Source organism: Artemia sp. Qi Xiang Cuo, chromosome 6, assembly GCF_049724085.1.
Source record: "Artemia sp. Qi Xiang Cuo chromosome 6, ASM4972408v1, whole genome shotgun sequence".
Classification (NCBI taxonomy): Eukaryota; Metazoa; Arthropoda; class Branchiopoda; order Anostraca; family Artemiidae; genus Artemia; species Artemia sp. Qi Xiang Cuo.
In genome coordinates, this window is record NC_142799.1 from 35442083 (window position 1) to 35514171 (window position 72089).

Genomic DNA, 72089 nt, shown 5'->3' on the forward strand with positions numbered 1-72089 from the left:
CTAAACACAAATGACATTCTGCTATTCCTATACCACGAAGGTAATCGTAAAAAAAAGCTTTGCAAATTTAAAATACACTGAGTTAATAGATATTTTTTCTTGACTGGAGAAAAAGACCACAGAGGGGCCAAAAAGAAAATATGTGGGCCAAACAAGGCGTTATAAAGGTGGCCTAGCGTACGTCGGTCAAACTGATCTCTGACTCGGGCATGTGCTATATATGGCTTTCTAATGTTTTCTTTGAGACTATAGATTATGTGCTTTTTTGTATCACAAAGACTTTTGCCATAAGGAAGACTAAGATATACCAAAGACTTTTCAACTACAGTTCCATCTATATTAATAGAGAGAGGACCTCTAATCTGTCGGTTAACACTAAAAATTAAAAACTTAGTTTTGGACGGTGCAATGGTTAACCCTGTGGTATTTAAACTCCTAGAAATTGAGGTCACAGCTTCCTGCAGCCCAGATAGATTCTCACCTATTAATTGAAGGTTATAAGCGTATGAAATATGACTGATATCAAGGCTATATAGAGTGACCAACAGACGCACAATCGTCGTAGCCAAGCGAAGACCCACATTGAAAATTATAGGACTAATCACTGACCCCGGTTTAACCCCTCTCCTAATGGGTATCTTGCTCAAAATTAAACGGCTAACTCTGATTCTAGTAGTAGAATTTTGGTACCATGAGCAAAGAGACTTGCAAATAAGCGGATTCACCCGGATTTCAAGAGAGATAAAATGGATTGGGAGTGCAATATCAAGTCAAATGCTCCAGATATATCGAGTGCATAAGCGAATAATTCTTTCTTGGAGTAATCATACTGACGACGAATTGAAAGAAGTGATCCGTGAGTATTCTGAATACCAGGACCTCTGCGGAACCCGAACTGATTGTCCTTCATATTTGCTCTATCATAAACCTGGTCAAAAATTATTTTTTCTAAAAGCTTCCCAAGAATCAAACAAACTGTAATCGGTCTGTAAGAAGAACAAACAGAAGGGTCTTTACCTCGTTTTGGAATACAAAAATTTAGGCCCTCACAAAATTACTTTGGTACATAATTCTGAGGCAGAGTAGCTTGACATAGAAAAGCTTGGGTGAGCCATGCTTCAAATGTTCGGACATGATCCCATCAAGACCCACAGACTTACCAGATTTCAGAAGTCGTACCCGATTTTCAATATCAGAAAGTGAAAATGTAATAAAATTCCTATGGGAATTTAAATCATGAAAATACGTTAACAGTTTTGATTTAAAGATGGTGTCTTGAGGATGAGGGTCAGGTGCAAAAAGTTTAGAAATATGTTTGATCCAATCGTCCATTGAAACAGCATCTGGAGAAGATGTTGAAAAGTATGTCAATTTAGACACGTAGTGTCATAAATGGGATGGGGTATTACTGGGATTAAATGACAGTTCAGTGATTTGATGCTTTTTCCACGAATGGACGAGCCTACGGAATTTATTCTTTGCATACTTTGTAAGATCGAAAAGGACCCCAGAACGAGGCTTCTCAGCCTCAATCCACACATTACGCCAAAAAAACTGATGTTCTTTTTCCTCTTTAAGGCCTGGGTAGATAGACCAGCCATTTTTCCTGGTACTCCTCCTTATTATTTCAAAAAGAACATAAGCAGTGGCTGCGATTTTTAGAGCGCGAACTATCTGGGCCAGATAGAGCTTAAGGTCTAAGATATCAGATGAAGGAGAAGTAGCTAGCAGATAGAAGAGAGCTTTAATTTTATCTAGTAGAGAATCTTGAGTAATGTAGATTTATATAATTCCAATTCAGTTTTTTGAACCATTTGAGCACGGGGCTAGTAGGCAAGGGTGAAGGGTCAATTGGGACTAGTAGCTCTAGATGAGAATGGTTACTTAAAACACGTCAATCGGAGACGACCACCAACAGAGACCGTGCAAAATGCAAAATCTATATTAGAAACACTTCCAGAAATTTTTTTCGAAATAGTCACTTCCAAATGTAATAACTCGTGTTTTGAGGATAATTGCTTTAATAAATGAAGGACAAGTCTGTTGCACAGCGTTGTCACCAGCGTTGTTCTAATAAACGCTTCCAGAAACATGTATGTAAGTAAAAGAACATGTTTTGTCAATAATAAATAAGTTACTGGGCAAAAAAGATAAAAAAATTTGTGAACGGGGTAGGAAAACGTCAGTCAAGTCAGTGTTAAAGTCACCCAAACCTAAAATCAATTTATTACTGGCCCTGATTTTTGCTAATAACTTAGAAAAATGAAACACATGCTGCCGCAAATCTTTGGTCTGAGCGAATATTGCAGTAATTTGTTGGTAAATAAACACAAATAACCACAAATATCCCAAATCAACAGTCAGAAAAAAATTCCAAACCCTCAAGTAAAGTACTTCGAAACCTATTTCTAAAAGCGAATGACCGCCAGACGGGCTACCCCTAGTACTCTTGGTAGGTTGTATGTAATAACTAAAATCACAAAAAATTTTTAAGGCCTGGCAATTAGCTGGTAGTAATAAATGTTCAGAAATACAGACAATATCAAAATCACTGAATGTTATACCTGTTAGGTCCAACTTCTCCTTAGCACCACACACATTTTGGAAAAAACACAACTAGTTAGAGTTATATAGAGAAACGATAACAAAAAACTATGTGCTTTTGCTTGCTGTTTTCTTTAGAACGGTACAACGAAAACTGAAACTAGGGTAATCACCACCACAATTGATTAACTTCGCCTGAACGCTGTGACAGGGCTCCTTTTTTGAAGAGCAATGGTCACCCGTAGATCTTGAGCATTTAGCTGTTTTAATACACTTAGAGGGTTTGTGACAAACGATTGACAGTTATAATACTGAAGGGGTCTCTCTATCGGCTTATAAATTTTGAAGTGTGTATAAATGATTTTAATCCCATATTTCAATGCACAATCTAGGTCCTTATCACGTCGAAAAGACAATAGAACAGTTTTAGAGATACCGAAACCCTTAGCACTCATGTAAACGCTACAGATACCTGGAGTAGTTCCAACATCATAATCATTATCGATATAAACAGTCCCTAAAAACTATTTTTTGATCACTTTGCTTTTTATTTGCACAGGCATGGCTCTAACAACTGTCACCGCAGAGCACTCACCCTTCATGTTGAGGACTGTCTTATCTTTCTTGTTGATAATTTTCTCTATACCATCAACTTTTAGATTGTTACTAAATTCACTCTGTTTACCTGGATTGCCATTCTTTAGTTCGGGAGGTGGATTAGATGTAATGACGGACATTGTTGTTTCTCTTTCTCGCTTTGAAGGCCAAACAAGTGGACAAATCTGGACAGTGCTGGATTCACTTTTTTCAACTAAAAAATCCAATATACTTTTGCAGTCGTTTAATCTTGACGCAATAACACTATTAACGTCATTAGATAAATCGGGAACTTCATTGGGCTCAGTTATTATGAATCATGGAATAGACGTCAATGAGAAGTCAAAGTTAAATTCACTTTTGCAAGTATTGATAGCGTCCATTAAGGCTTCTTTGCTAAAGAATTTCGCAAGTTTCAAAATTTTGTCTTTTTCTATATTTTTCTTAAATGGATCTTTGGAGAAAGTTGCATATAGGGCTTATAACCAATCCTACCTCCATTTTCAATTTCAGTCCATGTTTTACATTTCAATCCTATACAATATTCTCAACCAAGCTGACAGCCGAGCATCATATATAAAACTGATCTACGAACGTGTAAGTGAGATGGCCTCAAAGCGACCCATAAGGACGTCCGGGACATAAGTCAAGTATTTTAGTAGAATGATTTTGCTTTCTTTTAAATTTTAGTTATTTGATTGCAGATGGCAGTATAAGCAAACTTAATAAAAATTGCTTGTCGCCTGTTACTTTATTCTTTTCATCCACTGCTAAGGAAAGTGGACTGGTGACACAGAAAAGTTTGACAATATCTATTTGAAGTCAAGACTCATTAACAATATAAAACGACCATGGGAGATGAATCAGCTGCGGATCGTAATGTGGAAATTTGGAAGATCAAAAAGCTTATTAGAAGCCTTGAAATGGCTAGAGGGTATGAATCATTGTCTTATTTTGGCCATGCTACTTTTTAGGCTAGCCTATATTAAGCTAAGGCTAGTTTTGGCGAATTTCCCCTTTGTTTGATTATTTTTCTAGGGAAATTGTTTGATGAGGGGCTTATTGCTATCCTGGAAAATAGTTTGGAGAATAGCCTTAAACTTACAGTTTGAATTGAGAGCCTAAATTATGTCCTTGGCTCCTATTGACACTGCTTCCTTGTTTTCTTTAGGTTTAGAAAATTGTACAGAATGCATGCATACCTAACTTTTGTTCAGAAAAGTTTTTTTTCCCTTAGCCTATTCTTAGTGTTTAGAATCATTTCCATTGACTCTAGGCTTCTGATAGAAAGAGATCTAGGAGCACTGATAGATGAACAATTGGAGTTCCACAGCCACTGGCAACAAGCAGTTTCAAAAGAAAATTCAAGCCTTGGTCTCCTCAATCACACCATAACCAGCCATTCCCGTACAGTCTTTCTAAGGCTATAGTTAGGCCTGCTTTGAATTTTGGTACATGTCTCACCTCCCTTTCCTATAAGAATGATACCAGTCTAATTGAAGGAGTTCAGAGGTGTGCCACAAAGTGCATAGCTGGCCTACAACATCTCCCATACAACAAGAGACTGGAATACATGCAGCTGCCAACACTCATCTTCAGATGCTGCCGTTGTGAAATGATGCTGACCTACAAGTATAATGCACAACCAAATAACCCCCTTTTTACCAAACATTCAAGTCAGCACCATACAAGAGGACACTCACAAAAGCTGTCAAAACGTTCTGTCAATACACAAACATGGCAACACTTCTTCTCTGAGAGTGTTGTCAATGATTGGAATAGCCTTCAAGCTGAAATGGTGACTGCACCCACGGCTGTGTCCTTCAAGTCCAGACCGGACAAGGAATGGAATGATGAGCCATGGAAATATGAGTGCGACTGTCTGTGCCACTCAACTACTGACTGATGCCAACTTCATCATAATGAATGTCTTGCTTGGAGGCTGATGCTGCTTTGGGCTTAAATTGCATCTCTCCTGCAGACCTCTCTTATGGCGTGTCACTGGGCCCTAACACAGTGATGAAATTTTGCCATCATTGACCTGGAGCACAACAGATCCTGTATGGACCTTAATTGCTCCAAAGTGCAAATTAAGGTAATGACAGAGCACAGAAAAGAATCAAATGATGGTTTCACTTTCAACCTAGCTAAATTATATGGCCCACTGCAATGTTACCATGAAATTTACCCCCCCCCCCCCCCTAATATTCAAATATATGCCCAGAATTGTAAACAGCAAAGTTTTGAATTGCAAAATTCAGTGCTATTTTTTTCAATTGCATTTGAAAAACTTGAAATGGTAGGAAAATGGTTTATATTTGAGTTGCCTAATAAGTGAGGTTTGAATTGATTTAAATAAGCAGTTTTGGAATATGTTACTCTTGAACAACTTATATATAAACTAGTGATATGTTCTTAACCACTTCAATAACTTAACTAGTATTGATAACTTCTTTGTGTGGTTACAAAAATGAAATACCATTGGGGCCCCTTTGAGGACCATGGGCACCCATACGGGGAGGCAGGGGGGGGGTTGCCCCGGCTGAATGATGTTGGCTTATTTTATATTTTTGTTCTGAAATTTATATTATATAGCATTAAAAGTGCCACTTAGAGTTAGACATGGTTTGCCCCCCCCCCCTGGAATTCAGCTTATGGGCACCCATGTTGAGGACTCAAGATGCAACTCGCCTCAGAAGCAATTAATGAATTACAAAATCATAAAAAAAGGCATCAAATGACATTTTCCCTTTCATCTTAGCTAAATTATAGTGCCACCTAAAAATTTACCTTTTGAAGTACCTACCTCCACTCCTTCTCCCTCTAGAGGGTTCTGACCTTTGATGACCTTTAAAAATCCATGTGTTATAAAAGTGAAACCTTGACAAATAGATCTTCTGCTTAAATGAAGTACATCAAAATTATTTTCAGCTTCACAACTTTGCTCAATCCAGTACTAGTGCATTATGTGGACACTGCTATATATTGTACAAGAGACAAAACCCGCCAAACAGGTTATTTGCAAGAGACCACAATAGAGAAATGGAATGCAAAGCATGGTTTTCATTGCATTTCCAATATTTAAACTGTTGTTTTTTGGGGTTTAGGGGGGGGGGGGAAATGGTACCTTGGTTAGGTATTTAATATATGGTATGCTTTACCCCCCACTCCCCTAATGTGCAAATATATAGCCCAAATTTGTGTATAAACTATTATATACATTCTTTAGCAGTGTGCATAATGCACCAGTACCCTCAATCCCAATTTATAAGGTTCTAGAGAGAGAGAAGATGGGAGGTAGGTACTTCAAAATACCTATAGGACATACTTTAGCCTGTAGACCCATCCCTGAAAGTTTCATTTTCCTAACCTACCCCCTTTCCAAGATAGCCAAAAGTAGCTAAAGTAGAATTTTACCAAAAGAATTGTCATTTGCAGCGATTCAGGAATGGTACTTATTATTTCCCTTAGTCTTAATAGTAAAATATTATTTTGAAAACAAATTTTGCAATTTATTTTAAACAGTGCTAGAAACCCCCAAAAATGACATTGGTTTTGCTGTGATGTCAATTCCAAGGGTTTCAGGCTCTTTTTAAAAATTCCTACAAATTTTTTTTAAAATAACATTTTACTATTAAGAATAAGGAAAAATAATAATTACCATTCCTGAATCAGCTACAAATGGTGATTCTTTCTCACTAGTCTATTTTTTTAACATGTTTTTAAAACTTGGTTGCTATAGAATGTTTTACCTTTGGGGGGCCCCATTAAGGGCTCAAAATGGAATTTCCCCCCAGAAACAATTATTAAATTACAAAAGAGCATAGGCTAAGAAAAGGCATTAAGCAATGTATCCACTTTCATCCTAGCCAAATTATGTTGAAAACTGCAAATTTACCAAGGACACTTCTAATGATTTAAGTAGGATTTTCAGCCATATTTACATTTTGTATACTTAAGACATTTAGCCTAGGCTAATTTCCAAATTCTTTTAAATCATATAGCAAGACTCCCAGTACTTACATGGTGTCTAATCTTAGACAAACATTTTTGTTTAAAATGTATCTTGGTAAATGGGGTGATAATTCTATTACTAACAGAGGGACAAGTTGGCCACACTGCTTAATGTGTTTTATATGCTCTATCCAAATTAATAATCATTTTATCCACAAATCCAATTTAAGGGACTTAAATTGATCCTTAAGTGATACACAATTCTAATAATTCCATCAAAATCACCTAGACACAGTGATTTTCATATGTAAAGAGTTCAGAAAACCTATGGTACTGTTCTAGATTATGGACTCTGTAGATAGAAACATCATAATAAAAAATAAGGTATTACCTTTAGAAGCCTTATTTTATGCTCTTTTCAAATACCACATTTACATTTCTGATAATACACCCTGGCCCCACTGGTCCCATATATATGTGCCTTGAGTATATACAAAATTAAAAAAAAAACACCAAAGACATGAATTTCTTACTTTGGTAGGCTCTAAGTCTAGAATTGGGGATGTTGATAAGGAAACATGTTAAGAAAACAATTTTGACTTCATAATATGCAGAATAATTATAGTTTAAAGATTTTGAACACAGCTCCACTTTACTCCTCCCACCCCCTAATGTGCCTATGTATAGCCAAGATTATTATTTGCCATGTAATTTCTGTTTTTTTGACTGTATCACAGTTGATTTATTATCCACATTTCAAATAATATTTATATATAATTCTATTTTAATCAAAACTGAATTTCAATGAGTATAGAATAGAGCTGCCAATTTTACAATGTATCCCAAGATGAAAAACAGTTTTACATATGGAACCATCAGAGGGGGGGGGGGTACATTGTCAGAAATACAAATATGATATTTAAAAAGAGTAAAATAAGGGGCCAAACAGTACTAGTCTTGTTTTGGGAAAGGTTTTCTTCCAAGTAGCCACTAATCTAGAACAGTACCAAACAAATTTTAACATAGAATACATGATACATTACAAGATGATAAACAACAAAGAAATATATTATTTTAGACTACATACAGAGCCATCAGTTAGGTGGGGTGCACTGTCAGGGTAATGACTATTTTATTTAAAATTACCTTAAATCACATTGTCCAGCAAAATAAGGATTAAATCCTGTATAATTGCTGTTTAGTGATGATGATGATGATTGGACATCTCAATGGCATCCCACTCAGTTCACCATGGCTTCATGACTATTCTACATCAATGGCTCTTTTAAAGGTAGCAGTACTGGAGATAGTGACTGCTTCTTGAGTGCGCAAATTCCACAAACTTGTTATCTATTAGTGAAGAAGTTATTGTGTAGTCTAGTGGCAGCTCTCTTCTGATGTAGTTTCCAAAAAAAAAACAAGCATAAAATAATGAATATAATGGTTCTACTTTTAATGACACTACTCCCAACATGAATTATGTGTTACTTGAGGGTCCATTGCAAGTGAACAGTGATTGGCAATTGCAAGTGAACTAATTATTATATTTAGAAAGGACATAAAAAAAGGCCTCAAGTAGTGTCTTCAACTTATTTGTACATTTATCTATATTGTTCCTAAACTTTTACAATGGATTCCTAATCCTGGATATGATTTTAGGCAGTTGAAGCTAGACCAAACAGGATTGGCTAACTACAATCTTGGGACACCTTTTTAGTATTTAAATATAGACAAAAGTTACCCTTACAGTCTAGCTTATTTAAATAAAATCATTTTGCTTTGCAACATTTGTCTTAGATTGAATCCATCAATGATTGATTGTTCTAGTTTGTCTTTGTCCTAATTCCCAATAGATTCATAATCCTGGATGTGTTGTGTATGGTTTTAGATAGTTAAGGCTAGGCTAAAAACGATTTGCTAACTCTTTTTATGCATTTAAATTTTTACAAAAGTTTCACCCTACAATCTAGCTTATTTAAGTGCAATTATTCTTCTTTGCACTAATTGTCATAGATTGAATCTATCAGTGATTACTTTGTCCTATCTTTCACATCCTGTCTCTAAGATTGAGCAGTATTTTCCAAGATTTGGTTCAACCTTCAAATGAATTTGTAATTAGGCTCTGCTATTGACTGTCAGTCCATTTAAAGTATTTAGGCCTAGCATTGTGTGTGGCTAAAATATCCAACCTCATCACCTAGTTATTAAGAAAATTTAGGCAAATCAAATAGTGAATCAATTTGGTTCCCCAACGGACCAAACTAGACCCAACACTGTTAACCTCTGCATAAATGACGCTCCTGAGGTGGTCAAGAATGGCTTGGAACTGTATGCAGACAGATCCAAACTCTTTGGTTCAGCAGCTTTAAGAAAAAATTGCTCTTCTCTGCAAGAAGATCTCAACAACATCTGTATGTGGGCAACAACCTGGATGCTCAAGTTTAACCCATGCAAATACAAAGTCATGTATCTTGGTCCAAACAACCCCTACCATAGCTATCACATGGTTGACTCTGCAGGTGGCAATATGCCCATTCAGAGTACAGATGAAGAGTGTGATCTTGGGGTAATAATTGACAATAAGCTTAAATTTCATAGTCACTGTTGGAACCAAGCAGCTAAGGCAAACAAGGTCCTCAGTATGATCAAGCATTCAGTGACAAGTTACCAACCAAGAGTTATCAAGAAGTTTTACACATCCCTTGTTTGTCCCCATCTTGAATTTGGTCTGTTGATTCCCCACCTGTACTTTAAGTGTGACATGGAGATACTTGAGAAGGTCCAGCATAGAGCAACCAAGCTCCCTTTTGCCAAACAAAAAATCTCCTACAAGCAATGACTAGAAAAGGTTAACCTGCCTATCCTAACCTACCATAGAAAGAGATGTCATCCTTTCCTTTAAGATGATGACCTGTGAAACCATTAAGCCTGTTTTTGATCACAGTGAATACACCAGAACAAAAGGAAACTCCAAAAAACTGCATCATAAATTTAGCAGAATGCATGAGAAGTTCTTCACCAACTTCTTCACCAATTGCATTGTTCCACTTTGGAACTCACTCAGTGAATCTGCTGTGTTGGCCAGATCAGTTGACAGCTTCAAGATTGGTGTTGATTATGACTGGAGTGGCGAGTCATGGAAGATGCAGTGGGACAAACCAGTATCATCCAGCAGGGTCTATTAAGTGTAAATGCTCAGTTATGGTACCATATGCAAACTGCAACTTGTCACCCTCAACCACCTGGCAAACTTATCCAAAGTTGCTGTTGTGCCAAGGCCTCAACTTTAAACTATCCAGACAATGGCTGGTGCAGGCCAGTCATACATCTGGAGGGTTGCCTCTACCAAGTAGGTTTAAATTGCAGAGCTTACACCAACTGAGCCACCTGCACTCTTAGCCCTGAAACACACCAGGTCAGTAATGCATCTAGGGACACTCAACAATGAAACCAAACTGTCCTGTATATATGTAAATAGTGATGATCCACTCATGAACTGTGACATGAATATTGAGTCAACATTACCTGGCAACATCTACAGGCTCTTCAACCTTAGTTGCTAGAAGATGCAATTTAAGGTAAGGTAATCCAATTTTTAATTGTTTTAGACCTATCAACCACTGGCCAAATATAATATTTGGGTTAATGTCTGTTAAAAGGCTGGGACCAAGTAGGAGAAAAAGAAATGTCATTAGGTTCTCTATTTGGTGTTCCTCTACTATTGCAATTGCATTCCAGCCCCCTCCCCTCTAATGGGCCAGTTTAAAAAAAAGCCAATGTGAGAGAAATAAAAAATCAGCTAACTTTTTACAGGGTCTGTCCCAAAAGTTCTAGTAATTTTGTTTTAAAGATTGTTCATTTGAAATAAATTTACAAATTAGGTAACTTTTTTCAAAATACTGTTCTTCCAACTTGATGAACATCTTCCAATGTTTTACTTACCTTTTCAGCTTTTCTGGAATTTGTCTGGAAGTCCACCAAAATACATGAACTCTGCTATTGCAATTGCATCCCAGCCCCCCACCCCTTTGATGGGCTAGTTTGAAAAAAAAAACAATTTGGGAGAAAAAAAAAATCAGCAAACTTTGTACAGGGCCTGTCCCAAAAGTTCTAGTAATTTTGTTGTAAAAACTGTTCATTTGAAATAAATGTACAAATAAGATAACTTTTTTCAAAATACTGTTTTTCCAACTTTATGAACATCTTCCAATATTTTACCTACCTTTGTAGCTTTTCTGGAAGTTGCCAATAGATACCTCTTGTAGACAGGTGGTCAAAGCTTATTTTAGTCCTTCAAGGATCCCTAGGTGATGTCCTTTGAGAAATCTCTTGGTTCTCAGGAATGAAAAGAAGTCCAAGATGGCCAAATTGGGGCTGTACAGCAGCTGGAGAAGCATAGCAATGCCTATTTTGACCAGAAACTCACAAACAGTGAGTGCAGTATGACTTGGTGTATTGCCATGGTACAAGATCTAATCATCATAAATGTTTTTTCAGGATTGCTGAACCCTTTCCCTTGTTTTTTTTTTATCACTTCACAGTAATACTGGCTATTATCAGTCTATCCTTCAGGCACAAATTTATGATACACTAAACTATAAACTCTACACAATACCTGCGATTTTTTCATTCTTGCTTTCTTTGGTTGAATACTCCCATTGATCTGGTACTTGCTGCTCTGATGTTTGGATTCAGGACAATATTTGAAAACCTTTGTTTTGTCCACTACATTCTGTCTAAAAAGTCAGATTTGGTTTGTAATGTTCAAGCTGGTCCTGACATTTTGCAACGCACTGAGCCTTCACCCCATCTGTAAGCACTTTGGGAACCATTTTTTCTGTACACTCTCTTTTTTTTGCCAATCCTTGATGAAAATTGGGTGAACCACTGTTTTCAGCACATTATTCATGTCAGCTAACATCCAAGAAGTCAATTGTTGATTATTACTCAAAAGTTTTCACATATTTTCCACTGTATCATCAGTTTTGGTTGCTTCAGCAGCAAGCAAACCCTGAGTGCTTGTTGTTGGTGGTGGACTCCATCCCTGTCCAGAACGTCCTGTGTCACTCAAAAGCTTGGTCCTTGGACATCACATCATCCCTATATGCATGCTCCCCCTAAATGGGCCAACAAACTTTCTAATGAAAAGTGTTGTTGTAAATAGCAAAGTTAACTTGAAAGTCACAAATACAATCAATCTAAGAAATACTTTCTCTTTCCTTGATATTCATTGTAACCTTTCTAACCTTATTCATTGCAATTTGTGTTTTTTTTTTTACTATGACTAAAAAAATAATAGTTTGAAATTACAAATTGTTTTAGTAAAGGAAAAATGACCCTCTAGCCTTTAGAGTGTTTTTACAAAGTAGGATGATAGCCCTACTTTGTTGTGGTAATTTCTGTTTGTTTCAAGTTTGAATTGATTTTAGATCTTTTTGATCTCTGTTTTTTTTAGTGTATATTCACTCATAGTAATTGGTGTTTATTTTAAGCTTGACTTACTATGTAACTATTACTGCTTGTTGTTGGTTTTAGTAATGCTCTTTGCTCCTTTTTGGATGGGGGAGAGGAAGGCTTGACTTACTTAACGCTCTTGCTCAGCAGTGTCGCCAGTGTAGAGGGAACTGGTTGACAGTGCTGTAAGTCCTCTCCAAGCAGCCCTGTTCAGGGCTAAGGATGGGGCCTCATTAGGGTCAATGTTGCAGTTGAAGAGGCGTTGATTTATAACATCAGCCCATCTGGTGTGCAGCCTCCCCTTAGAACGTTTCCAAACAATCAAGGGATTGAAGTCCAATATGATCCTTGCAGGGGTAGTTGGCGGGAGGCAGAGTAAGTGGTCAAACCATCTTAGAGAACAAGCTACTATCTGGGTGGAGAGGTTTGCTAACTTGAAGGTCCTCAGGATCTTGTTATTGCAGATCTTGTCATACCATTTGAAGCCTTCAACTTGACGCAGGTGTCTAGTTTGGATGGTATCAACCTTTCTTAGCTGTGTCTGGGTTATTGGCCATGTCTCAGAAGAGTACAGCATGATGCTTGAGACTGTGGCATTGTAGATACGGGCTTTTGTAAGGCGACTAATTTGCGGTTTGTGGAAGACTGCTCTCAGGAGCCATCTGAATACAGAGTTTGCCTTGGCTGATCTGGCTGAGATTTTGGCATCAGTTGTGCCATTTGATGATATAATTGATCCAAGGTAAGTGAACTGCCTTACCACATCAAAGCTTGGCTGTTGATTGCAACAGTTAAGGGTGATGCCAATGCAGTCTTTTCTATGGGTATGATCATTGTTTTCTTCCAGTTGATTTACAGCCCAACTCCAGAAGCAGTGGAGGAGAGTGTCTCAAGTGCAGACTTAAGTTGGTCAAGATTTTCACTAAGGATGGCTACATTGTCGGCAAAGTCAACATCAGACAAAGTCCTCCCAGCATAACTTATGCCAAAAGGGTGGACATGGTGTGTCTTGTTCAAAATTTGGTCAATGATGCAGTTAAATAGCTCAGGTGCAGCAGCGCAACCTTGCTGTACACCATTTTTGATTGGGAGAGAAGAAGAAAGCTTCCTGTTAACAAGGATGGTGCTTTCTTTACTGCTGTGGAGTTCTTTAAAGAGGCTGACTTTCTTTGCTGGTAGGCCTGCAGCTTTCAAAATTAGCCAAAGGGGCTGCCTGTCAACAGTGTCTAAGGCAGAATGAAAGTCAATGAAAGCTATGTAAGCTTTCTTGTTGAATTCCAGTGTCTTCTCAACAATCTATCTGACCATATAAATCTGTTCAGTTGTCAATCTTCCTGGCATCAAGCTGGCTTGTTGCACGTTTCAACAGGAGCATTGCAAACAGCTTTCCAGGAACAGCGAGTAGGGTGATACCACGGTAGTTGCTGCAATCTGTCTTGCTGCCCTTGCGCTTAAACACTGTCACAATGATTCCTTTCTTCCAGTCTGATGGTATAACTTCTGTGCGCCAGATTATGCTTAACACCATCTCCAGCCAAAGTATCATTGCAGGGCCGCCTGTAATAAGTAGCTCTGGAGTGATGCCACAGGTGCCAGCTGCTTTAGTGTTTTTTAGTTTCCTCACTGCTGATTTAATCTCCTCAGGAGAAAATTTGGCATTGTTGTGGGCAGGGGTAGCTTCTGCAGCAGTGGCAACAAGCCCTGGGTCAATGCAGTCGGGTGGATCTGAGTTTAGCAGCTTTATAAAGTGTTTCTCCCAGAGACCAACACATTGAGACTGATTGTATATAGTTTCTCCATTGGCTGCTTTCAGGCTTGTTGACGTCATGGCATGTTTGCCAGTCAGCTCGCGCAAGATCTTGAATGTTGCGCCTATGTCTTTCTTTTGGGTAGCTTGCTTGAGCTCAGTGGCTTTACCCACAATGAAGTCTTTCTTGTCCTTGTGAAGCAAGGAGTTGTGTTGTTTGTTGAGCTGTCTGTAGAGTGTCATATCTCTTTGTAATCTTGCTTGCTGTTTCTGCTCAATTTTTTCAAATGTCTGGTTGCTAATCCACTCTTTCTTCTTTTGCGGCTTCAAGCCCACAACTTTGGTAGCTGCTCTGAGAACATTGTCTTTGAAATTGGTCCATGCTCACTTGCTTTCTGAACACAGCTGGAGAGCCTCAAAGCAGTTAGAGACCAACCATATACCGCTTGCAAACCAAGGGATCTTGCTTCAGTCAAGAGGTGTCTATCTTCTTAATGGATGAGGAGTTACTCTTATTGGTCCTCAGCCTGAGTTTCATCCTTGCAGAGACAAGACAATGGTCAGCATTGCCGAGCTCGGCACCTCTGTATGAGTGGCAGTTCTGGACAGAGAAAAGCCAGTGTTGTCAAACAATGATGTAATTAAGCATTATTTTCGTCCTGCCATCATTGCTTTTTTTTGCCATCAATCCTGCTCAATTCATCCTCAGGGCTATACTGTGGTGTTTCTCCTCCCCATAGTATAGTGCAGACGGTTTAATATCATTCTATTTTCCCTTCTTGTTTTAGTTTTTTTTTTTTTTTGTTTAAAGCTTTTTCCAATAGGCAATGTTTAGAAGTCCTCCAAAAAAAAATGTCCCCCCAGATCCCAAATCAAATTCCAGTGAAAGTGCCATAGTGGAAGATACCCATCTTCGCTGGTCAAGCACACTATCTCAAAGTTCAAATGATAGCTCCGTTTTCGAGAATAAGACAATGATAAGTGTAGGGGCTAATGCAACCGTAACGGATTATAGAGTGATTCAGGAAGTGCTTTCCAGTAGCGCTAAAAAAAGGAAAAAAATCTTCCCAATCAAAGGCATTTTCACTCTCCTCGTCCAAGATCCACCATCCAATCACTTAGGAATTTGACTTCAAATCACTACTAACACCCCTGTTAAAATAATAATGATTAGTGAAATAAGAGTTGAAATTTTCAAATTGCTAAAATCAATGTTCTCTCTTAATATTAACCATGATGGATCTCTTCTTATAGCTGTAGAAGATCAGAAATCAGCAGATACAATAATTAACCTAAAATCCCTTCTGAATACCACAATTATTGCATCTAATTGGAACCCAAAACAATCACCAACAAAAATAGTAGTTTATAATGTTCCCCCAGAGATATCCACTCAGGAGTTAAAAGAAGGGCTCTCAGATAGGGCTGGAAACACAATCCCAGTTGAGGATGTTACCCAATTTGGCAAACCTAACTCTAATGGCCTAAAAACTAGTAGATCCTTCTTATTCACACTGAAGGAAAAAATTAATAGCCCAGAAAAATTATTCCTATTTGGGCAAATCAAACCACACAAGGAATACAAACCTAAGCCTATCCAGTGTCAGAAGTGTCTCAAACTGGGACACACAACAAAGAAATGCTATGAAAGTCTCCGAGAGTGTAGTAATTGTAAAGCTTTCCATCCTAAAGAGTTGACAACTTGCAACAACACTCAGCCTACATGCATCAATTGCAAAGGCCCACATGAATCTACAAATAAATCATTATTCCCTGCATACAAGAAAAGAGCTCTAACACTCCAAATATCAACAGAGAAAGCCATCCCATACCCCTTTGCAGCAATGGAAGCAAATGCTGCCCAACAATACCAAATAAAGCCTGTAATGAACCCAACCAAAACCCCCAAGTCAAACGCCCCCACGGCATCCAGCCCCCCAGATAAAACACCATCGTCTAAGCCCCCTAGCTCAAATCCCTATCAGAAGGAATCACCAAGCCAACAAGCCTCCCTGTCCGGTGAGATGAGGTCAGCCTGGCCCCCCTCCCAAGAAGAAACAAACCAGAAACACTACCAGGAATCAATCTCTTAACCGATAAACAGAATTCACAACCAAAAATACAATCCACAAATCCATACTTATTTATTTTGAACTATAATGCTGCTCATGACATGAACATACATCACCTACAGAAAACAAAATCTTTGTATAATTTGGAAAAACCTCCATACCCGATAATAAGCTTATTCAAGCAAAAAAAGATCTTGGTTTACTTCTAACAAATCTGAAGATTGATACACAGTCATATGAAGAATAGATCAACAGCACAACATATATCAATACTCCAATGGAATGTAAGATCACTCACAGAAAATAAGCTAAATGAACTAATATCTTTTATAAATAATAATTCCATTAATATTGCTTGCCTCCAGGAAACTCATTTAACCCAAAATCAACAAATTAAGTCTCTGGGATATACTATCCTCAGAAAGGATAGATCTTCAGAGAGAAAAGGAGGTGGTGTAGCTTTATTAGTTAAAATAATATAAAATTTTGTGGCATCAATTTTCCAGATTTTGCAAATGATGTTGATGCAATTGGCATCAGTGTTTGGCTGAATAATTTAAAAACCTACATAATAAGTTTTTATAACCCTAATGGCCAAACTACAGATGCCAAGGATTTCTTTAATTATATAAATAATTCTAATATGTTAAAAAATATCATTATTTGTGGAGATTTCAATGCCCAGAGCCTTTTGTGGGGGAGTAAACCAGCAAATAAAGCTGGTAAATTCATAGAGCATTTGACTTCATATAATAATGAATTAGCTGTTGCTACCCCTCCAAACCTGAATACATATTTCAACCCCAAAAGTGGCAGATTCTCCAAAATTGACCTACAAATTGTGTAATTGAATTTTTTGAATAAAATTTACTTAAATAAAACATATAGTCTATGTAGAGACCACTTTGCTATAGTTTGCTCCCTAAGTGAACCTGCTGAAACTTCATCTCATACTTCCAAATGTATCAACTCTAAAGCAAATCGGTCTATGTTCTAAAATAAGCTAAATGATGAAATTACAAGTTTTACCCAAATTTCATGCATTTCTAACACAACAGTTGACACACATGCTGAAGCCTTGACATCTATACTAATAAATGCAGCTAATCATGGTATCCCCTGGACAACACCTAAGAAAACATTCCCTAAACAAATTCCTAAAGCATGGTGGACAAATGAGTGCCTAAATAAATGGAGAATAAAAAAGCCAGCTAGGACAGAATTCATAAAAAAACCATCACCTACTACATATTTAAAAAAATTACATGCAGAACCTAATCTAAAAAGAACTATAATAGAAGATAATATAAATACTGGAATAATTTTGTAAATAACCTATCCAAAGAAACACATGAGCCAATTACACATAAAGTCATAAGCCACATCTGATTGAAAAAGACTTCCCCAAACCCACTGCTGTATGAGCTTATACATAATAATACCCATTATGACAATGATAATGAAAAAGCTAACCTATTTGCAACTTTTTTTGTTAATAAGCAAACATCTAATAATCAAAGCAAACTGTCTCCAATTCCTATGAACCCAATTACCAACCACGCCCTGGATCCGAGTACATAACTAAACCATTTTCAATCCTGGAATTGAATAATGCAATACATCATATTAGGACCAAAACTAGCGGCAGCTATGCCAATATACACCCTACATGGATAAAGAATCTCACACCTTCATACAAACAAGAACTGCTAAATTGTTATAATCACGCTTGGGCATCTTCTATACTCCCCAATATATGGAAATGTTCGTCCCTCCTACCAATCCTAAAGAAAAATAAACTCAAAGATAACCCTGAGTCTTATAGGCCCATAATGAATACTCCTGTGATGGGGAAAATAATGGAGAAAATTATCTATCACAGACTCCTCTGGTTTGTTGGGAAAAATAATATGATCCCTCACACTCAAACTGGATTCAGGAAACACCACTCCTCAACAGATGCTTTCATTTTGCTAACAAATGCAATAAATGAATCTTTCTAAAAAAATAATGTCCTAGTTGCAGCTTTCCTAGATTTTGAAGGGGCATATGACAATGTGAACCACCAAATCCTTTTAAACAAACTTGCAAACCTTGGAGTACCCCCTAAGCTAGTATCTTTTATTAAATCCTTCATAGAAGTGCGAAGTTTCATTGTTTGTGTTGGTTCAGCCTCTTCACCCCAAAAGACAATAACCAAAGGCCTAACTCAGGGAGCAGTCCTCGGTTGCCTCCTATTTGCCCTATATCTCTGGGACATGAACCTACCCCATACGAATCTACAATATTCTGATGATCTGGTGCTATGGTCATCTGGCAACACCTTTCAGATAGCACAGTCAAATCTGCAAAAGTCACTTTTCCAGTTTGAAAAATTCTCTCAACATTCAGATTTACCCATTGCACCCACCAAATCAAATATAATCCAATTTCACCGGAAGCGAAACCATGTTAACGTAAAACTAACTCTAAATAAAACAACTATTCCAGAAGATAATCATATTAATTACCTAGGTCTCATGCTTGACCAAAAACTTAATTTCCACCTCCACATTTCAAACACAATAAAAAAACGCTATAGGAAAACAAATGTACTAAAAATACTTCTTTCCACACCCTGGGGCTGTAAGGAGAAAACCTTACTCCAGTTTTATAAATCACATATAAGACCCCATATTGACTATGGGCTCATCGTCTATGGTGCATGTGCAAAGACCCAGATGCAAAAAATTGAAACAACACAAAATGATATAATACGTCTCATATTTGGTCTTAGGAAACCCACAAGCACCAAGTTTCTGCTTATGGAGAGTGGATTAACAACAATAAGGGAGAGATGTAACTTTCTCTTGACAAAACATCTTACAAAAATTGAATCAAATAGCTCACACACACTACATAATTGGTTAAGAAATCCAGCCATGTATAGAGGCATTGCAGATGAGTATGCCAATATTCAGAAGAAGTTCCCTATACCAGCAAAGTCTATTGCATCCACTTTCCCCCGATCCCCCCCTGGAATTGGTCAAGTCCCATAATAAATAATGACTTCTCAAAGTGGAATAAAGATTTAACGCCCATTGCTTTTGTCCAGAAAAAATTTGCAGAACTTAATACTATTACCTATAAAAATCACTTCCAAATATTTGTTGATTGGTCGAAAATGAATGAGAAGGTTGCAAGTGGTGTTTTCCTTCCTCACCTGAAAATTGCAATGGGCTAGAGATTATATAATAATTTATCTATAATGTCTGCGGAGTTAAATGCCATAATAATGGCATTAGAACACCTTAAGGAAAACCAACCTTTGATTGCAAATTCAAATAAAATTATCCTATATTCCGACTCTCTATCAAGCCTTGAGTTGCTTGCCTCAGCTCCTCAATATAAGTTGGACATTGACACTTATCATTGTCTCAGTATTATAGATAATCTTGCTTCAAGTGGCATAAAAACTTATTTTCAGTACATTCCTAGCACTGAATAACACTGAATAACATTCCTAGCACTGGCATAAGTGGTAATCATCAGGTTGATGAAATAGCAAAAAATGCTATAAATATTGACCAGCCAAGTGGGAGACCAATCCCAATTAGAGATATTTACCGATGGAAGCTATCAGATATTAATTTTAATAAGATTAACCCTATTCTATCCCCTTTTCCCAATAAGTATCTTTCAAAAATTTATCATAGAATTCGTTCTGGAACAGATGGACTAAATTTCCTTGCATTCTCATATAAGTTTTCTAATTCAAGTGGTTCAATCCCCCTGTCCCCTCTTTGCAGGCATTGTAATATGAATAATGAAACAATTGACTATTGCCTATTTGAATGTAATATGCTGATGTCTGCATAACATACCTTGCTTTGTAAACTGTTAAAATGCTTCAAACACCACAAAATCTCACTATCAGCCAAGAGCCTAGCCAACTATACCTGCACACAGAGCACAGAAATCGATATCTATCATCTTACATTTGAACTCCTTGAGTCAAAAGATCTACTGAAAGATATCTGAGAATATCTAATAAATAAGAGACGACCAAGCCAGTAGCTCTGTAGCCCACAGAGTGAAGCAAAAAGAAAAGGGCTAAATAGTACTAACTGAATAGCCCGCCTGCTGTGAATTAGAAGAAGAAGAATTGCTGTACCATAAGTGCTTTGCAATGTCTTTTCTCACAAACCAGGTATTGGTGACTGATAGAGCATGGGTGATGCAGCAATTAGCTGCCACTCACCATTATCATTCAGAGCATCAACTGTCACAAGTCCAACAGCAGCATTGTACCAACCAGAGCTATTAGCCACACCAGCATTAAAATCTCCTAGGACTAGGAGGCGGTTGTGTGGAGGTACAGATGAGAGCTTGGAGGACAGTACCTCATAGAAGTTGTCCTTAGCTTTCATCTTGGGTCTCGTTTGTCGGTGCATAGCAGGTAAGAACAGTTATCTTCCCGTGCTTGCCGTCGATTCTTGCTCTCAGTAGACGTATGAAAATAGAGCTTTCCAAGCAAAGTTGTTAAGGACAAGGCCGACTTCCCCTCTTCTTTGGGGTCCACCAGAGGAAGGGACATATTTTTAAAAATATAAGCAAACATTGAACCGTATGGTCTGGATAATTCATCCCCATACAGCATGCAGACAGATCTTTATGAATTGTTGCTTTTGAGGTGTACACTTTGAGGTGTAAGACCCTTGTTGAAAACCCTTCCCTGTTAAGTGCTTCAAAATGTCAAGGATTCTCTAGCCTTGTTATGAGTCAAGGCAGACTCATATTTGTAGTGGGTTGCTGCAGGGGAACCATCTGGACTTTTATCTACCCTAGGCTTGCTACTGTCAATACTAAGCCAGTGTAAAACATGTTTATGGAATTGTTCAATTAAGGTTGAATTGAAATAAACTACATCTGAAAGTTTATTCAGATGTAGCAACCTGTGACAGGCTGCTCTTCTATGAGGACACATTGGTCTATAGTTGTCACATTGAAACAATTGAAGATGTGCTTGAACATCAGTGCAAAATCAAGGCCCTATTTATAAGTTACTGGAAATCAAGAAAAATACTGATATGTTTCAGCTAGGATTTGAGAAGCTTTCTGCACTGATATCAAGAAGTTTTGTATGACATCATCTTACATTTTCAAAAAAGGATTCTGAAACCATCTGATCATTGAATAGAAGTCTTTTGTTGGAACAATCTCTATTTCTGTTGTGAAACACTACACTCTTATATTTTTGAGAACTAACATTTTCCTGTGGGGATCGCCATCTTTAGCAATCTAGCTATTTTCGGGGACTCCAGTTTAAAGGAAATGTGAGCTGAGATAGTTACTGCAATCAACCATTCTCTTCTAGCAATAACAAACTGTAATTCAAGGTTGCAGTATCATTAAAAGAATAATGTTTCAACTGATTAGAAAATAAATCAGGGAGATTCTAAAATTACTAAAAAGAACAGTACCATGGTGACAGAGAAGGTACCAACAATTTTGACTTGGTAAAAATAAAACTGTTTGCTACAAATAAAGAAGTCATAGCAATTCATGGTTTTTGGAATGCTGGAAAATAACATGATAATGTATATTAACATAGACGATTCTGCAGGAAGTCATCACCACCTTATCGCTCTAGCAATGAAATTTAAGGTAGATAAAGCCTAAAAGCAAAAAGAAACTCACCCAAACTGGACTAAATCATATTTTAATTTTTGGTTGGGGAATGGAAGATCTCTGTAAAAAATGTACTGAAAATAGAATATAGTTAGGAAAGAACATAATTAGGTATATAAAACAAAACATTAGAACCATTCAAACTGGACAGGTTGGTAAGTGAATTTTTAATCGAAGAGTGGAGGATCATTCTGTAAATATAATAAATGCTTAAAAAACAATTTAACAAATTGTAAGGTGAATTGGTGGCAGTTATTAAAAAAACAAAAACAACATAGACCCAATTGATTCTATGTTGAATTATTTGAAAAAAACTACGTTTTCTAAAGAGTTAAAGAGGCTGAGTTACGAGGTCGAACCTTAAAACGTACAGGGATTAGGAGGCACTGTTGGGGGGCGACCACCCCCCAACCCCCCCGATTTCGCAGCCTTTAAATATAAAAAAAAATTTCTTTAAACTGAAAGTAAGGAGCGACATTAAAACTTAAAAAGAACAGAAATTATTCCGTATATGAAAGAGGCTGTGCCCTCCTCAACGCCTCGCTCTTTACGCTAAAGTTTGACTTTCTCACAACTCTTTTTTTAAACAATAAAAACTTTAGCGTAAAGAGCGAGGCGTTGAGGAGGGCACAGCCTCTTTCATATACGGAATAATTTCTGTTCTTTTAAGTTTTAATGTCGCTCCTTACTTTCAGTTTAAAGAAATTTTTTTATATTTAAAGGCTGCGAAAGCGGGGGTTTGGGGGTGGTAGCCCCCAACTGTGCCTCCTAATCCCTGTACGTTTTAAGGTTCGACCTTGTAACTCAGCCTCTTTAACTCTTTAGAAAACGTAGTTTTTTTCAAATAATTTCTGCACGTTTTTGTACAGTTTATTACTTATTATTGCTTGACTAACTGTTAGCTGATCGTGTCAGGAGTTAAAGTTGGGGGCTTCCGCCCCCAAACCCCCCGCTCTTGAACATTCTTGTGTTAAGGCTTTTAATTCCTGAATACTCAAATCACGTCGTACAGGGTGCCTCCTAATCCCTGTACGTTTTAAGGTTCGAACTTGTGACTCAGCCTCTTTAACAGCCCCCCAACTGTGCCTCCTAATCCCTGTACGTTTTAAGGGTCGACCTTGTAACTCAGCCTCTTTAACTCTTTAGAAAACGTAATTTTTTTCAAATAATTTAAAAAAGAAACTGAGTTTCTTTTCAAAGTATATAAAAAAGTTGCTCTGATGGTGAATCGAACCCGAGTTTTCCGCCTGAAAGTCTGAAGTCTCAGCCGCTGGACTATACAAACACAATAGTAATTGTTGTTTAGCAAATAGAAGGTATTTTCGACGCAAGCAAATTCCCAAAAATCTTGATATGTGGTTTTTGGAAAACAGGGAAGGAGTGATCAGATTGAGCTGAAATTTCGACGATAAGCTCCCAGGCCCCAGGAAAGCTAATCCTCTAAATTTCAGCCCGATCAGACAACGTTAAAGGGGGGGTGGTGGAGGGAAAAATTAACATGGGCTAATATAGGAAAACGAGGTTTTTCGTAAATGTAAATTCGGGGGATAATTTTTTCGGTCTGAAAATATCAAAAGGCCCTAACAGGTCGAATTCTGCTTCGAATGAGTCCTCATTCAACCGGATCCGTTGCCAACTGTGGCCTGTAGGCGTGGCTAACAAAAAAAAAAGATATGAATTTTAAGTGGCTATATTTGGTTTTTTGAAAACCGGGAAGGAGTTATCAGATTGAGCTGAAATTTCGAGGATACGCTCCCGGGCCCTAGGAAAGCTTAACCTCTAAATTTCAGCCCAATCGGACAACGTTAAAGGGGGGCTGTGGTTGGAGGGTCGAAACTTCCGGCCCAGTTTACCCCATGAAGATAAAGTCGGAGGAGGATGAAATTTTGCAAGTTTCTTAGTTTGAGCTTGGGCTACAAAATGAGATTACCGTCGTCTCTCTGGGACCTCTGGGACCTGAAATCGCTTAAAATTGTGGTGGGTCGCCTCTTTATAGAGGCACAAGTGTGCCTCCTTGATACTGGAGGAAGGGCTAAATATACCCACATCCAAATTGAGATCAAGGACCCTCTCACCAAGAACACCTAAAAAACAAAACAAGCATTTTAACATGACTGAAAATTATTACATTTGGGCCTTCAGATGTTTTTTTTTCAAAATACCCCCCCTCCCTTCTAGCGACAGGGGGAGGGAAAAATTAGATTATTCTGAAGTACCCTCCCCCCCCCCCCTCAAGACAATTTGACTTGCTTACCCTTCCCCGATTTTGGCAGTCTCTTCCTTTCCTTAAATCATTGTATGGTGCTCCCCTGCTCTTTGAAAAGCTGGTTATGTTTGCACCCACAATAATATCTGCATCTTCAAGCAGATTTTCTGAACTAAATTTATTATTATTTTTTTTAAGGAATGGTACAAGCATGATCTCACTTATTATTCCACCAAAAGATCAAATTTCCCGAGTTGGTAAAATGTTAGCTGATGAATTTGGCACTGCATCAAACATTAAGTCTCGTGTTAATAGGCTTTCAGTCTTAGGTGCCATCACTTCTGTGCAGCAAAGGCTTAAGCTATACAATAAAGGTTTGTTTGTTGTTTTTTTTCCCATTTGTGTGAATGTATTTGTGTTGGTAAGCTTAAATGATATGTTTTTATTTTGTTTTTAATCTTAATAATGTTTGGTTTCTATCTAATGATGTCAATTGAGATATTCCTAGATAAAAATCATATAGCAAATATACAGAATATGAGATTCCTGATTAAATGCTTGTTGCCTTGCATTATAGTTTTGTTAACATGCACTTTTTAGGCTTATAAGTCAATCCACCTCAGTCTCTAATCAAAAAGCTGTTGTACCATAGAAACAAGCTAGAATTACAAGCAAATAAGATGTATAAGATTCTCAATGCCAAAAAGTTCAGATTGTCGAAAGCGTCTTTAGTGCTTTGCAATGCAGTGCATATCACTTTTTTTTTTCACTTTAAGACATAACTGTGCCATTAACAATAAATTCTTTCAAATTTAAATAGGCCTAACTGTGAAATCTAAAAAGATCTTGCACATAGTCCTCACTCCCTCTCAGGAAAAGTTGGACCTTTTATTCTGTTTCCTATATTTTGACCTTCCCTCTTCTTTCCCAGGATTAAACCAATGTATACATATGTAGAAAAATGAATGCAACATTTTTCACAATTCTAATTTTTACCATTTGTTTTGTTTATTTTTGTCTTTTTAAGTTTAGCATCATTGCTCATTGTAATTATCTCCTCATTTGAGATTTGAAATCTTATTTCTGCTTGTCTAAGTTTAAATTTACTCTTCACTTTTTATGAAAAAGTTTTGTTTTTAAAATTTGAATCTATGTTAGGGTTTTCATTGACAGAGTTTTTGTATATATTGATAGTAATAATGTTGACTAATAAATTTTATTGATAGCAGCATTTAAATTTTAAAGAATAGTAGAAACATGGTTGTAGTAGCTTGGACTAGCTGTAGGAGTATGTATACCGTGATTTTGAAATTCCATATTACAGTCCTAACATCAGATATTTAATCCACAACCCCAGAAGTTTCGTAAAATGAAAAATTGTTTATGAAATATCCATTGCATTTGTTTTAGGCTTGGGACTTCCATATTACAACATTAACCTTAGGTTTGTAATAAAGAATCACAGAAATCCTTAAATACTGACTTTGGTGAGAACCAAAAACTATTTGCAGAATACATAATTAATGTGTTGTCATCTTAGGCTTCTACTTTGCAAAATTAGCTTAAGATTTCTAATTAACATGATCAGTAACTCTTAAATGCCAACTTAGGTAAAAATGAAACATCATTTATGAAGTATATAGAGTGCATTTTGAATTAGTTTAACTACAGTTTAACTGGGTTTTAATTGTCCACATTTGCAAAGTATAAACTCCAATTTAGGTGATTCTGAATGTCTGAAATAGAATATTAACCTTGGATTTGTTACTAGTAAGCTCAAAAATCCTTAAATACCAGATTTGGTAATATCAAACGCTTTTTGTAAAATGAAATATGTGCTTAATGAGTTTTGATTTTGGTTATCTGTAATGCAATATTACCGCCTGATTTGTAATAAACGAGCTCATAAACCCTCTGATATCAGATTTTTAGTGGAAATAATATACTCCTGTTACTACTACTAATATTGTGCTGTAGCTCCAAGCCACCTGTGGTTAACAAAGCTGCACACGCACCTCCAGTCCAATCTATTCAAAGCTTCACCCTTACTCCCTCACATAAGTTCCAATTTCTTCTAGATCCCCCTTAGGACCTCTTCCAACTCTGTTTGGGGCTGTCCTGCTTTTTGTCTGGCCCCAGATGGACATAAAACAATATGTTTTGTAACAACATATTTCTCAAGACCTATTGCCTTTGTACTGCTTTTCAAAAACGTCTCTTGCAGCTCACTTAATATGTTAGCATATGTTAAAATTAGCTGAAGAGATTGAATATTGAAGCACGTAGTATTCCATACGATTGCTAGATTACTAAATGTTTTTAATGTCAGTCAACTAAAGTAAAGTTGGCTATCTTATTAATTTGAAGTATCTGCTGCTCAAATGTCAGTAATGCTTTAAATTGAGCCCAAATTATGCTCAAGGGTTGACAAAGTGCTGATTTGGGTATTAATCTCCCCACTCCCCTTACCTCAATTTAGCTTTAGTCTTTTTTTTTACTGGTATTAAAGTGTTTTTTGTTGCGTTGTTTATTTTATATGGTTTTGTTCTTTGTTGAAATGCTTGGTTAGATTGCAGTATTTGGTTGGATACTGAAATATTGCTTACAAGACTTTTTGTCCCTTGGGTTATGTTGCAACCCTTGAATTTTTGTTTCATTTTTATCTAGCATTAGCTTTTTGAAGGCTTGAAAGGAATCTCCGTGCAGAAAAAAAATGTTCCCAACAGTGGGAAGGCACTAGGCACCCAAATAGCCAATCAAACAAACCCTTACACAGCCTCTGATGGATTGCTAGTTATATTCAATCAATCTAAAAATAAAGTGTGTGGGGGGGGGGATTCAATAACTCTCGATTCATCATTAATTATGTTTGTTTAATATTTTATAGATACTTTAGATTTGAGTTATCCTGATTTTGCCACGAATTTTTAACCAAAAATGAGCAGAAAGGTAAAATAATCTTCCAAGCATAAAACTACCACAAATCACAGTCAATAAATAAATGAAACCAAAACAGAAATTACAGTAACTAACCGACTCAAACTTGAAACGAGCAGAAATTAACATGAGTAGGGCTGACACCCCCTATGCCTTCTGAAGACCAGAACATAATTTGCACTTTACTACCCTTAGCTTAGTAGTAGTAATAGTAGTAGCAGTAGTATTAGTATGAGTAGAAGCAGTAGCATTAGGATGGAAATATTGTCTTTCGGTTTGTTCAACATTCATCACAACAAGTCCTTTAAGTTTCAACTTCATGCACCAAACCCTTCCTAAGATATTGCTGATGTCCTTTTGACAACCTGCATATATACAGCATGTTGTGATTCATTTCACCTTCCCCCTCAATATTTCCTGAAGATTTTGCCTTCATACCCTTAGGCATAGTTGTAATAGTAGTCACAGTAGTAGTATTCAGTTCAAATTCCCCCCCCCCCCCCGCAATACTATGTCAAATTTTTGCTCTCATGTGCTTAGCCTTAATAGTACTAGTATCATAGTAGTAGTACTAGTAGGAGCAGTAGTAGCAGTGATAGTGTTGTATTAGTAGTAGTAGTAACAGTAGTAGAAGTAGTAGCATTACATGTTGTCTTTTGGTCAGTTGAGCATCCACTTCATGATGCCTCAGAAGTTTCATCTTGATACAGTAAGCCGTTCTAAAAATATTACTGATGATGCCCTTTTGACAATTTGTATGCACATAGTATGTTCTGATTTAGTTCAAATTTCCCCTCATTATTTCCTCAGAAAGTAAAGGTCATAACATGCCCACCTTTCTCAATAAACAATGGATACATTGCCTAATGTATAGCTCTTACCCTAAGAGCTGTGGGGGGTTGACATCCCCAAAGACATGACTACTAGACCTTTATCTATGCCGAACAAAATAGCCGTTTCAAAATTTTGATTGGATGTGTTTTGGAAAATGATGAGCGAGTGTGGGGGAGGGGGGTGGTCCTCCAATCACTTTTGACTCTTGAAAAGGCACTAGAACTTTCAATTAAAAAAAACAACCTTATACGCCCCCAGGGCATAACTTGCAACGCTGCCCCTGGGCTCTGGAGGTTGTCTAAACCTTGTGGGCATTGTTGTATGATCTTTGGACTATTTTGAAAAAAAAAAATATTTATCTCCAATTTTTGATGAAATGCATTTGAGAAATAGAGAGAGAGAGAGAGAGAGAGGGGGGGGGGGAGGGAGACTGTTGTCGTCCGATAACTTTTGAATCTTAAAAGGGAGCTAGAACTTTCAATTCATAATGAAATGAGGCTCCTCCAAAGTTTATACGACTACCCCTTCCATAAAAAACCGCATTTGCCCTGGGGAAAAAGGGTTTGGAGGGCTAGTTGCCCTGTGATCACTTTTGACTCTTAAAAAGGGCACTAGAAATTTCGATTTCCAATCGAATGAGTCCCCTCCAAACTTTATACGACCACCCCTTCCATGAAAATTATATGTTAACAATGGGCAACTAGCATAACTTATACCCCTTGCCCTGAGGGCTGGGGGGGGGGGTGACATCCCGTAAGACTTAATTACGTGACCAAGTATGAACAAAATGGCTATCTCACAATTTTTATTGTATGTGTTTGGAGAAATGATGGGTGTGGGGAGAGGGGATGGCTGCCCTCCAATCACCTTTGATTTTTAAGAAGTGCCCTAGAACTTTCAATTTCCAATCGAATGAGCTCCTTTTGAAGTTTTTCCGACAACTCCTTCTATACGAAGTGCCTTGATCAGGAAAACCCAAAAAATAAACAAATAATAAATTATATCCACTTTTCTCTTTACTTAGGCAACGCTATTACGCTGCCTATGATTTCCATTTTTCCATGACACTTACAGCATTTGAACTCGGTTTCGTTTTTCGAGATTTTAAAGTCTAAACTTAAAGCCGGGAATGTTAGCTATTTTATTGTCTCAAACTTTGATTTTAAGGTTCTCAATAGAGAAATGTATATTGGTGTTTACACATAGCCTGCGAATCCTTCTGGGTAATATATATCACTATTTCAACAATACTACACCTCCAAGAACTCTTATGAAGAGTTTTTTATTACTCCTTCTTAAGCCAGAATTTTCGTAGTGATGTTTATCATATCAACCCCTTTTGTTTTAAAAGCTACAACCACATTAATATTTTGTTCTTCTGAAAATGAAGCCACTGCTACAGTTTGGTGGCTTAATAGTTCTTAACATTCTATCTCACTCGGCTACCCCTTGTGAAAGCTCGTGTTTCTCATTGTACGCTTTAGTTAGTCTCTTTGCGGTGTTAAATTTCCTATGGATGTTTTGTTGTGTATGTCCTTGTTTATGGGGCTTGCAATGGAGTTTTAATGCACTTACCTATGTTAAACCAATTCCAAAATTTGTTCAAAGACATAACTGAGGAAAATATACCACCATGAGAAACAAAAGGGCATAAATCAATATTAAACTCCTTGCTATATATCTATAATTACTCTGTAAGAAAAGACCTATCTATAATTACTCTGTAGAAAAGACCTATGTTTTTCATTTTCCTGTAAGGAAGGAAATGGCCAAATGATAATATTTTTTTCGTCTGCTATGTCAGGTAACGATAAAGGGCATGGGCGTAGGGAGGGGGAGGCAGGGGGCAGCTGCCCCTCCCTAGACCTTCAAATTTACATTAGATATGGCTGAAAAAGCAGATGGTTGGAAAAGCAGTTGATAAAAGGTAGATGGTTGAAAAAACTGGAAATAAACAGAAATGTCCAAATATCAGTCCCTATATTTGACATTCATCAATATACTGACAATCATCAATATGTTGAAGCATATTGATGATTTAGTATAATTTTTGGCGACTACTTATTAATGAGAATTTCATAAATATGCTAGGACTTGCTGGCAATATAAGGTTTTGTGAACTGCTAATTTAAGTTCGGCCCCCCCCCGTCCTTCATCACAGAAGTGGCTGCCCCCTCCCCTAGGCAAGAAGCTATGACGCCCATGCCGACATAACTTCATTTCCCCCTCTATCACACAATCGACTGCCACCCCCCCCCCCCCTAGACAATATGCTGCCTACGCCCATGATAAAGGGTCTATGTGGTATCTATAGCCACTCGCGAGGATAGAAGAGCTATGCTTCTACCAAAGCATCATGAGGAGTTCTTGTCTACGAGACAGCAAATAGACATAATATTTTTAATTAGACCGAATTTATGAAAATTGAGCATTTCTGGATCATCATTTTCCAGTTCCTTTGGAATAATGTGAGGGTGAACTCCCTTCCACCCTCGTCACTTCTGTGTAGGTATACCGTTCTAATGCTTAGTAGATTGAAGTATATTTGAAATATAGACTACTAAAATAATAGATAATTAATAAACACCAATTTTTGTAAAAGAATATATAAGAGGCTTTTTGGTAACTGGAAAAGTTGATGTAGGTGGACAAACTTTCAAGATGGGATCTGAATTGTGAATTGTGAGCTGGCTGAAATGGGATTTAAAGTTTTTAACTCGATTTGACTTGTCGATTTGAATGTGTATAAAGTTTTTAACTTGATACACATTGATAATTTGTATCATTATCTTTCTGATATTAACATTCGAAAGAAAGCAAGAAGAAGAAGACAGGCGTACTGTTGTAGCAATGTCATAGTCCGCTGTAGCAAGGTCGACATCTGTAAGAGTCTAGGCTTTAGGTAAGAGGTTCTTTGGATTTGAACTCAAGTTTAAGCATACTAATACATATTTTCAAAAGTAAGGACCTATGTACATAGCATCATACAAGTCTTAAAAGTGGTTGAGAAGGAAAGTTAGAGCTTGAAAAACGTTTATTGATTCAGTTTGGGGCTAAAAATCAGTTCCTGATGGTTTCATTCACCTAGCAATAGATGTTTTCTGGTTCATTAGAAGCCAGTGATCTCTAGAAGAGAGGATATGAAGGTTGGTACTTGAGAATACTATCGTTGGCCCTAATTCGGGCTTTAGATCCGTCCGTGAACGTTTCATTCACCTTTCAGCTTTCACAATAACTTTCTATATTCCTCCTCTTCTCCGTTTTTTTTAAGTCGTCAATGAAATCTTCTTTATAAATTAAACAAAACTGGTGCAATGTAATTGACTGGTAAAAGCGTAAAAGCAATGAGGAACTCCTGTCCCATCAAGAGGCGAATCATCAAGTAAAAACCGGCTTAATTATTCGGTTACTACATCCCTACAGGTGTGTGCGTACTACCACCACCCTTTTCAGTCTTTGGTATAGGTTGTCTTCCAAACTGGTAAGTGAGCGATTCTGTCAAAAATCTATCAGAATTCAAAGTCCTACAGAAGTTAGTGGAAAACCCTTATTTTTTTTGTTTTCTCATTTATTTGCTTTTTAAGTTTGTCATGTTCATATAATTTTTTATAGTTCCCCCCAATGGCCTTGTGATTTATTGTGGCACAATTATAACTGATGAAGGAAAGGAAAAGAAAGTGAACATCGACTTTGAGCCCTTTAAGCCAATCAATACCTCTCTATATTTATGCGACAATAAGGTATAGTCATTATTTAATTTTAAGTTTCTGTTTAGGATATAAAATACATGTACATGTCTTTGTCAAGTTGCAACATATTCAGAAAATGTTTTCTAAGAAATATGAAGATGCCTTTCGAGTGACATGAATAGGATTCAAAGATGATTCAGTTAGCAGAAAACGAAAAAAAAAAACTTAACTTGAAACTTAAACATACGTCGGGGGGTATCGTGAACCGTTATCGGTTTGCCGGAAATCGGCAAAATCCTGATTTTTCTCCTTTAGCCGTTTTTCTTAGCTGCTCTGTACTTGGTTTCAGCATGGAAAGGGAAACAATGACTTGACCGAATGTCGTGCTTTCTATGGTGGATGGTGACTGTATGATCTGGGCCTACGAAGGAGCAGGGGAATTGATCAGAGTGTTCTTGACAGTGAGGGTGACCTGGTCTTTGAATAAAGGTGCTACTCTTCACATTCAAGACATCACTGAAGTTTCAGCGGTTTTATTCCTGAATTTGAATTGTGAGACTGGTCTATGTGTCAGGTTGCTCCTCAAATTAGCAACAGTCCAGCCAGGAACATCGATGAAATGGAAAAAAAAATATCATTAGGATATTTTATAGTTTTAGTCATGGCGTTTTTGTTTTTAATCAACCGTTTTTTGTTTTGTTTTTTTGTTAGATGTTTTTATTTTGTCACGCTTGTTACCCCACTTACATTTGGGTTGTACCGTCCAACAACATTATGCCTTTACACTTTTCTCTATATCTTAATGCTCCGCCGGTTGATGTTTGTGTTGTTCATATGTTCAACAGGAATTTGCTGGTATGTTGTTAAGCAACTTTTTTTCTATTTACGTTCAGCATATTCACTTTTGAACTTTTCTGTTTTTTACTAAGGTTATAGAAAAGTGTAGATACTTAAATATTTTAATATTTTAATTTTTTCCATTAAAGTTAGAAAGAAACGCAAGTAAAACTGCTTAATAGATTTTTCAAGACTTGAAAAGAGACAAAAAAGGACACCCTCTTGTGCCCAAAGAAGTGCCCAAAACCCAGTACACCCTCTTTATACTGAAAAAACAACCACAATTGGGGTAATAAAGCCACAGGTTTATGGTTTGTACTGTCCCCCTTAATATATGTATGTGAACAATCCTTCATAACTCTATATTAGAAAAATTTGAGAAGAGACCATCAAAATGTATTACACCTAGACAAATATTCGGGTTCAAAATAGCGTTAAACGTGGAGAAAAAATCTTATTCTAAAAGAATCTTATAAGTTTATGTTGTGTCCACCTACTTAGCCATGTTGTGTCCACCTACTTAGCCATACCTTGGAGAAATTCTCCCGAAATAAAAGTTTGCATAGGTGGAAAATCTTCGCCTTACAATTTGGACACGATCCCTCCCGTCCTTAGCGAATTTGAAAGTAGTTTTGGACTTAAAAATTGTACTTTTTAGTCTCAGAACCTCTGCAAATAGTTGTTTTATACCTTCTCCCCTGGCAATTTTTGATGTATTACTAAAGGAAAGGTTTTTTTTTCTTTGTATTTTACTCTGGAACAAGTAGCAAATTTCATGAGGGAAACCTCGACCATTCCATAGCAGGCCTTTGTTAGTTCTTCTTTGAGTTTTTATCTTTTTGGTTGTTTTTTCCCATATTGCATCCTTGAACCATGAAGAAGGAGAAGCTTAATACTGGTTGACCTTCTTGTCTATTTTCATCTTCTTTTTTCCACGGTTCAGCCTTGAACCTTGATGTAAGAAAAGCTTAATGGTGATTGATTTTTCTGTCCATTTTACTTGTAACATAGAAGGCAAATAGTTGCTTGTTTGAAAAATTATTAAATTTAATTGCTTGTTTTATGTATGTTTCTCCTCCTTACAGTTTCACACAGAAGCTCTTACTGCATTGCTTGCTGACGATAGTAAATTCGGATTCATCATTATGGATGGTAACGGAGCATTGTTTGGAACATTGCAGGTAAGATTATAAAAGTTTTCAATCAAGTTATTAGATAGTACCATAATCTTAAAATCAGATTAAGATATAGTTACCGTTAAAAGAGAAAAGGAACTGAAATCGACACTAAGGATGAATGAAATTGTTTTATATGTAATTCATACATTTTAAAATACCCCACTCAAAAAGATTCAGAACCACTATACTCAGGCAAAGGATTGGGGAAAGCCTGAACTTAGCAAGGGGTGTGTGGAAGGGGTATAGAGGAGGAAATTCTCAGAGATTGGCTCCTCATCCTAGGAAATTGTGTCTTAAAAATAAACATGTTTGACTTACACCTGAGTATACCTATGGTGAAAATGTAATGGGGTTCAGTAATGTCCGCTTTGGGAACCATTAGCCTTGGATTAAGCATGGCGTGTCGTGGCTATAAAAATAAACATGGCAATTCTTCTGTCTTGATGGTTTTGTAGATTTACACAATATTGCCTATAGTTATTCTATTACTATCAAAATATAGCAATATTTTAATCGCAATGTAATTCAAACTAATTACCTTAAGGTTCAAGATTTTATTATTAATACCATATTTACACAACATATTAAATTCCCGACAGAGAGAAAACTCGACAGAGTCGGGAAGAAACCTAAAAATATACAAATAATTCAAGCTGATTAATGCATGCAGGAATGTGGAGTATATCCCGGATACTTATGTCTGCCATAGGTCCTGTCTTTGAGACTTTTTATGATACTTAAACATTAAAGATAAGTCCACCTCACGTTTCGATTATATCACTAATGTAATTGTTTGCCATTTTTATTTGCTTTTGATTGCTCGGAATATTCCACTACTTTTCCAGAATTTTTCAAATATGGCACACCCTTTTGTTGAAAAAAATTGTCTGAAATTGCAGTGAAAGGCCATGTAATCTTGGACACCAATTACATTTTATCTACTATTTCAATATAAGAGTAAAATGAAATACACAAGTCGTCCAACTTTTATCTCCTCTCTTTACCTTTTTGTGTCGAATTTTCTGGCTTGAAAACCCCCAAAACAATGATTATAGTGCGTCGCCAATAATAAAGAATAAGGGGGAGCAATCAGGAGTGTAAAAAACAATCACTGCTGATGCCAGAAAAAAAACATACACTTTTATTCCATTCAAAGAGTGTCCGGTAACAGTTAACGTCTTTTTGCAGTTTCCGCAACCAAATTAGCTTTCAATAAGATTTTAATATCGTTTCTTATTTAAGGGAAATACTCGAGAGGTGCTGAATAAATTCACAGTAGATTTACCAAAAAAGCATGGTCGTGGTGGTCAATCAGCTCTTCGTTTTGCTCGTCTTCGTATGGAAAAGAGGCACAATTACACAAGGAAAGTAGCAGAAGTAGCCGTCGCATGCTTTATGGCCAATGAAAAAGTGCAAGTTGCTGGTCTGGTGCTTGCTGGCAGTGCTGATTTCAAAACTGAATTAAGTCAGTCTGACATGTTCGACAATGTTCGTATCTTTTCTCTTTCTTTTATTCAGTATAATTAAGCTAGTTCTGCCGTGCTACACTTGAAAGGTGTATCTGAATGTTGCATTTTACTTATGTATATTGAAAGAATACTTGATCCTTTCCTTGTACAAAAAAAAACTATCTCAAATGGCCTACAGTTACCTATAAAATAAAATGTATGTTAATTAAGTGCAGTAGATTTTTTTTTATTCACTCATTACCCGAAGTTTGGGCTATTTAAAAAACATCACGGTGGTGCTCCTTATGCCGTCCCTACACCATACAGGATTTTATTTATATTCTTAGCTCATTATGGAAACAGGGACGATTTGTTCAGTGCGAGTAAAAGAAAAAACTGAAGTCATGCTCAATACGTTGACAAATGTTGAGAAAAGAATTTGACGTGTTTTGTTAAATAGAATCCGTTGATTATGGAAGGGATTGCTCGTTAGTTGTCAACGGTCAAAATAGACGCTTTTATGTTTTAATAAAAAAAAAAAAACTTTCCGAAAAATAAGTTTTTCACAAAAAAGTAAAGCCAATTTTAAAATTAATTTCAGCATATACAAATACCTGTTAAAATTCAAACTCAAAACGACCAGAAATTATTATAAAAGAATAGATGAAACCCCAAACGAGCAGAAATTAAATAAACAATCATAGCAAAAAACATACAACAAATTATAATATAAATGAAAAAATAGATTTTAAAGTGAATAATACTTAGATTGAATATGAATGTCAAGCTTAAAACGAAAACAAATATTTTGCTATTAAAGTATGAATGAAACTTAAAACCAACAGAAATTAAATAAAAAATCAATGCGAACAAACATACAATATATATTAATGTAAATGAATAAATAAATCTTAAAACGAGTGAAACTTAAATTGAATACGCAAATCAAGTTCGAATCGAATTAAATAACTACAAACAAGAGTTTGGGTATCGTCTCACTGCAGAAGCCTAAAACCTACTGCGTCATTGGCGCTTTACTGAAAACAATTCTTTGGAATATTTTCACTTTTATAACTTCAAGAAATCAAAAATTAATTAAGATTTTAGGGAATAGATATCAGCATATGTGTATTAAATTGACAATGCACATTTTTTTTCAGTAAACTCATTTGAATTTTTTTCAGTAAAGTCCAAATTATATTCTGGCTTTTAGAAAGCATATGGGTTTTAAACCCTACTCACATTAATTTATGCTCGTTTTGAGTTTGACTCTAATATTTATTTAAATTTTTGTTCTTTTTGGGTTTCATTTATTTATTAATACTGATTGGGGTAGTTGTATGCTTGGTAGATTATATGATAGTCCGGACGCCAGGTGTTGAAAATGTGAACCATACCACCCCCTAAATTGACCATGCGGATTGAAAAATACCAATGGCACTTGCTTGCGAGTGGTGGAACACTCCTAAACTTGAATTTTTATTATATTTTGGTGTTTCAGGCAAGAACATGCATGTTGCATAAGGTTCGAGGTGCAGTTTTCTGTTCAAATACAAAATGACTAGAGGCCATACAAGATTTTCATAACAAACTAACACGATTAGAGACAAAAAATGGCAGAGTTAAAAAAAATAGCAAAACTATATGAGTGTTGAGCTGTCTTGGAAAGTATAAACAAAATCAAATTGAATATTAGATATATAATGATATTAATTGTTGAACGATCCATCAGTTCAAGATTTTTTTTTTCACTAATTTTTATTTTCATTTTCAATGCTGTAAGAACTGGAAAGTAAAAAATTTTTAATATACGAGTAATTCGTTTTCAGTGAAGCGCCAATGACGAATATGGCTTTATGTTTTTAGAGTTAAAGAAGGGAGCTGTATCAAAATGTTGCTTGTAGTGAAACTATATTTGTCTTAACAAGTCTTGAAAAGAACTAATAAATTAAACTGAATATTTGATGCATAATGATATTAATTGCTAAAAGCTCATCAGTTCAAAATTTTACTGTAATTTTAATATTTATTTTCAATAGTAAGTACAAAATAAAACATTTGTAATGTAATTCGTTTACAGTAAAGCGCCAATGACGCAGTAGGTTTTAGGCTTCTGCAGTGAGACGATACCCAAACTCTTGTTTGTAGTTATTTTTATTCGATTCAAACTTGATTTGCATATTCAATTTAAGTTTCACTCGTTTTAAGATTTATTTATTCATTTACATTAATATATTATTTGAAAAAAAACTACGTTTTCTAAAGAGTTAAACAGGCTGAGTTACAAGGTCGAACCTTAAAACGTACAGGGATTAGGAGGCACCGTTGGGGGCTGCCGCCCCCCAAACCCCCCGCTTTCGCAGCCTTTAAATAAAAAAAAAGTTTCTTAAACTGAAAGTAAGGAGCGACATTAAAACTTAAAACGAATAGAAATTATTCCGTATATGAAAGGGGCTGTGCCCTCCTCAACGCCTCGCTCTTTACGCTAAAGTTTTTATTGTTTAAAAAAAAGAGTTGTAAGAAAGTCAAACTTTAGCGTAAAGAGTGAGGCGTTGAGGAGGGCGCAGCCCCTTTCATATACGGAATAATTTCTGTTCGTTTTAAGTTTTAATGTCGCTCCTTACTTTCAGTTTAAAAAACTTTTTTTTTTTTTTACTTAAAGGCTGCGAAAGCGGGGGTTTTGGGGCGGCCGCCCCCCAACAGTGCCTCCTAATCCCTGTACGTTTTAAGGTTCGACCTTGTAACTCAGCCTCTTTAACTCTTTAGAAAACGTAGTTTTTTTCAAATAATTTCTGCACGTTTTTGTACAGTTTATTACTTATTATTGCTTGACTAGCTGTTAGCTGATTTGACAGCTTGCGGGCTTGCGGGCTCTTATAGGAAAACGAGCCCGCGTTTTCGCGGGCTCTTATAGGAAAACGAGGTTTTTCGTAAATGTAAATTCGGGGGATAATTTTTTCGGTCTGAAAATATCAAAAGGCCCTAACAGGTCGAATTCTTCTTTGAATGAGTCCTCATTCACCCGGATCAGTTGCCAATTTTGGCCTGTAGGCGTGAATAAGAGAAAAAAAAGAAAAATGAATTTTAAGTTGCTCGATTTGGTTTTTTGAAAACAGGGACGGAGTGATCGGATTGAGCTGAAATTTCGAGGATAAGCTCCGGAGCCCTAGGAAAGTTTAACCTCTAAATTTCAGCCCAATCGGACAACGTTAAAGGGGGCTGTGGTGGGAGGGTCGAAACTTCCGGCCCAGTTTACCCCATGAAGACAAAGTCGGAGGAAGATTAAATTTTGCACGTTTCTTAGTTTGAGCTTGGGCTACAAAATGCAATCACCGCCGTCTCTCTGCAACCTCTAGAACCTGAATCCGCTTAACATTGTGGTGGGTCGCCTCTTTATAGAGGCACAAGTGTGCCTCCTTGATATTGTATGTTTGTTCGCATTGATTGTTTATTTAATTTCTGTTAGTTTTAAGTTTCATTTATACTTTAATAGCAAAATATTTGTTTTTGTTTTAAGCTTGATTTTCATATTCAATCCAAGCATTACTCGCTTAAGATCTATTTATTCATTTATATTATTACTTGTTGTATGTTTTTTGCTATGATTGTTTATTTAATTTCTGTTCGTTTTGGGTTTCATTTATTCTTTAATAGTAATTTCTGGTGGTTTTGAGTTTGAATTTTAACAGGTATTTGTATCTCCTGAGCTTAAGTTTAAAATGGCCTTTACTTTTCTTTGAAAAACTTATTTTTCGGAAAGTTTTTTTAAAATTAATTTTTGTTCGTTTTTGATTGCAAAAAGTTTCAAGTTTTTATGGCATGGGAGGGGGGGTTCTTACTGTCAGATTATTCTTGACTTTAAAAAACGAATCTAAAACTTTCAATTTAAATTAAATTAGGCTTTTTTCAAAGTCTGTACGATTACCTCTTTGATAGAAACCTTATGTATGAACAATAGACAGCTTGCATAACTTGTGGACAGCGATTGACAACAATGAATGGATTGAAAAATAGCTCCAATAAGGGGGCTTAGACCATTTCAGTTGCTAACACAAAGGGATCCCGACTGTTTGGAATTGACCTTAATAGGAATGTGTGTGCCAAAACAATTTTGCATCTATCACAGAGTATGTATTTTAACCTTATAATTGGATAATTATAATAGATTTCCTATCCGTTGTTCCCACACGAAACCCCGTCCCATAAGTTATAAACCCCCTTTAATAGGTTATGCCCAAGGACATAACTTACAATGCCTACCCTTGGGCCCTGGTGGGCTGTTTCGACACCGGAGTTTTTTGTAATCAGAACTTTGAACTATTCTAACAAAATGTCTATCTCAAAATTTTTATCTGATGCATTTAGGGTGTGGAGGAGGTAGAGGGGTTAGTTGCCCTTCAATCTCTTTTAACTCTCAAAAAGTGAACAAGAAATTGCAATTTTCAATCATATTAGCCCTCTCTAAAGTTTATAAAAGCATCCCTACCAAAATAAATAATATTAATGATTTCCAAAATTCTTAAATTATACCCCGTGCCCTGTCGACTTTGGGGGAGTATTAATCTCAAAGAACTAATTTCCAGAAATTAAAACTACGTTTAATAAAATGACTGTCTTGAAATTCTCAGTGTATATGTTTGGGGAAAAGGTGGGCGTGAGAGGGGGTTTAATTGCCCTCAAATCATTTTCGACTGTTACAAAGGGCACTAGCCCTCGGAATTTCATATCGAATGAGCCTTTTTTGAAGTTTCTACGAAACCGCCTTCTATAAAAACCTTTTATGCCCCCAGGACATAACTTAAAACCCGTGCCCTGAGGGTTTTGGGGGATTGTCCTACTCAAAAATATATTTTCTATCTGTAAATCAACTCCTTTGAACAAAATGGCTATCTTAAAGTTTTGATGGGCTGTGTTTGGGCGCAGGATGGGCGTGGGGGGGAGGGGGGGTAGTTAAACTCCAATAATTTTCAACAGTTAAAAAGGGCACTAGCTCTTGGATTTCCAATCCACTGAGCCTTTTTTGAAGTTCCTACTACAACGCCCTCTATAAAAAACCTTATATGCCCCCAGGGCATAACTTAAAACCCTTGCCCTGAGGGTTGTAGGGGAGTATCCTCCTAAAAAACATATTTTCTATCTGGAAATCGACTACGCTGAACAAAATGGCTATCTTAAAATTTTGATTGGATGTGTTTGGGGGAATGATGGGTGTGGGTTGGGGGCTAGTTGCCCTCCAATCAGCTTCGACTATTAAAAAGGGTACTAGCTCTTTAATTTCCAATCGAATGATCCTGTTTTGAAGTTTCTACGAAAACACCTTCTATAAAAAACCTTATATGCCCCCAGGGTATAACTTAAAACCCTTGCCCTGAGGGTTGTTGGGGAGTGCTTTCCACAAAAATCTGTTTTTTATCTGGGAATCAAGTATGCGGAATTAAAGGGCTGTCTCCAATTGGGGATGGAAGTTATTGTGATGATGGATGGGCGTGGGGGGGCTAGACACACACAAATCACAATTGACTATGATAACGGGCACTAGCCCTATGAATTTCCAACCGAATGAGCCTATTTTGAAGTTTCTACGACGACGCCTTCTATAAAAAACATTATATACCCCCAGGGCATAACTTATAACTCTTGCCCTGAGGGTTGTGGGGGAGTGTCCTCCTCAAAAACATATTTTCTATCTGGAAATCAACTATACTGAACAAAATTGCTATCTCAAAAGTTTGTTTGGATGTGTTTGGGGAAATGATGGGCGTGGGAGGGGGAGCTAGTTGCCCTCCAATCACTTTCGACTATTAAAAAGGGCACTAGCCCTTTAATTTCCAATAGAATGAGCCTGTTTTGAAGCTTCTACGACAACACCTTCTATAAGAACCTTATATGCCCCCAGGGTATAACTTAAAACCTTTGCCCTGAGGGTTGTGGGGGAGTGTCCTCCTCAAAAATATATTTTCAATCTGGAAATCAACTATTCTGAACAAAAATGGCTATCTCAATTTGCATAAAATGTATTAAGTTAGATTTCATTTGCATAAAATGCATTAAGTTTAAAGGTGCTCATCAAAGCTTATTAGCATAGACTATATAAAAAACCTGCTTCCGATGGGTTGCTCACTCTCCATCGTCTAGTGTACGTCTTGGGGCTCCGCTTATTCGGCCACGGATTGCACGCTTACGCCAAACTATGATATGCGGTTGGTGCTGTGGTAAGTTGTTGTAGTAGTAGTAGTAGTGAACACGTAGAAGTCACTTGTAATTGTTTATAGAAGTATTCTGTGGTGTTCAATCCACAGATTAACACGATGATATGTACCTTTAGAAAACGTTTCTTACATAGTAATTGCTACGCCAAACACAATCTGAACCAGTACCTCTTCTGAACTAGAATCACACAATGATTTACAGTCTTTATGATTGTCAAACTAAAGAGGGTTAGCGCTCCAACACCCGTCACCCTCGCTATTTGTTAGGTCTTCATATCTGTCTTATAAAACGTTCAGGATATCCTCCTCTGTAAGAGGTCTCCGGCTTCTTCGTGGCATCGCTCCGGCTCATCAGTTCCTTCATAGGAGATCAGATTCTAGCTATAAATTATCTTTTCCAGCTCTAAAAACGGAAAAAAATTGGAATTATCCAAACAAATAACCCAAAAAGGGTCCAGTAAGACAAAAATCTTTTGCGAGCAATACAGGATAAGAACCTACATGGCTTGTCAACGGTAGTTGGTGAGAAGACGTCTCGTTGGATTACACTTAAGTGTATTTCTTACTATTCAGTAAAAAAACTACCCTTGAAGTGACTTGTTTGTAGCTTTTATCGATGTTTGAACGATGTTGCAATACTTCTTTTTTTAAAATGGCACAGGATCTAAAAGTTTCTGTAACTCTGGCGATTTCTTTTTTCGGGCTGGTCATTTTGCTTTTATTGTCATTTTGTTTGGTATGTATAATAAAACTTGAATAATTTTGGTTAATAAAAATATTTAACTTTTTCACAATATATTCGGGTTCTTCTGGGGCAGGTTTCATGATCTTTGTGCCAATGACCTTGTTTGCAATTCTAATTATTAGTACCTCGTCAATGACCAGTCTTCAGAGATCAAAATCATTCCACAATAGTGGCATTCTTTCAACGCATCTTTAGAGTGAAGGCTTACAATTTCTTAAAAAGTGTTTTTACCCAGGAACCCTTTACCATGCCCTAGATTCACTTTCTTAGTTTAGCCAATTTTTGTCTTCTTACAAATGTTGTTCTGGCAGGTTTTTGCTAGTTGTGAATATCAAATGGAAAGCTGACCCGGCTTTGCTAGGCAGCTTCCAAATAATCGCCCTTCAGACTTCAGAGGGGGGTTACAGAATTCCACAAATTGGACAAAGTAGAAGAGCTGTAATAAATATTCGAAGAAAATTAGATAAATACTTTACGGCAAGATTAAAGAAAAAAAAGAGCCTGAACTTTTATATTTTATATATGATACATACTGAGTTTAATAGGGGTCCAGTATATTAGCCCCCCCCCCCCACCCCCAACGATTCAACTCTGGAAAATTTTCCTAAATGTAAGTTGAGCAGCCAAAGGGAAATTGAGACAAATAAAAAGGGATGAAGAAAAGCGTATAATTGTACATGAGCCATTATGGAAGAGGAGCGGTGGCTCATTGTGTAGGCGGGGGGGGGGGGGGGGTAGTTGCCTAAAAGAGTGCATTTCAATGCACAAATTGTCTAAAGCTCCATTAGGCTTTAGATAATTATAGGAGTATGGGGGGATGGTAAGAATTAATCTCTCATTTCCCTTCACTTAGACTACGCCTAAATATAGGTGCTGTAATAGTGCTCCTGCCATGGCGACAGTCTTTTTCTATGTAGCATAAAATGTTAAATTCCCAGGTCTACCAGCACAAATACGGAAAAGGTAAGCCGGAGTATCATGAGCCTCACCAGCAAATTTCTGGGGGGCGTGAGCAAATCCTGCAAGGAGATTTGTTTTCTACTATTTTTAATGATAATGTTTCTTTTCCTATTTATATACAATCTTTTAATGTAAGTAGTAATGTTTTCAATTCAAGGTCAAATGGCGGAGCAAAGCACCACTGTTTTACAGGCTCATATTTTTACTTTATATTTGGGCAAACGGGCTAATGGGCGTAAAATCAGTAGAAGATCAGTCTCGGTCGGTAAAAAAATGAAATAAGTTTAAAAACCATATCACCCAAATCAGTTGGTAAAAATGATCAGCTATTTGGTAAAATCCATTGGCCCCCTCCTCGCCCAAACATTTTGACTATTTGCGCCTCTGGTTGGTACCAGACCCATATCACGGGAATTAATTACTCGTACATAATTTCTATTGGCTATACTTCCTCTGTGGCTGCTCAATTTTAGATTTGGGAGAATTTTCTACGGGGGAAGAGAGAGGGAATACGCCTAGTAGGCGTATTACGCCTAGTAGGTTTTATTCCAAAATTAGTTGACTGTGATAATTGAGAAAAACTAAGAAAAGGATGATCTGACCAATGCTGATTTTTGTATTTTTGTTTTAGAGGCTGCAGACGAAAATCGTAAAAATAGTTGACATTTCATACGGCGGAGAGAATGGATTTAATCAAGCCATTGAATTGGCTGCTGATTGTTTAGCCAATGTTAAGTTCATTCAAGAAAAGAAATTGATTAGTAAGTCACTTTGAACTTTTTTTGTCTTTTTTCTATATCCTTCATCTTTTCCAAAACTAATAAAAAACGACTGTTTTAAGAAGTTGTCCACTCTTCAGCCCTGTATTGGTTACAGTGAACTAATGTACCATTAGTACAGGCGGTGCTTGGATTTAAGCATGTAGATAATGTCTGAAACATAACCTACGAATAAATCTACCGAAAATTAATAGAAATGAAGAATGACGGAACTACCAACTTATGATGTATTTATTGTATTGATGAAACTTGTTTAATAATTATTATTTTTTAAACTATATATTTATTAATTTGACAGGAAGTGCAAAATTGGCATTTATTATTGGTGAAAGTCATTTTCGCATTTGGAAATTTACCTTGTCTTAAAAATATGGTGTTTAACTAAAATATCCTGAAAATGGTTTCAAAGACGGTTAATAAATGTCGATTACATAGGTTTTTACTTCAAGGCAAGAAATTCTAAATGTGCAGTATGAATTTGTCATGGAATGGATATCATCCATGAATTTGTAAGGAATGGATATCACCCATGAATTTGTATGGAATGGATATCTTGAAGCTAATCTTTGGCCATAAATTGGCTTAAAGGAGCATATGAATATAGAAAATATTATTGAATTAGACTATGAGTCAAAAGTGTGATTTCAGACTCTAAACTAATATATTCGCTCTTCAGCTATGTCATTTTAATGTGAAACTGGCAGCGGAGACTGTCAGGAGACAGACATAAATAGAAAAAAACGTAATGCATACTCTTGTGAGAATTGGAACCTTACTGACTGCATCCGTATAATGAGTATTGCTCGCTTCGGATAGCAGTTGTATAACGTCTTGCGATTGACCTCAGAACTGAATAGTATTGTTTAACTGGGAGTTGCGAACACGCATCAATTACATAGGTGGATGATAAACCTAACTTTAGGAGACCAAAGTAAATATTTACAGTCATTAGTTCTTGACTGAGCTTCCATTACCTTAGACCTTCGATCCTCCTGTGCCTCCAGAAGCGCTTAGGGCATCCAAGAAGAGTCGCCAGTCATCTCTCATTGCTGCGGCCGCCCAGACAGCTTCCCATTCAGGTTGGATTGAGGTTTGCGAGGTCAGCCCGGTAGCTGCGTCGTAGGGGTATTTTTGGTACGTCCTCTTCTTCTGGTACCACGTGGCTGCCACTGAAGGACGAACTTCGATAGTCGAGTTTCGGGCATGAGGATCACATGACCAAGGTATCTCCACTTCCTATATTTGATCACTTTGGTTACCAGGGGCTGAGATGTCTTCTGTCGTATAGTAGCGTTTGTTAATTTTTGGGACCAGTGGATATTAAGAATGCACTTTAAGCAAATGTTTTCGAACTCGAGAAGTTTCTTTTCAAGTATTTGATCTATGTGCCAAGTTTCAGAACCATATGAAAGCGCTAAGAGGACACTGCTGTTGAGCAGCCTCAGCTTGAGCCTGAGAGAGTACTTCTAGCTGTACAAAATTTGACAGTTTTTTGAAGGAGGCATTAGCATGGCCAACTCTTAGTGTAACTTCTCGGTGAAACGATCCTGAGATGTTGATGGTTCTTACTAAGTATTTGAACTCTACGACTTGCTCTATCGTTCGTTTATTGCATCGTAAGTGGAGTGGAGATCCAGCGTTCGCCATACTTTTGGTTTTGTTGGTATTTATCTTAAGGCCAAAAGGTTCGGCAGCGTCCCTGACTTGGTTAAGGTAATGGTGGAGCTTTTGTTTGCAGGAGTCTAGGAGGCTGATATCATCAGCAAAATCAACATCTCCGAGTCTCTTATTATCCAACTGGATCCCATGTCCATCGCAGGTCCGGAGAATATAATGAATGATAAGAATAAATAGCAGTGGTGATAGCACCCAGCCTTGTTTTATCCCTGTCATGATACGAAAGTAACGGGTACTCCCCTCACTTGTCTTTGCGCAGCATTCTGTGTCTTTGTAGAAGGCTTCCATGATCCGAATGAGCTTATCAGGAATACCGTAGTATTGGAGAACCTTCCAAAGCGTTTGGTGATCTACCGACTCGAAAGCTATCTCGAAGTGTATAAAGACCAAATAAAGCTTATTGCGCCATTCATTCACTTCTTCTAGCAGCATTCTAAGAATAAATACAAGATCAGCGCATGATCTTTAACTAATACCTATAAAAAAGTGTTAATAGTAGCCTGCATTTTTAGCAATGCATACATTTTGCATACATTTTTGTTCAACGCTGGTTGGATTCTGTTAAGGAGTATAGTCACTGATAGTTTGCTAGGTATAGATACAAGGCTGATACCTCTCCAGTTTTCGCAGTTTGCAGCGTCGCCTTCTTTGAACATTTTGACGAGAGTGCTTTTTGTCTAATCTTTAGAAATTCTTTCTGTGCTCCAAATAACAGAGGAAATCGTGTTCCATACAGCTATGCATGAAGTTACTGAGCATATTTGATAATCGCGGCTCAAACTTGGTCTTTACCGGGAGCTTTCCAGACTTCAGCTTCTTAGCTGCCTTTAGTATCTCATCACCAAAGTGTATTTCAATATTAACAGTTATATTGAAAAAGGGCATATCTTGTATTTCCGGAGGATCAGCAAGAGGTTGTCTATTTAAGGGTTTTTTGAAGCGCTTCACCCAGGCTTCGTTCACATTAGTAGGGTCAGTAAGAAGAGGTCCAAACTCATCTTTGACAGGTCCATCTGTCTTTGGACGTTTCATTGGTGATGCGGTACACTGACCGAGCGTCTCCCCGTCTAGCAGGTTCTTCAGCCTTCTGTTCAAGGCTGCGGCGTTTATCAGCACGGACGCTCTTCTTTATAGCCTTATCAAGCATAGCATACTCTAGTTCAAGAGGGTGTCTTGCATCAGGGGAAAGTGTTGAGAAGAGATGTCATCTTGTCAGCCCTCTTCTCGATCAGATCCTACGATTTGACAGAGATCCATTCATCCTTTGGCGACTTTTTCATACCAAGCGTTTTGTAGGCAATATCACTGTAGGTTTTTCTGATAGCAGTCCAAGCTGTCTCTGGACTTTCATCTCGTAGCAGACCCAGGGTTTCAAATCTGTTGGTCAGTTTTAACACAAACCGTGACCGAATTTCTAAGTCACTCAGTTTTTCGCAGTCATAGAGCCATTGCCTAGCTGTCCTCACCTTACTCGGGGCTGACAACTTTACTCTGATTTTTTCTGCATTCAGGCTATGGTCAGAGAAGATATCAGCGCCTCTAAATGCACGCACATCACATAGCGACGTCTGCCACTTTTTACCAATAAGAAAGTGGTCGATCTGTTTTTTTTTTGTGTCCATTAGGTGAAGTCCAGGAGTACTTGTGTATATCTTTATGGGCGAAGAGAGCGCCGCCAACAACCAAGCCGAAGGACTGATCCATTTCAATTAGCATCTCTCCATTTTTGTTTCGTTCTCCGCTACTATGGTTGCACAGGACGTTGACACAGTAATCTTTATCGTTGCCGACCTTTGTATTGAAATCCCCCATGACACACAGAATGTCATGTCTGGGTACATCCTTATGGACAGATGTCAGTTCATTGTAGAACGTCTCTTTCTGATTGTCTTTGGCTTTGTTTTTGAGTGCATAGCACGCAACCGTCGATCGAGCAGTCATAATACGGCCAATCATGGGTTTCCAGCTAATCAGTGATTTTGTCACAGGTTTTGAAATGACTACGGCTACTCCAGCTTCTCGTCGTGTTTCATGGCCGCTGAAGATTATAGTATTTCCACCGCTGAGCAGTTACTTTCCATTTCCCGGCCATCGCACTTCCGAGAAGGCCATGATATCTAGCTGATAGCGGGTCATCTCCTTCTCTAGCTGTTCTACCTTCGACAGCTTTGTTAGCGTCCGAACGTTCCAAAATCTAATTTTTAGTGGTATATTCCCATTCAAAATTCTTGTCCGTTGGGCGGGTGCAGGGGTCGTCGTTGAAAAGGGAATTCCGGTTATATTTTCCTTGGATGTTTCTTTTAGCATAATTTTTTTCCAGGGGCAGATTGCTAAACCACCGCAAAACTCTCCTCCTTTATCCAGGCTTGAGACTGGCTGTAATTACTTACAGGCGGAGCTTTTCATTACCAGGATTTAATTCAGTTTACAGTGATTTTTGTTCCTTGGGTTTGTCTATTTATCTATTTATGCTGCTTTATTGAAGCCTTAGGACGTGTCAGCTATTATTAGGTTTTGTTTTGTATTTTATTTGTTTTATTATTAAGTTTGTTTTCATATTTGTTTACCGGTAGGACAGGCTAAAAACATATTTTATGGAAGAGGTGCACATCGTAAGCTCCATAAGTTGAATTTTGACAAGCTCAAAGAACAAAATAAGTGATGTAAATTACAATACAAGTACACAAAATAAAACAAACTTGGCTGAGTGGGGAGGAGGTGGGGATAAATATTTAAGTATAATGGGATTGGCTTAATTAGAGTATTTTCACAGATTTAAAAGAACAATAAATAAAATGAGCATATTGCCAGTAGGATTTACCAAAAATAGATCGCGGATGTTTGCTTGTATAATCCACTTGAATGTTTGGCTCTTAGCTCAAATGGAGAAACAAAAATACATTAAACCAACTTGTACTAAAAACTATATACTTATCAAGGAGTAAAAGAAATCAAGAAGATAAAGATTGAAAATAAAAAAGGGAGATTAAAATCTATTAAAACTTAAGCTTGTCTAACCTAGAAATCAACCAAAATAAAATAAAATCAAGTATCTGGATTTTGTTTTGTTTTGTAAATTCTACTGGCTTTACTTTTGCTTTCTTGGTCTAACGGTAAAGTAATAATGAGTTTGCAAAACAGCGCTTAGTTCTGGGGTTAGGCGGAAGGTCAAAGTCTATGGGGGGATTCGTTGTGTTTGAATGCAGTTCCTTTGCGAGACCTTAGAAGCGTATTTCTTGTTACGTCCTTAAAGTTTAGCTTTCTCTAAAGGGGCATGGGTAAGGGACTGTACCAGCTTTAATAATTAGTCTCAAAAACTTCTTTTGAGTGGCTTCGATCCGATCAGACAGCTTGTCGTAAAACACGTAATTGCCAAACTGTACAAGCTTACTTAATTGAAATTGGTAAAAAAAATATGAAATTCGGCTCAACACATTTTAATCTATGTCGAAGGTTGAATAGGTAAATGACAGACATTTGACTAGATATCTTGATGGAGGCTATGAGGGAGGGGGGGGCGGGCGGTGGATTTTTACCCTTTTCATTAGTGAGGGAAATCTGTATTGTTACTGCTCTTGATTCTACAGGATTAACAGTGGTATTGGAGCTTGAAGCATCCAGAAGTTGAAAACACTGTTACAGACATTTTCTTTATTTTGATTTATTTCTCATTTTTATTTGTAGATATCTTGAAGGGTTTTCATGCATTTTTGTTTCTGAACAATGACCTTGTCTAAGCTTTGTTTGTTTCCGACCGATCTTTATTTAAACTGTTGAACTAAAATTTTGGGTGGAAAGAAAAGTAGCCAGAGAGGAGGAATTTAGTTGAAATGAAAAGCACTTAAAAATTAACTTTCTGTCCTATTCGAATTTTTGATTTTTTCGAAGAATCGAGGTATTTTTTACTTGTTGGGGAGTTATATTTACCTTCCTCGTTTTTTCTCTTATATATTCGTATGATTATTTCAACCTATTGTTTCTCGTATAAATTTTACAGTTGCCATATAAAACTGTTCAAGATTCCTTCAACTCATTGGGATTAATTGATCATGTTAATTATGGTTGCTTAACTCTATTATTTATTCAGGTCGTTACTTTGATGAAATCAGCTTAGACAGTGGACGCTATTGTTTTGGAGTAAGTCAGACGCTTCGTGCATTGGAAATGGGATCTGTTGAGATTCTAATTTGCTGGGAGAACTTGGATATCACACGATTCCGTTTAAAAGCGGCCGAAGGAGGAGGGACGGAAGAGAAAATTGTCTTTTTAACGCCCGAGCAAGAAAAAGATAAATCCAACTTCACAGACAAAGAAGTAAGGAATTGACTTCTCATGACCTTTTTGATTATACACGAATTTGCGTAACTCTTTTAATTTCTATCTTCACTCCTCCCGCGGTTTCCAATCCCTTTCTTTCCCTGTCGCTCTTTCCTATCCCTCTCCCATTCTTACTTCCTTTCTGTCTTTATCCTGTCTCTTGCTTTCTATCTATTTTTTCTTACCTTTGTCCTCTCTTTCTTCCCTTCCCTTCTCTCTCTCACTCTCTCTCTTTTTTAGACACGTATCCTATTATTAAATTCAAGTGGAGATGATGCCCACACTTTTCTTGATTCTCAACTTTTTTGTTCGACATTGATGACGAATGGCAGGACTAGATAATCAAATCGCCTAATCAAGCTCCATCCCGTCTTCAATAAGATTATGGCAACTGATTTTTGTATTTTTTTGCGTTCAATAGCCAATTGCAATTATTGAATTGCATTCAAAAGCACTTATTGAAGCCTGTTGCAATTAATTATTTGATAATTGCGCTTCAGAGCTAAAAAAGCTGCAATTTGTCCTTTTACAGATAGAAATTTCTTGGAATATTTATCTATGAGTATAAGTTAACAATACTTTTGATTAGTTTCAAAAGTTTTATGGGTTTCCTTTTTTTGTAAGAGCTTCATTTTGATACTCAAACCGCGTTCACCAGAGCATGATAAATTGCACTTATAATAAGTTCTTGTTATCAATTGCAATAAGCTCTTTGTAGAAGGTGGGGCCATTGTTAATCATCAGCTGTTTCAAAATTTCATGCTTAAAGATATTTCATTAATAATATATATTCAAAAATTAATAAAGTATGAGCAAGCTCAAGTTCGCTTTCATCAATGGTTTAATTGGGAAGACTAGAAAAAGGTCTGTGATTTTTCTTAAGGGCTGTATTTTTGCCATTTATTTTTTCAGTTTCAATTTAATTTGTTAATTTTTATCGATAAAACCCAACCCAAAACGTACATTTCCATAGATAAAATGGTAAAGTAAATAAAAGGAAGTATTTACATGTCCTTCAGGGTTTTCAGTGCTCAGGACAGCGTCGGTCCCCAACCCTCCATGACTACCACAATATAAGTAGATCATTGCATATGAAAAATAACCTCGGTTCGGCACCCCTCAGAGACTACGCCCAGAGACAGTCCCCTCCCTTGTGAGACAGCCCACCTCCCTTGTTCTGCTATAGTTACGCCAATGACTAACAAAAGGTAGAATTCCCATTACTATTCGCTTACTCCACTCAACAGCTGGTTTATCACTGTAACAAGATTTACATTTTGCTTGCTAATAGTTAATATGGTATATACGAAGAGGAAAGGGAACTTCAGGTTCTTGGCCTCCAGAATCGTCAGATGGCTGCAATTTTTTCGCAGTATCTTATATTCTTTGAATAGCTCGTCTATTCCTCAAATCTGTGTCCCCTTTCTAAATCTTTGCCTTTCTGAAAGAAAAATCCTCTGGACAGGTCTTTAACTATATAAAAATAAATACATTGGGATCGAGATGCATAAGTAAAATCAATTCAGCAAAAAGACATTACTACAAAACTGAAAGAAGATATTGCACCCTTACTTAAGGGATGGGTTGATGAGAGAGAACTTCCTTAAGTCAGCAAAGGGAAAACCATATCTTGCAATAAAAATAGCTGTCCACAATCCAGTGTAACAAATAGACATAGTTCATCCGGACTTTCTTGAGTAATGGCAAAAAAATACAAGAAAAACAATTAAAGTAAAAGCGATCTGTTACGTGTTATTTAATGGACTGTTTCACAGCAAGAGGGCTATCATATAGTACTCTTACAGATAAATCCCTTGACAAATTATACTGACAAGTATACAGTCTTGGATAGTTCAGGTATTAGCTTTACTTGAATTTTAAAAAATGCAAGGTTTTTGTGAGGCAAATGTGAATTACGCAGTAAAATTGTTTCAGTTATTGGAAAAAATTGATGGATTTACATCTTTGGATACTCTATATTCTCTTTGCCCTGACTCCCAACTCCGATGCATGGTTCCATCACTAGTTTTAAGTTGAACATGGTACATAAGGAGGAATTTCTTCCCATTTTTACTATAATTATCATCATGTTTTGAGCAGTTGACTCTTATTACAGTTTTTGCTATTAGCACGCATATTTTTGTGTGCTAATCTTATAGATTGAGAATTGAATTTATGAAAATTTATTCAATAAAGAAAGAAATGAAATTTGTAGTTAAAGAAACTATGGACTACCGCTTCTGAAAGGTCGTTGACATGGGTGTCGATATAGAAATGATGAATTTGACTTGGTTAATATGTCAAATCATATTTTCTTTCTTTTTGAGCAAATGTTGGTGAAAAAACCTACACGGTTTCCTAGATCTACTTAAATAAATTAACTTCACTAAACCAGTGCTAATTTAAGGGAGTTATTTAAAGAATATAGTTTTGCTAAACGAGAGGGACTGATAGCAAAGTTTAGCACCTCAGATAAAGTTGAGATTAGAATACAAAAATGACGAAATGTTAATAAGAATGAAAAGTTTTAACAGGCAAGTACAGAGAACTGCCTGCCTATGGGTTAGCCTTTAGGTGACTTTTCATTTCGCCGAATTTCGGGCAGTTGCAGTAAGTTGGATTCTTGTTCAAGGACTCTTGTGCTTATATTTTATTACGAAACTTCTGAGGCTTTTCGAAAATGAAATTACGGATTGTGGAATAGGTGTTTTAATGCACTGGTACACATCCTGGTTGATAAGTGTTAAGGGTCAGTCCCGGTCATACTCTAGAACAAGATATGTTTTCCCTAACCAGGACCATGTACAAAAAAGGGAAAAGAAAACTTTTCCAAGATCAAATGACCTCATTAGACCTTTTTCTGGAGTTTCAGTTACATTACGGTTATATTGTAATAATTAGCCAGAATTCAAATGGCCGTGCCTATATTTTATTTGATTCAGATTTGTTTAGTGAAAGTATTCTTTCTTGCTGCTAATAAATTTTAAATTCTTTATGACGAACAATAAAAGCGTGAGGTGGTCGCAGCATGTATAGTCATTTAAGTATTGTTTTTCTTTTTTTAGTGTTCTCTTTTTAGTCCTTGGGGGAGGAAGGTGAAATTTTTCAAAAATAATTTTTCGTATTCAGTGGCATACAATTGTTGCCAAAATGCAACCTATCAGTTTGCTTCACCTTTTATATTGCGATCCAAGAGCACTGGAGGCATGAGACCATTATGCACGTAATATCTATATAGATATTTTGTAATACCTGTACAGGTATTTTTAACATCATCTTCAAACGTTACCTATTCAACTTCGGCAAAAATTGTAATCAACTTTTGCTTTTCAATATTCATACCAGCAATTGAAACTAACAATACTTGTGATTACCTGTACATCAATGCTTGCAGATCGTATTTGCCTCTTGTTCCAAATAGCCCATAGCTATGGTATTACTTGTAAATATATACTTATATACTTTGGAGATTCAAACCCCCTAAACAGTGAAGTTTGATAAAAGTTTAAAGATTGACATAAAGGACGATAGTAAAATGCTTTTGTCAAAAAAGAAAGAAAAAAGTGGGAATACAATGGTTACTAAAACACGCATTTCAAATTAGAAAACTAGCGATTTTTTGTATTTCTTTTGCCAAAATTCAAAACAGACCTAAAATTCTAAAAATCACAAGTCTTGATGTTTTTCTTAACTTCATGCTCTTTTATAAAATACGAACAGAAGTAATTTATGTTTCTATCTTTAGAGTGGCGGAGATTTAGAGATAGTTGATTCAATGCCTCTTTTGGAATGGTTAGCGAACAACTATAAGACATTTGGTGCCACCCTTGAGATAATTACAGATAGAAGCCAAGAAGGGTCACAATTTGTTCGAGGCTTTGGAGGCATTGGTGGTAAGTACAATTTACTAAATTGTTGATCTTCCAATTTTGTTGTCTCCTTCGTTGGAAAAAAAAATTCAAAGAAAGTTGCTGCCTAAAATTTCCTATAAATAGACATCTTGTAGCTTGTTTCTCTGGCTTGACCTGACATTGTTGTGGGCAAATCTTGGTTTGCTATTTTGGGTTATTACAGGTTTTGATGGTGTACTCCGCATTTTTATGTGAACCAAGAGAAGCACTATGGAGTTGTGAAGAAGTCAGCACCTCGAAGATAGAACAAATTCTTTTCTATTACACTATGATTAAGGCGTTAGAATACGTGAATTTTCATTTGAAACATAGAGTCCTCGGACACTTGCTTCAATTCAGCAAGCTTATAGATAAATCCCTTTTTTCTGTTTAATCCCAAATCCTTTTTTTCTGTTTAATCCCAAATCCCTTTTTTCTGTTTAATCCCAAATCCTTTTCTCGTCTCTCTAATCTTTTTTCTCCTATCTTGTTTGCCACACAAGCCACTAATAAACTACTGATTTTTTTTTCTTTTCTTTCTGTAAATGCTTGCCTTTTTCTTGCTGCTTAGAAATTAGAGGCCTTAATGCCCGACTTTCTTTTTGTATCTTGAAAGCCACTGAAAGATTCCTTTTGCTAAGAACTGCTTGCTAATAGCTGTCAAAAACTGAAAGTGTATTTTCAATTCCTCTGCTCCTCTTTGAAACTAATATAATAAAATATAATGCGTTTGAGTCACCTGTATAGTGTTGCTTTCTATCTAGAGATTTAGATGTCAGTACAGATGTTAACGCGATAAAAATTTCAATTATATATTGAATTTCTTCCTTTAATTTTTTGGTTTTATGTTTCAAATATAAGATATCGAAAGTAAATAAACGACTTTAAAAGAAAATACATTTTAAAGTACAGTTTGAAATAGGAGAGGAATAAAAATATCACAGTTAAAGAAACTGTTAAACTGGATATCAAGCGAAAACCTTTGAAATCCGAGATATGAAATTCAACCTTTCGAAGTATGTATGCACGTAGAATGTCGGGGGAGGACAGGTGTGGAATAATTAAAAAAAAAGTTCAGAAAAAGACTGTATATTTGAAAAATGTATATATATATATTTTAGAAAAACCTTTCTAATCTTGAGTTATTTTGGGTGGGATGGGGATTTTGTGAAATTTTCCCGTCCTTACCTACTTTCCTGTTTCGAAAAAGCAATTTTCGTTTAAAATGAATATACTCCGTAGACTGATTAAAGGCTCATTTCACAAGGAATAAGCGTAGAATTAAACATAAATTGTGCATCGAATGTGATGATACAAGCTACAACAGAGTTTATTTTTTATGTGTTGATTTAGTTGTTTAGTTGCTCCCCCTCCATTTACAGGCCACATAGTCTTTTGTGGAGTCAGAGGTATGAATAGTGTTTTGTTGTTTCTTTTTATATGCTGCGACAATAAATTGATTGATCAATGTAAAAAATACATTATTTGAAGATCTAATCACATAACATCTTTTTAAGCTTCAATATGATATCTGTGTTCGACGTTATCTTTCTTCATATTAAGAATATTGCTTTTGTCTATAATTTGTTTTAGTAAATGGCGGTAAAATTATACGGCTATTAATCGATTTATATGGATAAGTGTTTATTTGTACGTGCTCTGAGTGCTGCTAATGGCCTGTGGACTATCGAATTCTATATATATATATATATATATATATATATATATATATATATATATATATATATATATATATATATATATATATATATATATATATATATATATATATATATATATATATATATATATATATATATATATATATATATATATATATATATATATATATATATATATATATATATATATATATATATATATATATATATATATATATATATAATGATTTAATTTGTATGGTTAAAGCTTGTTTTTGGGCACATAACAATAAGCCAACGAATATCAGGTCCCAATGTACTAAGACTTACAACGGTAAATTGTGGTCCCACCTCTGTTTTGTTAAAATGTTTTCCCTCAAAGTGAAACAAAATATTGAACAAAGTGAAACAAAATATTGTACGCGTACAAAATTAAAATATTCCTTGCCGTGATTCTCACAAACATGTCACCATTTTCTTTGAAGGTACATTGTCCCTTGGCATGTACAGAAAAACACAAAAGCATTAACGATAATTGTCTGCAACTATTATCAGTTTTATTTTGATGCAAATAAGTATGTTTTGTATGAAATCCTATATATGAGAGGGACGGATGAATACCTCCAAAATTTCTAGAGTGTGAGCCCCCACACTATGCAAAGTTTTATGTTACGTGGAAAGTCTCTGCAAATATAGTTTGATGTAAACATAGTAAAAATATAGGTTAAATCAAATTAGATATAGAAATCAGGGAAGAATAATGAAAAACCTAAAAATTTTGCCAAAAAAAAAAAAACCGAAAAGGGTATTAAAATAAGCAATGATTTTCTTTTCTTTTAGATAAATCTGTGAAGGCAATACCAAAAGTTTCTAGAATACTATGTATGCACAAAACGTTGTAAAAACCCAATGAAACTCATTTTTTTTTATCTGTGGATAATATGATCTGGACCTATTCATGGAGAATCTAAATCAGTTTGGGTTCCTCAGTACAATTTTGCCGGTATTTGAAGTTTAGCAGAATATATTTCGGTAATCCCTCGTTACTGGAAACCAGTTAACAAGGATTGAACCTAGTTTACTTGGAACTTATTACATAGATTATATACGCTTTGTTTAAAGTTATTATCAGGAAGCCCATTTTTGTTCCTTCAGTGTGACTTGGAATTTTTGAGACTAGCTTTTTTTCCTTAGTATAAGTGATTCAATGGAACTTTTTGTAGATTTACTTAAGTCTTTTTATGTTTCAGGAATAATGCGTTATAAAGTGGACTTACAGGGATTAGAAGACATAGAGAATGGGATGGATGATCTGGATATTGACTTCTATGATTATTAAGTCTATTACAGTGAGACCTCCATGTGATACTTGACGTAGGAAGGCTCCACACGGACTAATCAAAGCTTAATGAACTTCTAGGAATGTCTTGTTCTCAATTTTTTTTTTCATTTTTTTGTCTCAAGTGTAGGATGTATCTGTAAGACAGAATGGGGTCATACGTCTTGTTCGTCCCCGTTAGCCTTGAATGCATACCGTCGTATGCTCTTCCAGGTGATTTGTGACTTGAGGTTTTGGTGAAAACCGTGTGTGCAGCAAAATTAGTGGTTTTCAATATTCTCGTGATTAGCTCTTGTATTATTTATGTCTTCTAGTGAAATCAAAACTTAGAATTTGTCTTTGAAAACTCTCCTGTCCGTTTTGTTTTTGCAAGAAACGAACTTACTACATTTTTTTTTTTTACATAGATTGGTAAATGTTGTTTTCAGCTTTGGGATACACTTGGAAAATTTTCTTTTAAAATAAACATTTTAATATTCGAATGGGGATGATAAATCAAGTACTGAATCAATGTTTCTACAATTTCCACTTTAAAAAGGAAAAGCCATTAGATTTTGTTTTTTTAATTCCTAAATTCGTGGCTAAATTTTCAAAGAAAAAGTTCTAGATAATGTGTGTTTCTGTCTGCAATTGGTGCTAAAAATTATTTTATACACTTTAATTAATTAATAAATTTATTAATTTAAAATACATTTTGAAGCTTGTACCTGACTGGTTCTCTTAACTAAACATTAGATATACTTTAAATAACTGTTTTGTCCGAGGCACCCTTTTTCTAATTATGCTATCATGAATACCTAAACCAAAAGCCCTTAACCTTTTGATGACTCAGGGCCTCTCAGTATGATCTAAGATCTTCTTCATTTTATTGTTGAACTAAGCCCTGTCATTCCTTACAGAATTATGCTAGTTGCCTGTATGACTTTCAAATATGCATCCGGATATCGAGTCCATGTATTCAGGAATCAGATCCCACCACCCCTGCCCCCATATGTGTAATCAAAATCCCTACGGTTAAGAAGCGTCGCTAAAGATCTCCTGATCTAGGCCTAATTCTTTTGAAACTTTTCTTATTCTGAAATCGATGTACTTTTTGCAACGTTTATTTGTCATTTCTCTCTAAATCCTGTCAAATCATGGAGTGCATTTTCCAACCAGAATGCCTCACTGAACGGATGTTAGAACTCATCAAGGCAGGTCTGTCATTCCTTGGGATTTCAGTCCTGAGCTTGAGCTCTTGAGAAAAGTGTTCATATTTACCAATCTCCTTAAAATTTTATTCACAGTGTGATATTATTATTGTTGACCATCTTGAGTTTGTTCTGTTTTTTTTTTTTTCAATTCTTAAACCCTATTTTTCTAAAATAATTCTTGGGTTGCTACTAATTCCTCATTGGCAGCCGTGGATCAAGGTAGTCTTATGTAACAACCTGAACTGAAAAACAAAATCATAAGTAAAAGTGGCAGTGTGTAACCTCAGCCTTAAGGATACAATCCATATATGTTTATGTGTATATTCTATTTATTACCCCCCTCGCCGCATTGAATGTTGATGAAAGTGTTTTGTTTTTTTTGGTTTTTTTACAACTGTTTCGTTATTGTTCTTTATATTTGGCGTCCCTACTTTTTAAAAGAAATTATAAAAAAGGAACTAATATGAGGATAATTGACTATGAATTTTTAAGGCTTAACAGGCAAATAACTTTCTGATTGATTTTTTTTTTCTTTATTTTGCTAAATGTATTCTCTTGTGTAATAATGAAACATTAGTTGCCTCTCTAAGCTATGGAGGGAAAAATAGCAAATTTGAAGTTTAAATAGTGCAAAATTTAGATCTTCTTAATTGTTCCAAGTAGTCTATTTACCAAAAAGAAGATTGACTCTATTTTATTTGTTATTCTATATTCGTAAGCTTATGTAGGGATAACTTTGGGTCTCAGTTACAAGAAAATGCGGGAAACTTGAGGCTCTAATGAGTAAACGATTGATCATTTACTTGTTCAGGTCTCTTTCTTTGTAAATTATTTCTATTTCAAAGGATAATTTTGAATGACAGTGAATACATAAAATAAGGCATCAAATTCCCTCACTAGACAAAACCATAGAATAGTAGCTTTTAAATCATAAGTATTTTTGCAAAACTTACAGACTAATTGGGTGTCAAAATATAATTAGAATGCCATTAATTAATTTCTGCTTAAGAAAATTTTTTATGAACTTGTTATCTTTTCCCCCCTTTTTATGGCTTTTGGATGACATAGATGATTCTTCTAGTTCTCTGAACTGCTTGCGCATATTACATGTCTTTGGGTATATATTAGGTTTGTACCTGCGTGTAGGCGGGCTGTTTACGACTATCTTTGATTAAAGACTAAACTGTCTCCGGATTAGTATTAAGGCATAAGCTTGGTTTAGGGTATGCATAAAGTTTTCTATTATTGGAATATTATATTATTTATAAGTATGTAATAACTTTTGAGCAGTTTCAATTCTGTTTTTATTTCAGTTCAGTGCTGATTTAAATTTATAGTATGACGTTTTTGATTGGCATGTTATTTTTGAGTTTATTAGCTACAAGATAAAAGAAAATAAACTGTTTTGCTGCGCTAATTTATTTTTTGAGTTTTTAGTTCTCTCTTCCTCAAATTCAAGTTTTCTGAAATATATAGGGTATATCATAGGCAGCGCGACAGCACTGCCTAAGTAAAGAGCCAAGTGGGCACAAGTTTTTTTTTGTTTTGTTTTTTTCTTAGACCAGGGCACTTCGTATCGTAGAAGCTTCAAAAAGGGCTCATTCAACTGGAAATTGAGACTGCTAGTCCCCTTTTTGATACTCGAAAGTGATTAGAGGGCAACTAACGCTCCTCCTACGCCCACCATTTCCCCAAAATCATCCAATCAAATCTTGAGATAGCCATTTTGCTCAACGTTGTTGAAAGGTCCGAAACTGATGTATTCGAGGATGACATCCCCCCCACAGCCCTCAGAGCAAGGGTTGTAAGTCATGCCCTGGCGTCTACTAAGGTCTATATGGAAAGGGTTATCGTATAAACTTTGGAGGGGGCTCAGTGGATTGGCAATCAGAAGTTCTAGAGCCTCATTTAAGATTCAGAGGGTGGATACCTCCCCCCCCCACACACACACCTAGTATTCTTCCGAAATGCATCTGTTAGAAATTTTGAGATGGGCATTTTTTGTCATAGAAGCTTCGTAATAGGCTCATTCGATTGGAAATTGAAGGGGCTAGTGCCCCTCTTAATAGTCAAAAGTGATTGGAGGGAACTATCCTCCTCCCACGCCCACCATTTCCCCAATCACATATAATCAAAATCTTGAGATAGCCATTTTGTTCAGTGGAGTTAAAAGGTCCGGAAATAGTGTCTTTGAGGATGACAACTCCCCAGCAGCCCTCAGGGCAAGGGTTGTAAGTTATGTCCTGGGGTATATAAGTTTTTTATAGATAGGGTGGTCTCATACGCTACGGAGGGGCTCATTGGATTGGTAATCAGATTTTCTAATATCCTTTTTAAGATTCAAATACCAACCCCCCACCCGCCCCTACACGTCATATTTTCCCGAAATGCATCTGACAAGACATTTGAGATGGCCATTTGTTGTCGTATAAACTTCAAAAAATGCTCATTCGTTTGAGAATTGAAAGGACCTTTTATAGTAGTCAAAAGGCTTTGGAGGGCAACAAGCCCACTCACACCCATAAATTCCCAGACACACATCTAATCAAAATTTTGAGGTGAAAGGTCTGGAAATTATGTCTGAGGATGACAACCCCTCAGCGCATGGGTTGTAACTTATGCCCCGAGGGCATATAAGAAAGGGTGGCCGTACAAAATTCTGGAGGGGGCTCGTTAGATTGGAAATCAGATGTTCTAGTTCCTTTTTTAAGAGTCAAAGTGATCGGGGGCAGCCCCCCTCCCCTACGTCGTATTTTCCACAAATGCATCCGATAAAAGTTTCGAGATAACCATTTGTTCAAAAATCGTCCGAAGATCAGATAAAAAGCCTTTGGGGTGGACATAATTCTCCAGAGTCGGAGGGTAACGGTTGTAAGTTATGCCCCGAGGGCATATATAGTTTTGATAGACGGGGTGGTCGTGTGAACTTCAGAAGAGGCTCATTTAATTTGAAATGTACAGTCCTAGTTCCTTTTTAAGTCAAACGTGACGGAGAGCAACTAGCCCCCTTCCCTGAGATCCTCTTCCCAAAACGATTCAATTGAAATTGTGAGATATCCATTTCGTTACCAATAGTATAAAAATCATATAACAATGTCTTTAGAATGGACACCATCCGCATAGCCCATGGGTAAGAGTTGCAAGTTATGCCCCAGGGCATATAAGGTTTTTATAGAACGTGTGGTCGTATAACCTTTAGATCGGATGGAGCTCATTTAATTTGAAGTCGGAAGTTTTAGTGCCCTTTTAAGAGGCAAAATGAATGGAGGTTAATCAGCCCCCCCCCCCAAGCCTATCCTTGCCCAAAACATATCTGATCGACATTTTAAGAGATCCATTTTGTTCAGCCTCGTTGAAAGGTCGAGTAATTATGTCTTTGGGGATGTCAACCTTCCCACAGTCCTGAGGACAAGGGCTGTAAGCTAGGCAAATTCGTTCATTGTTTAGACATAGTATATGTTATTGAGAAAGGTATGTTTGAACTTTACTTTCCAAGAAGACGAAGGGCATTCAGGTGAGCCTTCCAACGAATGTTGAGGAGAGTGTTGAACTAAACCCAAACACGTTATCTGTATAAGGATTGTCAAAAGGGTGTAACACTGGAATAACTGAGTATATTAATTTGGAAAATTCAGGAAATGATAAGGGATATTATAAAAAAAGGCAATATTTGCATGCTACCAATGCTACTACAACTACCACCACTACTATCAGATTACTCTATTTACAGTGTTGAGGGGAAAAAAGAGCTGAATTAAAAAACGCTATGTGTATGCAAATTGTCAAAATAGCGTATATCATGAATTAATATGGGAATTAAGTTTGAACTTTCCGAGAATACTTAAAGGGGAAGACCATCTCACCAAAAGGCAATAAGTGCACACTACTGCTAATACTACTGTTACTGCTGCATTTACTACTATTATTACTACTACTACTGAATACAAAACAAGTTTTAAATGTTTTCACTATTTTTACTTTCATAAATAAAAAACTACGGAAACCCTAAGGAATAAATATCAGTATATGTCAATTAAACTGACAATCCACGGTCATTGGTTTGTTTTTTTCAGTGAAGCGCAAATTGTGTTCTAGTCCTAAGAAGACATGGGGTTATCAGCCCTACTAATGTTAATTGTTGCTCGTTTTGAGTTGGACTCGGCTATTTATTGTGATTTCTATTCGTTTTGAGTTTCATTTATTTACTGATAGTGATTTGTGGTAGTTTTACGCTTGTAAGATTATTTGCGCTCATTTTTGGATTAATGGAGCCCTACTTTTCTTGGAAAAACTTGTTTTGTGGAAAAACCTTTTTAAATTAACTTCTGTCAAAAAGTGAAATTACATATTTGTTACGTTTATCATTTCTTTTTTTTACTTTTTTTTCTTTCCCTGTATTCTAACTGAAACTTTAAGCTTTCTTTTTTACTCTTTAACACCACGTTGTTCCTTTCAAGAAGGACTAGTCTATTTAATTTTGTGTCACTGCATTACTGCTAAACTAATCTTTTTGTTGATAGGAGCATCTTAAAACTACATTTCTTTATATAAGGCAAGTTCAAAAGTCCTGGATTAATTAATAGAAAAAAGGACACTGTTGAAGTATATATCTGATAAGTGCGTGATACCTTCCAAAAATCCAATGAAGGTCCAAAGAAGTAGTGATTTTTGTTCTAAAATGAGCTATGTTAGTCCGAAGATTCAACTGATGGGCTTTAATTATTTTGAAGGCATGCATAAGCGCAGTTAATACATAAAAAACATTAAAAAAAACCTGATTTTTTCGAAAAATGTTTTAGTATTCAGTGAAAAGCCTAAGCTAAATTTTTTCTTATTATTGGTATCTTCTTATTTCTATATTTTTCTACCATATACCAACAGATTAGATATCACTCAGCTACGTGGTGAAATTGTTTTCTGAATCAAATCCTAAAACTATCCTTTTAATCTTCTAAAGTATTATTTTCTTTCGCTTGCAAAGTTCTCATAATAAAAATGCCGTTTGGTTTTGAGTTAGTAGTCACGTTGATGGTAAAAATGGAAAAGACTGGGAGATTCCTATTCTTATTTATCTATTAGATCAGTTTCAGGAATTAAGGAGTTTCTGATTCTGTCTTAAACCTGATATAGATCTTAAAAAACCGACTTTAAGAAGCAGTAAAAAAGTAAGATGAATCAACTTATATTTATCACTAGATAGCTGCGCAAAAAGGCTATGGAAAGCTGGCTTGGAGAGGGTGGCCCAAGTCAGTTGGAAATACGATGTGGTTGCTGGGGCCACAGATCGTAAGCTGTGCCAACAAAAGCTCTACGTATTTTTTTCACAAATGTTACGTATATATAATGCAATTGTTGGTTTGTTGATTATTTTAGCTCAGTTTTGAGCGTACACATACTCTCACAAACACACGCACAGACTTGATCTTATTATTATTATTATTTATTTATTACCCGTCATAAAAAATTACAAAAGACGGAGTTTCAGTAAAAAAGAAAAAACACACATACACACAAAAAAAAAAAAAAAAAAAAAAAACTCATCAAACAGATTACAAAGACGAGAAACAAAAACTATACACTGCACTTCAGGTACGTAACGAAATATGACAAGAGACTAATACGACAAGAGACAGACAAACAAAATTAAATAGACAGCGATTCACTGCCTTAGCAAACGGTACAAAGGGTCGGAAGAAACTTTCGCGTTTTACTATTTAATTTGTTCAATTATAGCTGCCGTCGGGTCCGAAATTTTAAAATTTTTAACAAGGTTCGAATTTCTTGTCCACGGCGGGAGCCGCAACAAGAACTTCGCATACTTAAAAACGCGGATCTGAGCTTTCTTTTCTCTGGCTCGGGAAAAATTCTCCAAAATGGGCTTAGATACAGGAAATGGGGAAGGGATACTGCGTTATAAAGTCGAGCCAGAATTAAACGGTTGAAACGGATTTTAGATGAAACTACTTTACTGTAAGGAAAAGCCAGGCGTTTACGGAGATGAGCAATAAGAAGGGAGCGGTAAGTTTTGAGATCATTTCCAATTGGTAAACCAAGGTAAATAATTTTCGGGACAGGGGCTACAGACAGTTCTCCCAGCCTCACAGACGAGATCTCTTCTTGGTGCCAGAAAAATATCCGACTTCTGCGGGTTAAATTCAAGGCCAATGCGACTGTAATTTGATTATAGCTTGGAGAAGGTGGTCTCTGTACCTGTGACTGTGCGGCTGGGCTTCAGAATGTCATCGGCTAAGGCTATCATTGTAACGTCTATGCCATGAGCTATGCATGTTGTCTCGACAGTAGACTGTGGTTCAATAATACAATTATTAAAGACACAAAGAGATGTGACTGATCCTTGTCGAGCACCCTTTTTTACTGGGACAACAGGATTCCCTCGGTAGGACAGCATCACGTCTGGCGTATATTCAGTGAGGGCTCGACCATGGCCAGGAAGTAGGAGTTCAGCTTGTGGTGGTCGTACATGTCTTTAATGGGTAGTAGGATGTCCTTCTGTATACCTCTCTTTTCCATACCTAGAATGAGTTGGTCATGGAGAAGTGAGTCGTAGGCACGGCGAAAGTCATGTAGACCTATAACAATGGACTCCTTTGATTCATCAGCGTCAATCAAGACTGAAGCCAAAGCAGAAATGGCGTGGCCGCAACCAAGACCCTTCTGGAACCCAAACTGGGAAGGGGGAGTTCAGCAATTTACCTGGATTTCATCAATGACCAAAAATTCAAAGACTTTGCAATGCGTTGGAGCCACTGTGATCGGTCTGAACAAAGCACATTCCGAAGTACTTTTTCCATTCTTCGGGACTGGCCTAAGCGACCCAGTACTGAATGCCGATGGTACGAGTCCAGTGGTGAAGATCATTTGAAAGAGAAGAGTTAGGTGTCCCATGAAAGTCAGGCTGCAATGGCTAACGTGAAGGGCGGATACACGGTCAATGCCAGCCGACTTCTTATTTTTCAACCGTCGGATCGCGGACACCACATGAGATTGGGTAACTAGGAAATATGTATCTAAAATTGATGAGAGGAGGGATGAAAGCTCTTCTTGAACAGAAATGTTAAGATCCTGTTTTGGGGCTGAACACTCATCAAGGTAATAGTTTATCCATGTTAAAGATAGGGCATCTGACTCGGGACTCGCTGACTCCTTCTTATCAAACATTTCATAGGCAGCGCGCTAGCACTGCCTAAGTAAAGAACAATGTGGGCACAATGTGAATTTTTTTTTCTCCATACCCGGGCACTTTGTATCAAAGGAGTTGTCGTAGAAAGTTCGAAAAGGGCTCACTCGATTGGAAATTGGAGTGGCTAGTGCCCTTTTTAATAGTCGAAAGTGATTGGAGGGTAACTAGCCCCCCCACGCCCGTCATTCCCCCAAACACATCCAGTCAAAATTTTGAGATAACCATTTTGTTCAGCGTAGTTGATTTCCAGATAGAAAATATCTTTTTGAGGAGGAAGCTCCCCCACAACCCACGGGGCAAGGGTTTTAAGTTATGCCCTGAGGGCTTATAAGGTTTTTATAGAAGGCGTTGTCGTAGAAACTTCAAAAAGGCTCATTCGATTAGAAATTCAAATAGCTAGTGCCCTTTTTAATATTCGAAAGTGATTGGAGGGCAACTAGCCCCCTGCCCACGCCCATCATTCCCCCAAATTCATCCAATAAAATATTGAGATAACCACTTTGTTCTACGGTTCACAGGTTTTTATGAACTTTGTTCACAGGTTTTTATAGAAGGCGTTGTCTTCGAAACTTCAAAAAAAGGTCATTCGATTGGAAATTCAAAGGGCTAGTGCCCGTTTTAATAGTCAAAAGTGATTGGAGGGCAACTAGCCCACCCCGCACCCATCATTCCCCCTAACACGTCCAATCAAACTTTTAAGATAGTCATTTTGTTCAGCGTACTTGATTTCTACATAGAAAATATGTTTTCGAGGAGGACACTCCCCCACAACCCTCAGGGCAAAGGTTTTTAGTTATACCCTGGGGGCATATAAGGTTATTATAGAAGGCGTTGTCGTAGAAACTTCAAAACATGCTCAGTCGATTTGAAATTCAAAGGGCTAGTACCCTTTTTAATAGTCGAAAGTGATTAGAGGGCCACTAGCCCCCCCCCCACGCCCAGCATTCCCCCAAACACATCCAATCAAAATTTTTAGATAGCAATTTCGTTCAGTGTAGTTGATTTCCGGATAGAAAATATGTTTTTGAGGAGAACACTCCCCCACAACCCTCAGGGGAAGGGTTTTGTGTTGTGCCCTGGGGGCATATGAGGTTTTTATAGAAGGTGTTGTCGTAGAAACTTCAAAACATGCTCATTCGATTGGAAATTCAAAGCGCTAGTAACCTTTTTAATAGTCGAAAGTGATTGGAGGGCAACTAGCCCCCTCCCCCACACCTATCATTCCCCCAAACACATCCAATCAAAATTTTTAGATAGCCTTTTTGTTCAGCGTAGTTGATTTCTAGATAGAAAATTTTTTTTTGAGGTGGACACTCCCCCACAACCCTCAGGGCAAGGGTTTTAAGTTATGCCCTGGGGGCATATAAGGTTTTTATTGAATGCGTTGTCGTAGAAACTTCAAAACAGGCTCAGTCGATTGGAAATTCTAAGGGCTAGTACCCTCTTTAATAGTCGAAAGTGATTTGAGTGCAACTAGCCCGCCCTCACGCCCTTCATTCCCCCAAACACGTCCAATCAAAATTTTGAGATAGCCATTTTGTTCAGTGTAGTTGATTTCCAGATAGAAAATATGTTTTTGAGGAGGACACTCCCCCACAACCCCCAGGGGAAGGGTTTTGTGTTATGCCCTGAGGGCATGTGAGGTTTTTATAGAAGGCGCTGTCGTAGAAACTTCAAAACAGGCTCATTCGATTGGAAATTAAAAGCGCTAGTACCCTTTTTAATAGTCGAAAGTGATTGGAGGGCAACTTGCCCCCTCCCCCACACCTTTCATTCCCCCAAACACATCCAATCAAAATTTTTAGATAGCCTTTTTGTTCAGCGTAGTTGATTTCGAGATAGAAAATATATTTTTAAGGAGGACACTCCCCCACAACCCTCAGGGCAAGGGTTTTAAGTTATGCCCTGGCGCCATATAAGGTTTTTATAGAATGCGTTGTCGTAGAAACTTCAAAACAGGTTCATTCGATTGGAAATTCTAAGGGCTAGTACCCTTTTTAATAGTCGAAAGTGATTTGAGTGCAACTAGCCCCCCCCTCACGCCCTTCATTCCCCCAAACACATCCAATCAAAATTTTGAGTTAGCTATTCTGTTCAGCGTAGTTGATTTCCAGCTAGAAAATATGTTTTTGAGGGGGACTCTTCCACACATCCCTCTGGGCAAGGTATTTGAATTATGCCCTGGGGTTATATAGTACTTTTAAAGAAGGAGTTTTCGTAGAAACTTCAATAAAAACTCCTCCGATTGGAAATTCAAAGGGCTATTGCACTTTTTAATAGTCAAAAGTAGTTGGAGGGCAACTTGCCCCCCAACACCCATCTTTCCCCCAAACACATCCAGTAAAAATTTTGAGATAGCCATTTGGTTCAGGGTAGTTGATTTCCAGATAGAAAACATATTTTTATGGAGGACACTCACCCACAACCCTTAGGGCAAGGATTATAAGTTATGCCGGGGGGGCACATAAGGTTTTTGTTGAAATCTTTGTCGTAGAAACTTGAAAAAGGGCTCATTCGATTTGAAATTTAAAGGACTAGTACCCTTTTCAATAGTCAAAAGTGATTTGAGGGCAACTAACCCCCCTCTCTTGCCCACCTTTTCCCAAAACACATCCAATCAAAATTTTTAGATAGCCGTTTTATTCAAAGTAGTTAAAAGTTTTGGAAATCAGGTCTTAAAGGATGACAACCCCTCCTCCCACAGCCCTCAGGGCAGGGTTTGTAAGTTATGCCCTGGGGGATATAAAGTTTTTATTGAAAGTGTTGTCGTAGAAACTTCAAAAGGGTTTATTCAATTGGAAATTGAAAGGGCTAGTGCCTTTTTTAATTCTTGAAAGTGATTGGATAGTGACTAACACCCCTCTCACGCCCACCATTTTCTCAAACGCATCCAATCAAAATTTTGAGATATCCATTTTGTTCAACGTAGTTGAAAGTTCAGGAAATTTGGGGTTTTAGGATGATAAACCCCTCAGAGCCCTCAGTGCAAGGGTTGTAAGTTATACCCTGGGGGCATATAAGGTTTACATAGAAAGTTGTTGTATATGATTTATAGAATAGATTTTAGTCTTCCTCAAATCCAATTTTTATATGTTTAAACACTAAATGTTGACTTAAGATTAAATTAAAATGCACTGTGATAATGCTAAATCCTAATAAGGCATCTCAGCAGTAACCCAAGAACGACTGAGGGTATTATGTTCAAACGTTCGGGGCTACTTCTGCTCTTAAAATTTAACCAAATCCGACTAGCGTAGGTGTATCCAAGCTATCAAAGAAAGTAAACAGATTTTTTTGCGAATGGTATCAAGTTTTCCATTACAGGTCAACTACAGGAGTTATGAAACTAAATTAAACAGTACTATATGTGTCCAGATTTTGAAAAGGGTTTATGCTGTTAAAACTTGGTGAAAATTTTTCTCCAGCATAAAAATAGCAGGCCAAACTATAAAGTCTTAAAAAACGACAATATTTAAACTATTATTATCTTTTTCCCTGAAAAGACTATGTCAATATACAACGAACAGAAATTAGTTAAAAAAAAACTTTTTCCACAAAATAAGTTTTTCACAGAAAAGTAAAGACCTCCATTAAACAAAAATTGAGCAAAACTAAAATCAAATAATCTACCAAGCGTGAAACTACCACAAATCAGCATTGATATATAAATGAAACCCAAAACGAACAGATATTACAATCATTAACAGAGTCAAACTCAAAACGAGCAGAAATTAACATAAGTTGGGCGCAAAACCCCTATGCCTTCCCAAGTTCGAACAAAATTTGCACTTTACTGAAAAAATACAAATAAAAGTTCATTGTCAGTTTAATATACATATACTGATATTTAGTAATCAAATTTCAGTAAAGTAGAAAGTGATTGGAGGGCAACTAACCCCCCCCCCCTCATGTCAATCATTCCCCAAACACATCCAATCGAAATTTTGAGATAGCCATTTTGTTCAGTGTAGTTGATTTCCAGATAGAAAATGTGTTTTTGAGGAGAACACTCCCCCACAACCCTCAGGGCAAGGGTTTTAAGTTATGCCCTGAGGGCATATAAGATCAATGTTGACACAATGTACAGTTTATTATTTTTTTTTCTTTAAAGCAGGGCACTTCATATAAAAGGCGTCGTCATAGAGACTTCAAAAGGGATTGATTCGATTGGAAATCGAGAGTTCTAGCGCCCATTTTAATAGTTGAAAGTGATTGGAGGGCAACTAGCCCCCCCCCCTCATGTCAATCATTCCCCAAACACATCCAATCGAAATTTTGAGATAGCCATTTTGTTCAGTGTTGTTGATTTCCAGATAGAAACTATCTTTTTGGGGAGGCCACTCCCCCACAACCCTCAGGGCAAGGGTTTCAAGTTATGTCCTGGGGGCATATAAGATCAATGTTGACACAATGTACAGTTTATTATTTTTTTTTCTTTAAAGCAGGGCACTTCATATAAAAGGCGTCGTCATAGAGACTTCAAAAGGGATTGATTCGATTGGAAATCGAGAGTTCTAGTGCCCTTTTTATTAGTTGAAAGTGATTGGAGGGCAACTCGCCCCCCCCCGCATGTCAATCATTCCCCAAACACATCCAATCGAAATTTTGAGTTAGCCATTTTGTTCAGTGTAGTTGATTTCCAGATAGAAAATGTGTTTTTGAGGAGAACACTCCCCCACTACCCTCAGGGCAAGGGTTTTAAGTTATGCCCTGAGGGCATATAAGATCAATGTTCACACAATGTACAGTTTATTATTTTTTTTCTTTAAAGCAGGGCACTTCATATAAAAGGCGTCGTAGTAGAGACTTCAAAAGGGGTTGATTCGATTGGAAATCGAGAGTTCTAGTGCCCTTTATATTAGTTGAAAGTGATTGGAGGGCAACTAGCCCCTCCCTCATGTCAATCAATCCCCCAAACACATCCAATCAAAATTTTGAGATAGCCATTTTGTTCAGTGTAGTTGATTTCCAGATAGAAAATGTGTTTTTGAGGAGAACACTCCCCCACAACCCTCAGGGCAAGGGTTTTAAGTTATGCCCTGAGGGCATATAAGATCAATGTTGACACAATGTACAGTTTATTGTTTTTTTTCTTTAAAGCAGGGCACTTCATATAAAAGCCGTCGTCGTAGTGGCTTCAAAAGGGGTTGTTTCGATTGGAAATCGAGAGTTCTAGTGCCCTTTTTAATAGTTGAAAGTGATTGGAGGGCAACTAGCCCCCCCCCCTCATTTCAATCATTCCCTCAAACACATCCAATCAAAATTTTGAGATAGCCATTTTGTTCAGCGTAGTTGATTTCCAGATAAAAAATATGTTTTTGAGGAGGACATTCCCCCACAACCCTCGGGGTAAGGGTTTTAAGTTATTACCTGGGGGTATATAAGGCTTTTATAGAAGGTGTTGTCGTAGAAACTTCTAAATAGGCTCATTTGATTGGAAATTCAAAGGGCTAGTGCCCTTTTTAATAGTAGAAAGTTATTGGAAGGGCAACTCGCCCCCCCCGCATACACACCCATCATTCCCCCAAACACATCCAATCAAAATTGTGAGATAGCCGTTTTGTTCAACGTAGTTGATTTCCTGACAGAAAATATGTTTTTGAGGAGGACACTCGCCCCTAACCCTCAGGGCAAGGGTTTTAAGTTATACCCTGGGGGCATATAAGGTTTTTATTGAACCCGTTGTCGTAGAGACTTCAAAACAGGCTCATTAAATTGGAAATTCAAAGGTCTAGTGGCCTTTTTAAAAGTCTAAAGCAATTGGAGGGCAACTAGCCCCCCCCCCACGCCCATCATTCCCCCAAACACATCCAATCAGAATTTTGAGATAGGCATTTTGTCAGCGTAGCTGATTTCCAGATCGAAAATATCTTTTTGAGGAGGACACTCGCCCACAACCCTCGGGGCAAGGGTTTTAAGTTATGCCCTGGGGGGGATATAAGGTTTTTATAGAAGGCATTGTCGTAGAAACTTCAAAACAGGCTCATTCGTTTGGAAATTCAAAGGGCTAGTGCCCTTTTTAATAGTAGAAAGTGATTGGTGGGCACCTAGACCCCCCCCCCCCGCCCGTCATTTCCCCACAACCATCCAATCAAAATGGTGAGATAGCCATTTTGTTCAGCGTAGTTGATTTCTAGATAGAAAATATCTTTTTGAGGAGGACACTCCCCCACAACCCTTGGGGCAAGGGTTTTAAATTATGCCCTGGGGGCATATAAGGTTTTTATAGAAGGCGTTGTCGTAGAAACTTCAAAAAAAGGTCATTCGATTGGAAATTCAAAGGGCTAGTGCCCGTTTTAATAGTCAAAAGTGATTGGAGGGCAACTAGCCCACCCCGCACCCATTATTCCCCCAAACACATCCAATCAAAATTTTGAGATAGCCATTTTGTTCAGCGTACTTGATTTCCATATAGAAAATATGTTTTCGAGGAGGACACTCCCCCACAACCGTCAGGGCAAGGGTTTTAAGTTATACCCTGGGGGCATATAAGGTTTTTATAGAAGGTGTTGTCGTAGAAATTTCAAAACAGGCTCATTTGATTGGAAATTCAAAGGGCTAGTGCCCTTTTTAATAGTCAAAAGTGATTGGAGGGCAACTAGCCCACCCCACACCAATTATTCCCCCAAACACATCCAATCAAAATTTTGAGATAGCCATTTTGTTCAGCGTACTTGATTTCCAAATAGAAAATATATTTTCGAGGAGGACACTCCCCCAAAACTGTCAGGGCAAGGGTTTGAAGTTATACCCTGGGGGCATATAAGGTTTTTATAGAAGGCGTTGTCGTAGAAACTTCAAAACAGGCTAATACAATTGTAAATTGAAGGGATTGTACCATTTTTATTTGTCTAATTTGTTTTTTGTGCAATTAGCCCCCCCCCCCCTCGCCCTTCATTTCCACCAACACATCCAATCAAAATTTTGAGATAGCCATTTTGTTCAGCGTAG

General features: G+C 36.9%; 1 protein-coding gene across 1 annotated transcript; it reads left to right on the forward strand.

Moving 5' to 3' along the window:
* Positions 1 to 3921: 3921 nt before the first annotated feature.
* LOC148951167 (eukaryotic peptide chain release factor subunit 1-like) lies at positions 3922 to 59354 on the forward strand. Its single transcript, XM_089090692.1, has 9 exons — positions 3922 to 4075; positions 24443 to 24618; positions 31628 to 31755; positions 33627 to 33722; positions 34962 to 35207; positions 43713 to 43842; positions 49625 to 49851; positions 53600 to 53747; positions 56656 to 59354. The coding sequence occupies exons 1-9, from the start codon at positions 3993 to 3995 to the stop codon at positions 56742 to 56744; spliced, it is 1323 nt and encodes a 440-aa protein (XP_088946818.1). The 5' UTR covers positions 3922 to 3992; the 3' UTR covers positions 56745 to 59354.
* The last annotated feature ends 12735 nt before the right edge of the window (positions 59355 to 72089 follow it).

Excerpts from the sequence above, each read along its gene's own strand:
- LOC148951167 (XM_089090692.1), top strand. The coding sequence starts at position 3,993 with ATGGGAGATGAATCAGCTGCGGATCGTAATGTGGAAATTTGGAAGATC. Across the intron at positions 35,208-43,712 it reads AGTCTGACATGTTCGACAAT|AGGCTGCAGACGAAAATCGT; the intron begins GTTCGTATCTTT and ends TTTTTGTTTTAG. Across the intron at positions 49,852-53,599 it reads CCAACTTCACAGACAAAGAA|AGTGGCGGAGATTTAGAGAT; the intron begins GTAAGGAATTGA and ends TTCTATCTTTAG.